The following is a 72,089-nucleotide window of genomic DNA, read 5'->3' as shown; positions in this document are numbered from 1 at the left end:
CATATTTATATCTGCAAAATTATAAACCCAGTCACTAAAAAAGAAAAAAAAATCTTTCAGTTTTACATTCCACTGTGATGTTTAATTAGCATCTTGCAGAAATAATTTTGTTTTTTTATTTGAGTATTTACTAAGGAAAAAGTTTGGATTTACTTACATACATAGTAAAAAGTTTTTTTTTTAACATTCCAACTAGATGAAAGAGAAATTGTAATTTGCTAATTAAACATCATACCACGGTTGTGCCCGGTATAGAGCAATTCGCTGACCCTGGGGGGCCATGGGGGCCCGATCCTCCCCCAAAGCTCAATGTGGTCCCCCTCATTGTATTTGTGAATATACAATATTTGACATAATTTGAATGCAATTTGTCTTAAAATCCTCATATATACCTTCTCCATCTGAATGCTCCCTCCCCTCAAACTTACAGAGAAATCGGCGCCCTTGGTATAGAGTTGTAATGAGACGAGATATAATTTTCGTAACGAAATCCATGATAAGACATAGCTCTTCCGATAGAAACAAGATGCATTTTTTCGAGACGAAATAGAGTTCTTCCAATAGAAACATAAATTTTAAAAAATCATACATTTTCAGATCTTAATTTTATTGGTTGATTGAAGTTTAACATCCCGTTTGACTCACACGGATGATTAACTTTTTTTTTTTTCATTTTCTTAGTTTTCTTTCGCTTTGCCCAGGTCAGCTCCCTTTCGCCAAGTTACCCTGTTTTAACTTATTTTAGTAAAGATCAGGCTTGCTTCACTTAATTTAGTCAAGCTTATTTCTAGGGATGGCCACAAAGTTCCGGTTCCGGCGGAACCGGTTCCTCGAGGAACCGGTTCTCGGAGATCCGGTTTTCAGAACCGGTTCCGGACCTGGATCCGAAAACCCGGTTCCAGAAACAGATCTTAGGAACCGGTTCCAGACCTGGATCCGAAAGCCTCCAAACACCCGTAAAGGAGGCACAAAGTTCATCCTTCAAAAATAATGCAAAGAGGACCATGCGCTTGTGCCTTCCCCGCCCAGACCCGCTTGTGCCCCCAGAAAAAAAATTTTGGTCCACCAGTGGGTGTTTAGCCAAATGAGTAAGGCAGTTTGCCTGTTTAGCCAATGAGTTTGCCAGCTACCCAGTTTATTTAGCCAAATGAGACAAGCTGCCGCCGCCTGGGCGCCTGCCTGTCTCTTCCACCATTACATCTAGCATACTGTTCACAGCTTGCTAGCAGCTCGCGTTTAGCGTAGGGATGGTAACAAAGTTTCGGTTCCAAATTCTGTTTTTAAAACCGGTTCCAAACCTGTATCCGAAGAACCGGTTCCAAACCTGGATCCGAAGAACCGGTTCCAGACCTTGATCCGAAAAACCTGTTCCGAAACCGGATCTTCTAGAACCGGATCCGTTCAGGCCCGAAAACCGGTTCCACCAGGAACCGGTTCTGGCCATCCCTACATTTCATGTTAGTCTAAACTCGCCAGAAGTCCCGGTTCGACCGGGACAATTCCGATTATGAGGGGTCGCTCCGGTGTCCCAGTGGGTTTCGTGTTTAGTACTGGTTGGACGGAGAAAAATATTTGAAGACATCTGAAAAAAGCTGAGTTCATCTTTTCAGACATTTTAAAGACCATAACATAAATATTCCTAACCTGAGCCTAGTCATAGAGCACATATCTTCCCCTGGAACGTCTGCTCCAGTAGAAAGAGTACCTATTCTGTAATGGACAAAACATGAACAAATAAGAGAAGTCAACAGTGAGGGGAGTATTGCAAAATGAACTTTGTAGTGACTTGCAGTGAATTCTTTCATAAAATAAATGAATCTAGGACAAAATCCTCCTGAACATAATCCCCTCTGGACATAATCTCCCCCGGTATAATCTCCCCTGGACATAATCCCCCTTCAGCGGACATAAATTCCCCTTGACTGAACATTTACTAGATTAAAAATAAATCTTACTTGGACAAAACCTGAGCCTAGCGCAAATACACTAACTGCAAGAAATGCTTTTTCATAATTTATTATATAAGCAAATGGCAATCAAAAATATAAAATTCAATTATGTTATTTCGCTTACCTTAAAAGTCGTAGGCAGAACTAATTTTCTTTTAGATGAGGAGGTTAGGCATCTTGATATACCAGAAATCTTCGAGCTTTTAAAAATACCTGACTATTTTTGAAACAGACTAAATTAATTTTCAGAGCCTGTCAAATAAATACTCAGGTATAACTTTTATTTCACCATTAGTTCACTCTACTCGCCATCCAAATCTACTCATCATCCAAGTCTACTCGTCATTAATCACATCAAAAATACTGTATATACACTATCTGGTCAAAAGTATCTGGACACCTGGCTGAAAATGACTTACAAGTTCGTGGCGCCCTCTATCGGTACTGCTGGAATTCAATATAGTGTTGGCCCACCCTTAGCCTTGATGACAGCTTCCACTTTCGCAGGCATACTTTCAATCAGGTGCTGAAAGGTTTCGTGGGGAATGGCAGACCATTCTTCACGGAGTGCTGAACTGAGGAGACGTGTCGATGTAGGTCGTTGAGGCCTGGCACGAAGTCGGCGTTCCAAAACATCTCAAAGGTGTTCTATAGGATTCAAGTCAGAACTCTGTGCAGGCCAGTCCATTACGGGGATGTTATGGCCGTGTAGCCACTTCGCCACAGGCCGTGCAGTATGAAAAGGTGTTCGATCGTGTTGAAAGATGCAATCGCCATCCCCGAATTGCTCTTCAACAATAGGAAGCAAGAAGGTGCTTACAACATCAATGTAGGCCTGCGCTGTGAGAGTGCCACGCAAAACAACAAGGGGTGCAAGCCCCCTTCAAGAAAAACATGACCATACCATAACACCACCACTTCCGAATTTTACTGTTGGCACTATACACGCTGACAGATGACGTTCACCGGGCATTCGCCATACCCACACCCTGCCATCCGAACGCCACATTGTGTACCGTGATTCGTCAGTGCACACAACGTTTTCCCACTGTTCAATCGTCCAATGTTTACGCTCCTTACACCAAGTGAGGCGTCGTTTTGCATTTACCTGCGTGATGTGTGACTTATGAGCAGCTGCTCGACCATGAAATCCAAGTTTTCTCACCTCACGCCTAACTGTCATAGTACTTGGAGTGGATCCTGATGCAGTTTGGAATTCCTGTGTCATGTTTTGCTTAGATGTCTGCCTATTACACTTTACGACCCTCTTCAACTGTCGGCGGTCTCTGTCAGTCAACAGACGAGGTCGGCCTGTACGCTTTTGTGCTGTACGTGTCCCTTCACGTTTCCACTTCACTATCACGTCAGACACAGTGGACCTAGGAGTGTGGAAATCTCGCGTACAGACTTCTGACACAAGTGATACCCAATCACCTGACCACGTTCGAAGTCCGTGATTTCCACGGAGCGCCCCATTCTGCCTTCTCACGATGTCTAATGACTACTGAGGTCGCTGATAATGAGTAGCTGGCAGTAGGTGGCAGCACAATGCATCTAATATGAAAAACATATGTTTTTGGGGGTGTCCGGATACTTTTGATCACATAATGTATATTATTTTTTTACAATAATCCACCACTAATCCTCTAAACAGTGGTCACAATCTGAACTTTCATACTTAACACATACGTTTCTTACATGCGAATTCTACAGACTGTATCAATCAGCATCCGTTACACTGAAGAAATGATTAGAAATGTTCATTTAAAAAGGTTCTATACCTTGTATATTTTTGGTAAATCATTAATAATGAGTTAATTAGCTAATTAGTTGCTGTACAGTTTTGATAACATAAAAAGCAAAACATTCAATCATTATCACGATACAACATAAGCTGACGCACTATCTCAAAAATTCCCGACAATATGGCCTACAGTTTTGAGAAAGTCGGTTACAACAATCTCTTTACGCCTATACCTGTTCGACTAACTGCCGTTGATAAGGAAGTTTTTTCTTTACAGCAGCATTCCTTGCACGGTTGTTTTGATAGCAAACTACGGACGCAGCCTCCGCGTCGCATTGGAGCGCATCGATTAATCTCCATATACTGGGCTGAGGATACCCAATTATCTTCTTTATTTTTATTATTCCAGCCTTCGCTGATTTTTATCCTGCTTTCCCCGTTGATTTTAGAATCATGCACATTCCATATACATGAAGGGAACTTTGGAGGTATCCTCTGCAATCGGATAGTATTATCTGTCGGGATGAGGCGGAACGATCCTAACGTACGTTACATCAAAATATTGTAGTAGCTCTTTTCCCTCTTCTGGGGAAGTTTCGATTAAGTGTCGCATTCCAATCCCAACATCATCCTCTGACAGAAACGCAATGGCATCGACTTTTCCAACAAACAACTTAAACTCCAGATCATTTTTATAATGGTTCGCCAATACTAATTCTTGCTCTTTGCGCCAAGTAGATTGTCGTCAAACACTTCGACAATAGCGTTCATTGCAGCAATTTCAGAGTCCATAACAACTAACGAAGGAAATAACTCCAGGCCTTGCCGAGAACAGTGATTCAAAAGTTCACTAAATAATTCGCGATATGACTCCTGATTTCTTTTTATCTAAAGAGCGTATACTACTGGAATAGGCTTTTCATTGACTTTAATATGGATGGTATATAATTGTCGGAATCCTTTTGGTGCCACTTGAAAAGCCTCATCCACATACCAAGTATTGTGCTTACTTAATTCTACCAGTATAAATTGTTGTGCAAACATTATCACCCTATTCTCACTTTCAGTCCCATTATCATAAATAAGAAAAGGCTCCTCTTCAACTGTTCCAGTTATTTTCCACCGTCCTTCAATATGGAGGTCCTTCAAAGATATTATTTATATCACCTACGTCTTAAGGTACGCTTTATAGTCCCAGTAATTTTGACTGTCAGGGGGGATAATGCCCTAGTACAATTTTCTGGTAAGTGGGATTTTGTCCTACAAGAATTTTTTGTAGGAGGGATTTTGTCCTACCTGAACGAAAAATCTTAGAGGGATTATACCCGAGGGGGGGGATTTTATCCGAATACCAAATAAATAACAATAAGTGCTTTTTGAGAAAGGTTCATTCAAATTAAAAGTATAAGCCCGAGTAATGTGTAGTATTCCTATCCTATCCTCTTTCTTTTGCGAATATTAAACTAGTTGTTAAATTTTGATTTGCTAAATGACACACACCTACACACACACACCTCTCTCTCTCTCTCTCTCTCTCTCTCTATATATATATATATATATATATATATATATATATATATATATATATATATACAGGCGCGGATCCAACGGGGGGCTATAGGGGCTATAGACCCTCTCTTAATGATCAGGTATACACTGGATAAAATAGGTTTCAATCCTGCTTTACACTGCATAAAGCTGCAAACTATGGTTTAGCCCTCCCTTGATCAAATCCAGGATCCTACTGTATATACATATAGGGTGTTTCAAAACAACACCAACAATGTTTGGGAGGTGATTCCTGACACCAAATAAGACAAAAAATATAGACCAACCTGGGTGCATAAATGCTTCCTTTCGGAGTTATAGGCTGCCGAAAACATGAAAAAATGAACTTTAAAGGTCCATAGCTCCAAAACTATGGGACCTACCGTAGTCGGGTCAAGACTTCACTTAGGAACTAATATATGCGCTATCCAAAAATATATGTTTCAGAATCCTAAGACACTCATGCAACAATTTTTATGGAGGGAGTTTGGCTACGGGAATATAATTTGATGTACTCACCAACTACTTCTATAAAAATTGTTGCGTAAATACCGCAGGATTCTGAAACATGGATATTTGGATAGGGCACATACTAGTTCCTAAGTGAAGTCTTCAGCTAGGAGAGTGTTTTTGAGAGCATTCAGCTACCATTTTAAACAGTATGGTCACTACTTATTGGTGCTTTTGTGCTGATAAGAGAAGCTTGAAAAACAAATGAACAGAAGGGACAACAGAGAAAGTGTAACGACAATATGTTGTTCACCATAAACTTCCAAGCTCTTTTGCCTTGACCGGGATGAAGGGGTGGTCATGATGGTTTAGTGGTAGAACACTTACCTCTGGCACGCGAAGTTCCTGGTTCGATCCCCGGCCAAGTAAATTTCTGGTGGACAAAATCGTGTCCGTGGGTTTTCTCGCGGTACTCCAGTTTCCTTCCACTTTCTCATTCCACAAATTCTTCCATTATCATTCACCTGCTTTAATCATCATCTCCCTTAGCCTAAAGAGTAAACGTGGGACGTTAAGCTGAAAGATTTCATTTCCATAATAATAATAGGTCTAATAATAATAATAATAATAATAATAATAATAATAATAATAATAATAATAATAATAATAATAATAATATCACTACTTCATATTTGTTAAGTTTTTAATTGCTTAGATATCTTGAATAGGAATAGAAAATACTAATAGGCAGGCCCGTACCCAGGGGGGTCTAGGGGGCCACCCCCTAAATTTTTGCTGGCCCCCCTAAAAGTTTCACGGTAGGCTTGAAAATGAACTATATGATAATATTATGATGAACTATAATGTGGTTAGATCGGGCCCCCCTAATTTCAGCCGCCCCCCCTACATTTTTGAGATGGCTACCGGTCTGCTAATAGGTAAACATATAATATCCGTGAAGTTTGCTAAAATTTACATTATAAATGGTTATTGTACCTGATGCTTTATTCACAATTTCATTCGCTCTCCACGTGCCCCAGGTTGGGGTGCGCTGGTAAAGAACCTTCACATTCAGATACAAAAACAATGAAAATTCGATCGCAAAACAGATAATGTGCTAAAAGAGCTGAAATTCAATGTCCTGCAACAGAGGTCCTTGATAAGAATGAATTACTTCAACTCTAGAACGTAAACTATTGGGAATTTCCAGACTCTTTATTATCAAAGGAAAAAATCTGTCAATATGTAGGCCGCACGTCTAAATCTTAAAGGCTCGCATGCGTTCGTTTCTCCAGCGACTGCCTTGAAACAGCTCAATAGAATACCTATTAACATATTTTGCACGTAGTCGCTTATGTCTGTGCTCATAAGTTTCGAGGCGATTTATTACCTCAGACGGGAATCCCTCTTGGTGAAAACATTTCGTTTGTTTGAATCATGCAAATTCCTGTCTAACGCTTATTCATTATAATTTCCAAGCGTTTACCAAGAATACGACAACCTTGGACTACATCCGTCTGCCATTTTACTATATGCCGTAAATATCATTCATACTTATAGACATGCGGAATATCATTCATTTATTTTTGATTTTCCAAGTAACGGAAAGGTAACATGCTTGGCTTTGATATACAGTAATACAGGATTATCAGCAACACTCATCCTCAATAATAATAATAATAATAATAATAATAATAATAATAATAATAATAATAATAATAATAATAATAGTAATAAAGTTTTATTGAAGGTTACAGGGTTGCGGTGGCTCACACGTAGAGCCAGTGACGTAACTAGGGGGAAAACGGGGCTTGTGCCCCGGGCGGCGATTGGGAGGGCTCAAAATTGAGCAAATATTTGAGGGAACGTTTGGTTTAGTTGGTCAGGAGGCGCTAAGGCGAATTCTCGCCCCGGGCGACAACTAGTCTAGTTACTTTGCTAGGTAGAGCGTCCAATTCTAGTTCGATACCAGCTAACGCCAAGTGTATTTTGTACTGAACAAACACCGTGTGCGTGTGTTTCCTCGGAGTTCTTCCGTTTCCTCCCACTTTCTTCATTCCACCATTTCATTCATTTCTCATCATCAACGCATCCTTTAACTTAGCCGGCATAATCGTGGGACGTAAAACTTATATATTTCATTTCATTTTTCTTTGAGTTATAGTTATTAATCGTTGGTTTTCAAATTAAATTCCACAATTGCGACTCTTTCTTCAATATTCAATCTCTTTCAAATCTGAAACGAATAATAATAATAATAATAATAATAATAATAATAATAATAATAATAATAATAATAATAATAATAATAATAATAATAATAATAATAATAATAATAATGATAATAATAATAATAATGAGAAATTACAAGTTTCTAGTTTCAAATCCGAATAAAAATAAATAAATACAAGTTATTAACTTTTAAAATCATCTAATTACTTTTTCTACACCTACTTCCATGTTAAGAAGCCAGGTTGTTAAGAACTAACATTTGAAGAAAATTCACACTTCCGACTACCAATATCAATTAATTTACACGGTATAAATAATTGACATAAGAATTAAAGGAAACTAAAGGTTACCGCTACAACCACCAAAGCAGTATGGCCAACAAGATGGCGAACGTTGACTCGTGGGATGCGTGGTAGAAGTCTGCACGGGACGGAATTTTTAGCCCAGGCCCGGGCCGGCCCGTGAATTTATAATGTGAGACCCGACCCGAGTCTGAAATATGTTTTAGCATTTAGACCCCAGCCCGGCCCGAGCTCATATGATTAACAAAAGAGCCCGAAATAAGCCCGAATTACAGAATATTAATAAGTAACTCAAAATTGTATTTTTATTTACAACAATTAGAAGTTTAATTATGCAGTTGTGCTATAAAAGTTCTCCAGAAATAACGGTCCAATTAATATCATTGTACAGTATATTTACAAAGTTAGGCCCGAAATGGCCCGAGAAATATGGTTGTATATTTAAAAATTTATGGCCGGAAGTGACATATGCTTTGTAGGCCCGAGCCCGGCCCGCGGGCTCAGCTTGAGCCCGCGCAGACCTTTAATGCGTGATCAGAGTATCGTCTTGCAACGCTAGTATTTATTTACGGAAGTTTACTCCTAAATTCAAATACAGTAGTGTAACAAAAATAAATTCCTAACAAATAATAAATAAATAAATAAATTATGTAATCCTAGGGGAATTCCGAAATGTTGGGTATAAAAAAATTTAAAAAAATACAAGGGTGTAAAACAATATATTGTGTGTGAAATAAATAACTAAAGAAAGCTATTGTGTATTCATTTACTAAGAAATTTATGATGTTTACTTTCTTTTAGATTATGAGTTGCTGAAATGTATGAGGGTGGGGGGGGGGGGCGCTAAACCTCAATAATTAAACATACAACAGGTAAAGATTCTATGACCATATATATATAAATGTTCCGTGTGTCCATTCTCTGTAAATCACAAACAGTGAACAAGGAAACTTGCTGACATACAAATAAAAATATCATTGGTGCAGACGATGATTTTTCAGATACTCTACTCGTATACCAATGACAACTTGTTTTATTCATTTTCCCTACCCATTCTCCTCCTCTCCTGTTTCTACCTGTTTCTCTCTGTCTTTTCTCCGATCCTAAACGCGTGCTTCTATGTCATACACCGGCTAATTAGTAATTGCTAATGTATCCTCATCGCCAAAAGTGCCTTTACATCGCCGTGACGGGTGTGTGACCGCGAAGTACTGTAAGGAAGGGAAGGTTGCATAAGAATTTGTGATTAATTTTGAAGAGATTTTATTTTCACTAGGGAAATAACGTAGGTATAGGGAGTTATGGCACAGATTTGAAGCATCAGTGCACTGTCATCTTTGAAAAGATTCGTATTCTCAGTTTTTCGATTTATTCTTTTATGTGTTCAGTTAAACACCACAACACGTATCACTGATAGCGTAGATCGTCTTACTTTTTAAAATCGCCGCTGTAGCCTATATGTTAGAACATTCATCTCCAGACATAATGTAGAAAGAAAGAAAATGAAATGAAATCTTTGTTTTACGTCCCACGGTTATGCCGGTTAGGCTAAAGGAGACGGTGATGATGAGTGAAATGGTGGAATGAAGAAAGTGGGAGAACCCCGAGAAAACCCACGAGCACGGTGTTTGTCCACCACAAAGTCCACACGGTGCGAGCTGGGATCGAACCAGGAACCCCAAGCACAGGAGGCGAACGCTCTACCACTGAGCCACCGCGCAGTTCGATTGCAAGGAAAAACGACTACAAGGTTTTAAAATGTGGGTGTGGAACGAAATGGAAAGAATTAGCTGGGTTGAGCGGAAAACAATCAGATAGTGAATGGTGGGAGAGAAAGAGCAATTTGAGATATTATTGAGAAGAGAAATTAAAACTGGTTGGGACGTGCTGGAGGGTATGGTGGTAGAAAAGAAAAGAAGGAGCTGGCGAAGGAGACTACAATTAATAGACTATATCAAAACAGAAATATCGTATATAAAGATGAAGAGGTTATCAGAAGACCGCGGAACATGGAAGCTTCTCAGCTGCGGCAAGTGACCCCAAATAATGTCGGAATAACTATGATGATGATAATCACGTTATATAATTCCTGCTTATGTGGGTGGCGCTGAGGTCGAGAAAAGGTCTTATGATAGAGTCATCGTTCCAAGAGTGGTTTCATCTTCCGTCTTATCTGTCCATTAAAACCGGAACTCGTTAATCTGGCACTTCCGGTTTGAAAATTGAACCACTACAGTTCGGAACCGTATCGTATTGCTCAATGTGGAAAGAAGCTTCATTTCGTGACTTCAAAGTATACAAAGTGTATTAAAAATCTCGCGTTGGCCAGTCCCGTTATAAGTCAAGATACGAAAGAGTGGGAAAAATAGGAAGTTGTTTGAAAATAAATGGTTTTCAATATCAAATGGACATTTTTTTTTTCTAATAACATCAGATGTTATGCGTTTGGACTTAACATTAGTAAGGCGCTCTTTGGTAGGTGAAATCGTAACTTTTGCTAGTTCATTGGCCTGTTCCCTTAGGCTCTCACCACAGCAACAATACAACGTTGTTAGAAAAGAAATTTAAGATGTTTTACGTTCCTTCACATAATAATGTGCACTTTCTCCTTGTCAGTTTTGTGTGCCTTTACATTCTTTTTTAAGCAGCCTGGTAAAGTGGGAACATTGCTTTTTTCAGTTAATATACACCTTTTTTCAGCTAGTGTTGAGTCCAAACGAATGGCGCGATTGAAATGTCCATCATTTTAGATTGATAATGACGACATGCCTTAATGACATTCTTAAAGAGATCAAGGTACAGCTTAAATATTACAATATTTAGTACCATAAAGACATGTACTTTACCACGCTCGTATCGGTAATCTTAATCTTTACGCAGAAATGAATAGCTTGACACAGAAGTACGTTCTATATCAGAATTTAATTCTCTTTCACTGAACAATTATGAAATGTGGACTGTTTAATGTAGTGTAGTGAATTTGTGTATGCAGGAAGCAAACTGCTCTATCACCAACCTGATGTTGATGATGAAAATGGCTTCCCTCTTATGAACCTGGAAAAAGGAAATCTTTGAGTTTTATGTCCTACGGTAATGCCGTCTTGGCTAAAGGAGACAGTGATTATGAGAAATGAATGAAATGCTGGAATGAAGAAAATGGCAGGAAACGGTAGAACCCCGAGAAAATCCAAGGTACACGGTGTTTGGCCACCACAAAGTTCACTGCGCGCGAATTGGTATCGAACCAGAGACCCTACGCATCAGAAGTGAATGTTCTACTATTGAGCCACCGCGGTCCCTTTTTGAACTTGGAAATGGCTCGTCCTTTTAGGTCGATGAATAAGACTAGACGCAAAGCCCACTGCAACTACTACTTCTTCAGTGCAACAAAAAAATTATGATAGATGGTAGATAAGAGTGTTTCTTCTCATAGGATAGGTTGAATTCAGAGCTAGTGTAGCGGACTCGGTTATTTATCTCTGAAAGGTTAAGGTGTTGGTCTGCTAGTTACGGGTGACTATACTAGAGACCGTACTGAATGAAACAAGGAAGTCCCCAGTTTATATACCATACAATAGAGACCTGCACGGGTTGAATTTTTCGGCCCGAGCCCAATCCAGACCGAATGTACCTAGGCCTTGCCCAGCCCGGGCCCGAAAAGTTTGGGAGATTTTCGGCCCGAGCCCGGCACGGCCCGATAAGTTTTTTTAAAATTCTTGGTCCAAGCCCGACCCGGGCCCGATAAATTTTGAAAGTTTCATTTTTTAACATTTTTCACGGGGACACTTCTTCAACGTTTGCCTTTATTCTAATTATCGTTTAACGAAAGTCAATAATTAGTAAAGAATTGCAATTAATCGGCCCCAGCCCGGCCCGACCTGATGAAAAATCAGTGTCGGCACGCCCAAGCCCGGCCCGTGCAGGTCTCTACCATACAAGAGATAGTACTAAAACGTGGAAAAGTAATATATGTGGTGTCTCAAATCCAAAATCTCGACGTGTGTAGAAAAATATCAGTTTGACAGAAATACGTTCAGCAGCATAAGTAACTAAAAAGCCTTTACAGTTTGTTATAATTGGTTGCATACACAGTTTTGCATGACATGAAAATTATAGAATGGAGACAAACAACATAATTCACATATTGTATGTAGCAGCTCCGTAACTTAGATTTTTTCGGGGGGGGGGGGGGAATTAACACGCATATTTGGGCCCCCTAGAAAAAGTTGTTTTTTCTAATTGTTAGGCCCTTCTTTCCATGTTTCTCCTATTCTTTATGGGCCTCTCGGAGCCTGTGGGCCCTCCCTCCCGGCAAGGTCTGCGGAGCCGTTAGTCACGCCCTGGACCCGTTCCATACACAAGACAAATTAATTAAGGAGACAATATTGACAAATCTCAAAGCCATACGAATAAATATTATTTCTAGGGCCCCTAATAGTAGACATTGTTTACTCAAATGGACCCACGACTCATTTTTGTTTTATTTACCTTTTGTGTGCTGTTACGTTTATGATATGTAATGTAGTGAACCTGTTTGATGCTTCATTTATAATTTCATGTTCGTGTCGTGTATGGAGTAAGAAAATTTTATCTTAAAATAGGCCACCCTCGAATTTCGGGGAGCTTCCCTGGGGGCAGTAGCTCCCCCCACAAGTTACGGCCCTGGTATATAGACGTAAGGCTATTCTGTTCTGGCTTATCTGGTGAATTTAACAAGAAGATACAAAAAACAAAACTAAGAAATTCACTTACTTGAAATAAACACGAAGATTTTGATAAAATGTTGATTTCCATTTTTACATTCTAAGTCCACAATAATTACCTCTTTCTAACAATTTTCTTCTGTTTTTCATATTTTTCATATTCTTATTCATGATGCACTTGGAGAGCCCAGGGGTACAGTTGCCCCCCTGAGTTTGAGAAATACATATATTTTAATTAATTGTATACTAATATAAAAATAAAAAAAAAACTTTTGTCGGTGATTAAAACTTTGCTCTTCTCTCCAAGCAAAACCTGAAGTGACGCTACAGCTATAAAATGAAATGAAATCTTTCAGTTTAACGTCCCACGCTACATCCTTTAGGCTAAGGGAAGCGTATGATTAAGGCAGGTGAATGATGATGGAAAAATCGATTGAATGGCAATGTGGGAGGAAACGGGATTATTCCAAGAAAACCCACAGACAGATGTTGTCCACTACAAACTACTTGGTTGAAATCTAACCAGGGACCCCACGTACCAGAGGCAAGCGCTCAACCACTGAGCCATCGTGTCTCCCACCAGTGGCGTAACTAAAGGTTTGGGGGTCTTCCCGCAGACAGCGTGGAGTGCGGCTCCTTCTCTATATTCCACTTTACGATTTGGGGGCACCCTGATGGCTTGAAGCCCCCCGCAATGCGGGGTCTGCGAGACCCTTCTTTACGCCCCTGTCCCCCACCACTGCTATGAGCAGTGGCGTATTTACAATTTTGTTTCGGGGGATGGCTTTTCTAACTTTCGGGAGGAGGCTTTACATGAAAATGTGAAAATTCTGCAAGATATTTCATATACTTTACTGTAGTAATATTTCGGGGGGATTAAGCCCGGAAGCCCCTCCCCCTAAATACGCCACTGGCTACGATCCTGAACATTCGATACTTTCGGTATTTACAGCTATCATAATTATGTTCAGCTTGTACTATCTCCGTATAAGGCAATTACCAAAAAAAGCGAGTGTCTTTTGTTTTGTTTTTAATATCCTTGAAATACAGAAACGTCAAACGTTCCCTTGAATTGAAAAAATAACGAAGAAAAATTTACATGTAGCTTCTTCCGCAGGAGATACCAATGTTTCATGACGGTGGAACAAGTTGGTAAAATGCTTTTGTTCTTCTTAGATGGTTACTCCCACTTTAAAAGCTCCTTTTTTGAAAGAAAGAAACAAGTTCTGCTGGGAAGTTTTGCAATATTTTTTTTTCTCTCTCTCTCTTCCGGAACCAGTTCTGCAGCTGCATTTTGTGTTGACGCCATACTTTTTATAATGACGATCTTTTCGATGATGATACCCCGGGAGAAACATTTTCAAGGTGATAGTTTTTGTATAAAATAGTAATTCTATTAAGGGACATAGAATATTAGGTTCTTCTATTGCCTGACACTTCTGTATCTAAGGGTACATCCGTAGCACAACATTATTTACAATGGACACGAAGTATATAGCAATTTTGCTTGTTATCTTAATGGGTGCCATGATAGTCACTGGAACGCCAGATCAAAGTTTAGAAGGTATGTTTCGTAGATGATTTTGTTTTAATTTACTAAATGCTGTTACAATGATCTAATAGTAAATCTTCGGTACACTAGTGTTCTGACCCAGGTCCGGCCCTAGGCAATTTTCAGCCCTGGCAATGGCAAAATTTGCAGCCCCCTTTTTCCGGAAAGAACACATTTTAAAAGCCACGATTTTAAGTATGCTTCCTCATCATAAAAAACGAAGAGGAGAGAAAAAGTACTCGCACTCAGAAAGGCCTAAACTCTACAATCACAATCTCGTTGTGTCTGTTTTTTCTTTAAATAAATATCTATTACGTTGGTAAAAGGTAAAGCAAACATACTTGCAGGGGAAAGGTTGTAATCCTTTTTATAGAATTCAATATCGAGCTTGAATCTCAATATATCAGTTTGCAATTCCAGTGCAGTGAATTTATATCTTGATTTCCCTTCTACAACTTTTAAAAATAAAAATAAAAAAACTTGTTTTCACCTTCAGTGATAAGGAACTTATTTGTGACAAAGAGAAGATTAGTTTTCATATCAAAACTGTGATAACTAACTAAATGGAACAGGTGTTCACTACTGTTCGAGAACTGAATTCTTGTATTTGACAACAATAAAGTAACTCACATTGAGATTTATTTGGGATCTACTTTAGCATTGCCAATGTGACATTAAACTAATGCGACCTAAATATGATTTATGAATGTAGTATTCAAATGTAAGGTAAGCTTAATAAATTTAACTACCATCATCATGAAGTTGCAACAATAAATATTTATTTTAAATAATATAGTTATGACAGATCTTGCTGCCCCGTGCAAATGCACGTGTTGCGCATATGTTAGAGCCGGCCCTGTTCTTACCTGGCTTTCTTCCAGAAAATTTTTGTCCGAGGAGCCAAATCAAAATATGAGGATATTTACCCAAAGTAAGCAAGATGGTAGGCTCAACATTGATGTATAGTTGAGTTAACTTTTCGTGCGTGAAAGAACTTTGGGACACAATCATTTTATGGTAGTTAAAACTGTTGATTTCAACCATTGCATTTTGACCTTTAACTCAACTACGATTTATAGTTATTAATTTAATCAAATTCATCCAACCAATATTGACGTAGGGTATTACCAATGTTTATTTTTAGTGATTAAGTTGAAAACTGGTTATTAAGTATGTTGCTTTTATTAGGTATGTTTGAAAGAATCCTATTTTATCTCTGTTTAATAATATTCCGATATTTGCTTACGCGTTGTTTTTGTATTACGTTATTATTATTATTATTATTATTATTATTATTATTATTATTATTATTATTATTATTATTATTATTATTATTATTACAGTAAAACCTGTCAACTTGGCCACCTCTTTAAGTTGGCTACCTATCTATCTTCGAAGTTGGCCACATTGAAGCAATGTTTATTCTATGATGATAATGATAAATTTACCTGTGTATCTTGGCCACGCAAAATATATTTTGTTATTTTTCTTAACTCTTTCGTATTCCCATATGAGAGTCAAATGTTCTGTATTTGTTACTGGAGACAGAGAAGCATGGATTCCCGCAAATTTGTTCTTGGAGATCAATGGCCAGAACACTGGTGTCCCGACAAAACGTACCACTTGAATTTTCGCGACAAAACGTACCACTTTTGACGACCTGTCATAAATGACAACCTATCAAGATTAATTAAAGCATTTCTGGTATTTATTCCACGACAAAACGTACCACTTATATAAATTACAACCTGTCATGGACTAATTGAAACATTTCGGATATTTAATCCGCGACAAAACGTACTACTTCATGTTAAGAAACTACTTCCTCATGAGCAGGTAAAACAACGGCAGTATAAGGTTGAGAAGAACAGACAGGTAATGTATCGAGTTCTCAAAATGCAGAAACTTATTGGTAAAAGACGGCTCATTTACAGAGGAAATGTAGCAGCCTATAAACTGAAAGACACAGCTATAGATCATGGAAACTTTTTGCATATTATTCCTTTCTTAAGCAAATTTGATCTTCCGCTTAAAAGTAATTTAGATAAAGTCACCGAGAAGAGTCATATACGAGGAAGTAAGCAGGATAGTGGTAGCATAACTTTTACTAAACACGGTGAATTATGTTTTGAATGCTATCAGCACACTTATCAGAGAAGATATTTCGAAAGAAGTCTCTCAAGCTTCAATATTTTCTGTTCTATTAGACATTACTCAAGATATAGTAGTTTCAGGCCAGTGCTCTGTTGTTTTACGGTATGTTGTTAAAATGGTTGTTAAACAAAGTGTTGTTGTCATTGTAAAATGCATATCTACCACAGGCCAGTGTCTTTGCGGTTTACTGCTGGAAATTCTGCAGAAGTTGAACCTTGATATTAAGAAGTGTATTTGAAATTCAACCGATGGCTCAAGTAAGATGCAAGGACAATATTCGGATTTTTTCAATTCACCTATGATCAGTTACACGTGCGATTCAGTTGATTTTGAGTTTAACGGCCCTTTTAGCAGCGAGGCTATATGAGACGGGACATACTGATTTACGGGAAATCCGAAGCACATGAGCTCCCGCCGGGAATCGAACCCAGGTCTTCCACGACAAAGGCGCATATGCTAACCGCTTAACTACTAAGAAACTCAGTTACACGTGTGGTGTTACGCTCATATACTCAATCATGTCTTATCGGGGGCGCGGTGGCTCAGTGGTAGAGCGTTCACCTCCGGTGCTTGGGGTCCCTGGTTTGATCCCAGCTCGCGCCGTGTGGACTTTGTGGTGGACAAACACCGTGCTCGTGGGTTTTCTCGGGGTTCTTCCGTTTTCCTCCCACTTTCTTCATTCCACTATTTCACTCATCTCTCATCATCACCGTTTTCTTTAGCCTAACCGGCATAACCGTGGGACGTAAAACTTAAAGATTTCATTTCATTTTCAATCATGTCATATGTGATCTGACAAAAAATTGCATTGATACTATGTCATTGTTCTGCTGAATGACTTTGCGATATTTATGCGTGAGTCTTATCAGCGAATGTACATTTGGAAGATCAAATGTTAACAAAGGCGTCTTACAGTTATTGCGGAAACAAGATGGTAGAAAACACACTGTTTTTCAGAAAAAGTTTGGTCATTTTTCGAACCCAAAAACTGCTTTGTAGCCTATATAGAGTTGATCATATCAATTAAGAAAATTGCTTCTACAGAAAATATCAAACCAAAAGCTAGGTGTAAAGCGAAAGGATATATAAAAGATCTTCTTAAGTTCAAAACAATTCGGACAGCACAAATGTTCCTTAAGATATTTCAAGTGACGATCTCTGTCATACTATCTCCAAATAGAGGGTGCTGCTAGTGTAGTCCTATCGGATGGTGCAGACTACTCTGTTCCAACTGAAAGAGTAGAGAGATGATTTTGAATCCATTAAGAATGCAGCATTAAGCTTTGCAGAATGGGCCAATAACAAATTTGAAGACTTAGAACGTGATTTCTTTTTTTCTATTGACCTATCGACAATTCGCCTTCAGAGATGGACAAAGATTTTTCCTGTTAATATGAAGATGAAGCTGCTTCTATCCAATGACCAGGTACTGCATCGAAGCATTCAACACAATATTGGACATGGTAGTTTTGAGTATTTCTTCAAGATTCAAGAAGCAATGTACTTTATGGATTATTTGAACCCTAGCCACTTCAACCAAGTAACAGAACTTCAAGGCGTGCCTTTCGATAAACTTACATATTTTCTGAAAAACTTCAGTTAAGAAGTTTCCAAGAATACTATAAATGTATTCTCTTGGACTTTTGAAGGACGTGGATAGTAGATTCGTATACAGTTATCGACATTCATGAATATTCATGAGTGTGTACTTTTCTGACATGGTAGCACTTGGTAATGCACGTTTTAAAAAATGGATACACCCTTTTTCCCCGCATACTAATGACACATAATGTATGCAGGTGCGGCCGGAGGTAACATGACATATAATAAATGGTTTCCGGTCAAAAGAAATGTTAATTGGACAAGCAGAATACAGAAAAAACCTTTTCGGAAATAAAATATGCAGATCACACAGGTAATTCATTAATATTCAGCACATGTAACGCGACAGCTGCTGGAGAATTTTTAGAAATTTTGATCGTCGGTATGAGTGAAAGAAAGCACTAGAAGCTTCCAGATCTTTTTTCTAAGCTTATTATTGTTGGAATAGGGGAAAGAACACACTCGAAACTTCTGGAAAGATTTAAGGGCATATAAATACTGATGCATTTGCATGATGTGTACATTTAGAAAGAAGAGGGCACCAAGAACATCAAGTGTTAACTTTGCGAAGAAGATATTTTACTACTAGGAGAGATTGGAAGATTGGTAAGTAATAACGTTGTAGTTTTCTTGTAGTATACTTGTTCATTTTTATATGGGAAAGGGACATATTGTAATTGTTGGAAGTATAAGGGGACGGAACTGTTTGGTTTTATCGGGAATTGATTGCGGATTTTCCGGTATTGAAAAAATGATATGACTCGGTGTACTTTTACGGAATTATAACGTGACTAAGATATAGTATAATGTAATATGTAGGGAAGCAACATTAATGATAGCACCGGGAATCGAATGAGTATTCTCCCAGGTGGAGAACCGTACGCTAAATTGTATGCTTGCAGTGTGAACTTATTACTTATACATAGCTAAGAATTGTGTAAGATATAACACGAAGTCAACAGAATGCGCTCCCGGGAATCGAACCAGGGCTTGTCCACGTGAAAAGCCGTACGATAAACATTTTGCTTAGCAGATATTGTTACATATATGTAGCTATGAATTGTGTAAGATATAACTGGTATTTAGAAAGTATATGGGAAGTTTTATTGAGTAGGGAGCCATGATACTGCCGGAACTCGAACCAGGGCTATCCCACGTGGAGAACCGTACGCTTGCTTGCACTGTAGACTTTTTTCAGTTATAAATGGTATATTTTACAATCTTATATTGGATAGGTAGTTAACAGAATGCGCCCCAGGAATCGAACCGTGGCTCTTTTACATGCAAAGCCAATATGGTTGAGCGTTAGTGTTACGTTGAATATTATATTTTGTAATTTGAAAAGTCGTAATACGGTAACTAATTGCATTTTTTTTTCTTTTCTGTTTTAGGTGCTGAAGCAAATAAGTGATAGAATCGTGAAAAAAGCAGAGAGCACGAAAGACGTGGATTTCAATTGGATTATCACTTAAACAGAGATAAACTATTATTCGGTAAGTATTATTATTATTATTATTATTATTATTATTATTATTATTATTATTATTATTATTATTATTATTATTATTATTATTATTATTATTTTCAAAATTTTGTTTGTTTTCAGGTTTTTTAGTCATTGTATACATATATTGATTGCACTTTTTTTGTCTTGTATTTTACAGAAAAAAAATGGAGTTTTACTTCGAGGAATTTAACGTGATTGATGAAACCATTTTCCAGGGAAGACTGAGAGGCTTGGATAGTGCTGAACGTGTTTTACATACGTGGCAACAAGTAGTGGACCTGCAAGCAGCAGGGTATATTGGATCGTCTGAAATTGTAAGTGAACTACTATCGCTTTTGTACCTATATTATAAAAATAATCAATATATTATACTGAATAATGTTCGCTCAGCAGCGGACATTATAGAGCTTTTTGACCACGGATTTTTCCGTGAAGATCGACTGTATGATGCGGCATTTATGTCATATTTAAATTATATGGCCTCTGAGAAGGGGCAGTTAGAGCGAGTGAGTGACAAAAGTGTATCCGCGTTCTTTTCATTTACGGGAAATCGTGAAAATGTTCAATCAGAACATAATGATGATGATGACTCATTACATATTGATTGGGCACTATTAATTGAAATTAATTTGGATGAACCATTAGAAATTCAAAATTCTGAAACTGACTTTACAGAGATGTTGTGGCAAAAATTGCAAGAAATTGAGGAAGAAAATGCGCGTGTTGATCGTCTGAATAATGCACATTATTCAGAAGATATGCGACCCACAACTTCTCAGCACCCTCCATTGCGAGGGTATGGAGGAAATGAAATAGAGTGTAATATGTTTGAAATTGTGGGGAGACATGTGAGAGAGTACCCGCGTTTCAATATGAAAGGGGTGGAAATTATTGTAAAACCAACTGTACAACATATAATTACAAATCCCATGGATTATATTACGTCCATGATGGATTATGCGCTTTCTACCGTTCTGAGGGATACACGTCCCCACGATTTTGTCGGTTTAAGAATAAATTCCGACCGAGATCTCCTGAATAAAGAAGTGTTTGTTCCATGGCGAAAACGTCAAAATTTGAATACCGATGTGGTTCTTAGAACGGTGGAAAACGTATTAAATAGCAATGAATCATTTCTTTTAGGAAATCAATTAGAATTCCGGTTTGACATCGTTGATGGATTACACGGACAGGGTATACCTAAACGAGCAGCGGTAAGAAAGTATGCAGAAATGAGTATGTTTTTCAAGGATCATGTGGTGGCCACAAAGGCTAGTGATTTTCTTTGTCTGCCAAAATCCATAGTATATTGGATTACGAAACATGAACAGAGTAAGGATGCACTATATGTTATGACCTTGCCTACACGCAAAACTTGGCAAAATAAAGCACAACAATTGTGTAATGATGCAAAAATGTACGTTGAACGGAAACAGGGATTTGATTTGGAAGATGTGGTTGGTTTTCAAAATTATTTAGTGAAAAAGAATTATCAAATTGTAGTATATGAATTACCGGAAAATTCCAGAACACCTGTGGTACGCTACCCAGGAATAAATGCAGAAAAAAAGATATTTATTTTGTATCAGAGAGGGGATACTGTGGGCCACTTTCAACCCATTAAGAATATTACTTCGTTTATGGGCAAGACAAGTTTTTGCTTTTCGTGCTTGGAAGGATATAATGCATCAGGTACGACTCATCAGTGTCTGATGAGATGTTCGTACTGTGAACATTCTCATAGTAAAGAAACTAACGCGAAATTGGTACATTGTACACAATGTAATAGAAACTTTGCTGAAGGCACTTGCTTTAATAACCATTTAACACTAAATAAAGTAAAGAAATCCACATGTGATTACGTGAAATTGTGTAACGCATGTGGTGTAATTTACGATGTGAGAAAAAGAAAATCAGCTCATGTATGCGGCGACTACTATTGTAGTCTTTGTAAAGTGCACGTAACTGTTGGCCATCGATGTTTCGTTCAAAAGTGTAAGCTAAAACGCACTGAACGGTTTTTGTATATTATATTTGATGTGGAAACCATGCTATTAGCACCAAATGAGAAAGGTGAAAAGGAGCATGCTGTAAATTTATGTTGTTGTTTGAATGTATGTTTCCACTGCATAAATACAGGAGTAGATAGTTTGTGTTTCAAGTGCGGAGATAAAATATCCGGGAACCGTATGTTTTCTTTCACAACCATGGAGGCGTTTATTGAACATGTGCTTATGGAAAGGCCAGAGTATCAGATCATTGTGGCACTTGCTCACAATAATTCGCGATATGATGGTCTATTTTGTGTTCGCACACTTATTGAAAAACAAAAAATAACTCCACATGTTCTTATGCACGGCCAAAAGATATTTCAAATTAGTATTAGTAATCGTTTTTATTTTCGGGACACTTTTCTTTATCTTGGTGTAAAATTATCCAAATTACCGAAAACCTTAGGATTGAATGTTGAATTGAAAAAAGGAGATTTTCCATACCTCTTTAATACAGAGGAACATCAAAATTATGTTGGAGAATGGCCGGCATTGCATTATTATGACCCGGACTCACGTAGTACGGCAGACCGGGCAGAACTTATGCTGTGGCATGAAGAGCGAGTACGGAATGGTGATATTTTTGATTTTCAGAAAGAATTGATGGAGTACTGCCGGAACGATGTGCGTATATTGGCGGAGGCAGTAATTAAATTTACCTCCATGATTGAAGAGAAAACAAATGGTATTCAATGTTTTATTTCCAGCACGACGATCGCTAGTCTAGCAATGTTGACGTACCGGTGTCATCACCTGATTGAAAACACAATTCCAGTTATTCCTCCAAACGGGTTCCAACTTACTCAACAACAGAGTATTAAAGCATTAAAATGGTTGAAGTATATGGAACATGTAACAAAGAGATCTATTGTTACTTCGAATAATGCGTTGGAGGAACGGTTTGGCAGATATAAAGTCGATGGTTTTGACGCTAAAACAAACACTATATATCAGTTTATGGGATGTTACTGGCATTCCTGTAGAAGCTGCTACAAAGATAATAGAAATAGCATTTTATGCAAAGAAAATGGTGCGTACAACACTTTTGAAAAGAGATACGAACAAACAGTGCACTGCCGCAACTATTTGAAAAAATTAGGTTATAATTTAATAGAAATTTGGGAATGTGAATGGGATGCAATGGTAAAACGTGATAAACATATACAGAAGATCCTCGAACAACGGTGCAAACATATTCGTGATCCTCTCATTCCGAAATCTGCCTATCAAGGAGGTAGAACAGAAAATTTTAAGTTATATGTAGATTGTGCAGAGGACGAATACGTAGTTTACGTAGATGTCACCTCGCTTTATCCCGCAACAATGTGTAAACGAGGCATGCCTGTGAATGTACCTAAAGTACACAATGGCCCCAATTTCCCCAATGTGCGAAACATTCATGGACTTGTAAAATGCAGTGTTCTTCCACCCTCCGATTTATATTTTCCAATCCTCCCTTATGTTACGGGAGGAAGATTAATCTTTGGATTGTGTAAATCGTGCATGGATGAACAAAATGATGATGAATGTACGCACATAGATCTTGAACGTATCATTACAGGTACGTTTTGTACCCCCGAACTGCACAAAGCATTAGACAATGGGTATGAGCTAATTGAAATTCATGAAATATGGGAGTTTGATTTATTAGTCCCGGAAAAAGATGTTTGTGAAGGATTATTTGGGTCATATGTGAAATCCTTTTTACAAATGAAACAAGAAGCTTCAGGCTTTCCTGCAGAATGCAGTACAAAAGAAGAGCAGGAAAAGTACATTCAAGAATATTTCAGGCATGAGGGGATACAGTTAAATTATGAGAACATAGAATATAATCCAGATCTGCGCAGTACAGCGAAACTGTTTTTGAATTCGCTGTACGGGAAATGGGGACAAAGAACAGACCTTTCACAGTGCACAATGGTTGATACAGCAGAGGATTTTTTAAAAATTTTAACAGATCCTAAATATGAAATTCAAGCTGTAACACCAGTTGGTGAAACTCATTTAATTGTTCAATATAAAGACTGTGAGAGTGAAAATATCCCATTAGCATTTTCAAATGTTGTGCTGGCAGCATTTATAACATCATGGGCACGACTGTGGCTGTATGATCTACTAACAAGTGTTGGAGAACAGAATGTAATCTATTGCGATACGGACAGTATCATGTTTATACAAAGAAAAGATGAGCAACTCCCATTAAAACTAAGTTCGTATTTGGGTGGGTTAACAAATGAAGTTCCCGAAGGTTGGGAAATACGTAAAGTAATAGCATTAGGTGCAAAGAATTACGCCTACGCTTTACGCAATGCTAGTGGGGAAATGAAATATGTCTATAAAATACGTGGAATAACATTAAATCACAGAACAAGTGATAAAATTAATTTTGATAGTTTTTATGATTTAGTGACGGGGAATCGGGAGGCAACTGTAATCGAAATGCCATCCAAAATTGTTCGGAAACCAGATTTGCGCATCTTTTCTCGAAGAGAACTAAAGACACATCAAATGGTGACCAGTAAACGCAGACGAATAGACGCTGACATTGTGACTGACGTACCAAAAAGTGTTACTGTTCCGTATGGCTATAGATCTCATAAATGATTGGCCAGAGACTCGTTTTTTGGGGGATAAAAAGCAGAGTTTCTATCACATTGTGTCATTTGCAACGAAGATGTTACGTTTTAAACATCCGTGCACTATTCTCATAGCCGGCCCTTCCCGTGCTGGTAAAACTCACTTTGTGAATCGATTAATCAAAGAAAGAAATGATATGTTTAATGTTTCCTTTAAAGAAATTGTATGGTGTTATGGCGCAGTTATACCAAACTTGGACGTTGATGCAAAAATACGTTTTCTGGAAGGAATCCCCGATATAAATACTTTTGATATAAGTGAAAATTCATTACTCATATTAGATGATTTAATGTCAGAAACAAATGACGATGTGGCCAAATTATTTACCAAGTACGCTCACCACAAGAAATTAACCGTAATATTTATTGTTCAAAATTTATTTCCAAAAAACCGGCATGCTCGAGATATTAGTTTAAATGCACATTATATAGTGGTATTTAAGAATCCACGTGATAAGTTACAAATTGAATATTTAGCAAGACAAATTATGCCTCGTGAAAGCAAACAACTCGTGAATGTCTTTGAGGAAATTACACAAAAACCACACACGTATTTATTGTTTGACCTTACACAACAAACACATGATGCCCTACGACTGAGAACAAATATATTTCCCGGAGAAATAATGCATGTGTACAGTAGTGTTAAAAACGCGGCCACACCGTTTTATGTTTAGTTAGCATCAAGATGTTGAAGGTAAAACATCATTACAATACGCTCTGCACGCTTGCGAAATGCAAGCCATCCGATCGGAAAGTTATTCTTCAAAACGCACCGAGTGATTTGATTCGTACCATATCACAAGTAGCAAAAAATACTATAAAAGGAAATATCCCCATATCATTAATTCAGAAGCAAAGGCTCCGTAGACATAAGAAGATCTTACGTGCTCTCTCCTCAAAACTTTCTCTTAAAAAGAAAAAGAAATTATTACTACAGAAAGGTGGTGCATTACTTCCATTAATTCTCGGGCCACTCATTGGTGCCTTAGCCTCAACAATTTTTGGAAGATAACATGTCGGAATTACGTAAAATGCTATTAGTTCCAGAAAATGCACTTCATAGAATACAATCTAATTTAAAGACGCATGAAGCACATCAATCAAGACTAGATAAAGATATGAGCGAAATCTTACATCGTACAGATTTGAGTAGAGAACAAAAATGGAAATTGTATCAGCAAGTATTACATCAATATTTACATTATAAATCGAGTCCCACACCGGAAAATCCTATTGCCCTACCCATTGTTGACTCAGAAAATGCAAGTAGTCGTACAGATAGTGGTATTTTAACTCTTGTACCCGATATATTACAATCAGTACCAAAAACACTTCGAAGGAAAACGGATTTATTACTTAAACAACTCATTAATTCACAGAAAATCTCGTGGGATCAAACAGGTACAGTAACTATCGATGGAAATATCATTCCCGGTTCCAATATTATCGATTTAGTAAATGATGTCGTTCGTACACGAAAATATTCAACACAACCAGTAGGATTACAGCCATTTAAAACGTTATTGGATGATATTAATGTTCCTCGGGAGTTTATTAGTTCACGTACACCAGGACCGCCTTCACCTGCTTTTACAACCCCGAAAGTGACTGGCAGTAAAATTCGAAAACGGCATTCTTCTTCGACTGCAGTATCTCCCGCAATTGCAGCTAACGTATTTCGGTATTGGAAAGAATATAAAATGTAAATAAGAAATGACAAAATTATCAAAAATCTATTACAAGTATTCAGATCCTGCATCTTTATCCAGTGTTAGTACATTAGAACGTAAAACAAAATTATCCCGAGAGAAAATTAAAAAATGGTTAGCATCACAAGATGCATATACAATGCACGCTCCAATACGAAAAACATTTCCACGGAAACAATATTATGTTAGTGGTCCTAATGAAACATTACAATGCGATTTGGCGGACATGCAAAATATTGCAAAGTATAATGACGGATATCGCTATATTTTATGTGCAATTGACATTTTTTCGCGGTACTTGTATTGCATTCCTGTGAAAACAAAGAAAGGGCCTGAAATGGCTAATGCAATAACTTCAATTTTAAACCAAGTGCCATTACTGGTTCACGTTCAAACTGATTTAGGGTCAGAATTTTATAATCGCCATGTAAAGAAAGTGTTTAAAGATTTTGGGATTAATCATTATAGTGTACATTCGGAAATGAAATGTGCGTTAGTAGAAAGAGTAATTCGTACCATTAAAAGTAAAATATATCGTTATTTTACTGCAGAAAATACGTATCGGTACATTGATGTGTTGGATCAAATTGTACACAATTATAATCATAGTTATCATTCAACTATTAAAATGGCACCCGCAGAAGTAAATGATTCAAATATCAATCAAGTGTGGAATACGCTGTACGGAAAGACTGTACACAAGAAGAAATTAACTTGTAAATTTCAAGCAGGAGATTATGTTCGTATTACTAAATATAAACATAAGCTTGAAAAAGGATATTTGCCAAATTGGTCTAGAGAAATATTTCTCGTTGATAAATGTATAAAATCAAATCCTGTAACTTATAAATTAAAAGACTGGAATGGTGATGAAATTAAAGGAATATTTTATGCTGAAGAATTACAAAAAATATTTCTAAGCTCAAACAAAACCTATTTAATTGAAAAAGTTCTTCAACGTAAGAAGGGGTGGGTTTTCGTATAATGGTTAGGCTACCCAGAAAGTATGAATTCGTGGATTCGAGTATCTAGTATTCAGTCTGCATAATGAATTCGTCATTGAAACACGGTTTTTACGTGACGTTACCTTCCAATGCAAGTAGTACACTTTTTGATAATACAACATCCTCATTTCGAGTAAAACTTGCAAGGGCCATAGATTTAACGGACGGAGAGTGGGTTGTGGGCTTAACACAAATTAATATACCGTGGAGTTTTTATAATGTTGGTCCGGGTGAACAAATTACAATCGATACATTTATTGATGGTGAATATATTCGATATCCTGTTAAAGTAACAGAGGGATATTATGCATCCATTAAAGCCATCTTAAATCTAATTCCCGAGAAAGTACGTATAATAAAATATAATTATTTTAAGAATCAAGTGTATATTCAACATTCCTTCCGGTCACGTGATCGGTGTATTCTAGACATAACAAAAGGTTTACAACATATACTCGGTTTTATGAATGAAAATTCAAATTTTTATAATTCAGTGGTGTATATAAAAGATCAACATAGGGAACAATTTCTGGCTCCTCAGGGAAAATATCCCTGTAACCTTGATTATAATATTCCAACAGAAGTTAACGTATGTGTGGATATTGTAAAACAACAAGAAGAAATTGGACCTTTACTTCGTAAAATTAGTATATTTTACGAGCGGTATGGACGAATCAAAAATATTTTATTTCATAACCCGCAGTACGTGAAAGTTGAAAAGAAATATTTTGATACGATAGAAGTAAACTTAAAAGATGAACTCGGTATAAACTTACCATTTCGTTTTGGAACTTCGAACTTGACACTTCACTTTAAACGAAAATGATTTCTGAAAGCATCGAAGACAGTTTCTACATTACACTGGTTTCAAATGCAAGTACAGACGTTTATCCTAAAAATAGTCCAACCCATTTCATTAATAATTTGAAAAATACTGTACGTTTAACAGATACGGATTGGTGTGTCGGATTAAGTGAAATACATATTCCTTTAACGTGTCATAATGTCACCGAAGATGAAAATATCGTTTGGTACAAATTAGAAGGTCATGAAATTATGAAAAGTAAAATTACTCCTGGATATTATGCAAACATTGAACACATACTGGAAGAATTAAATAAAGTTTCAGAATTTATACGATTTAACGCTTCCAATATTATTCATGTTACTTCTGAACCAAACGTTGAATTTATAACACTTTCACCTACTTTGGCTATACAACTAGGTTTTCATGAAAAAAATGATCTCATTATTCAAAAACAAGGATTTAAACAACCATACTTAGATATTGGATATCCTTTTCAAATTTTTGTGTATACTGATCTTATTGAATATCAATTGGTGGGAGACACGCAAGCTCCCTTACTACGTATTGCAACTGTTGGCAATATGACTTATGGAAAAGTTCAAACGTTACGATATCAAGATATTCACTATATACCACTCTCTAAATTTTGCTTTAACAGTGTTGAAATACTACTAAAGGACCACGCAGGACGAAATTTACCATTTCGTTCCGGGACACTGACAGTGACACTTCATTTTAAACGTTCTCCTGGAAAATGAAAAAGCAACATACGTATTATCAGCGGGGACGTGGCCTTCCCTTCTTTTCAGGTCCAGTTTATCAACGGGGTCATGGGATTGGTAGTTTCTTTAAAGGTTTATTTCGTTTTGCATTGCCTTTATTAAAACAAGGTGCCAAAGCTGTAGGCCGGCAAGCGTTACAAACAGGAATACAAGTTGCAGGTGATGTACTAGAAGACCGTCCGTTTAAAGAATCCGTTCGTGCTCGCGTAGAAGAAGCTGGAGAAACATTAAAAACTAAAGCTGCAAATAAACTTAGTCAGTTGTTAACCGGTAGTGGTAAGAGACGTCCACGAAAACGTAAGGCTCCTGCTATTGTACAATTCGGTCCTCCGGTCAAACGTAATCGAAAATATTCGGGTGATATATTTAGTTAATCATGGCTTTACTCAGTGGAAGTAGTCCTGAATGTTGTACAAGTGAACTTGATTTGTTTACTATTCCAATGACTCAAACTGCTATTGAGTCATCTTCCACTGTTGAATATCGTCCGGTTTCTATTTTATCGTCAGAAGGACCAATTGAATTTGTTGTACCTGGTGAAACTGGTGATTTTATTCACACTGCATACTTGTATCTCTATGTAAAATGTAAAATTACAAAAAACGATAATACAAATTTAGTTGCGGCGGATATTGTTGCACCTGTAAATAATTTTCTTCATTCGTTATTTAGTCAAGTTGATGTTTTATTAAGCGATAAATTAATTAGTTCATCATCTGGTTCATATCCGTACCGGGCTTATATCGAAACATTATTAAATTATGGTAGTGATGCCGCTCGAACCCATTTAACTGGGGGATTATGGTATAAAGATACTGCAAACCAATTTAATGTATTAGGTAATGCAAATACTGGATTTACAAATCGTGCCCAGTATGTTAGAAATAGTGCATCATTCGATATGTATGGCCGTATCCATGCTGATATTGCCGGTGTGGGATGTATGCTTCCTAATAAAGTAAGCTTACGTGTAAAATTACATCGTACAAAAGATACGTTTTGTTTAATGTCTGCTGAAAATACAGCATATAAAGTCAAACTTGAAGACGTAACACTTCACGTGCGGCGTCTAGATATTGCTGCCGACTTAGCTATGCAAATCAATGCTGGCATGGAACACATTCCGGCCAGCATACCTCTTACTCGTGTTGAAACTCGTACCTATACCATTCCCGCAGAAGTAAGTTCATATAATTTCGATAATTTATTTTTGGGGTAAAGTACCAAAAGGTGTTGTTATAGGTTTTGTATCAAACGCTGCATTTAATGGTCAACCACATGTAAATCCTTTTGAATTTCAACATTTTAACGTTAACAAACTGCAATTACAAGTTGGTTCAAAATCATTTCCACCGACACCCCTCACTCCTAATTTTGAAAATGGATTATATGTTCAAACATATTCCACTCTGTTTTCCGGTACCGGTATATATTATCAAAATCATTCACATACAATTTCCCGTGAAGAATTTCGACATGGATACACTTTGTACCCGTTCATTCTATCTCCAACAGGAACATTAGATGATTCTACGTGGGATGTCATACGTGATTCCCCTGTCAATTTAAAATTATCATTTTCTCAACCTCTACAAAATTCCATTACATGTATTGTGTACGCTCAATTTGACTCTCTCATTCAAATCGATAAAGACAGGAATGTATATACTGATCATACAATGTAAAATTTCGTCATTTGAGTGCCATGAGGGTTATTGTTCACTTCTCCGCGTTCAACGATAATGATTATCATATTATTATTAAGGAACTTGCAATTGTAAATCCTGATATCCCCTTTGTACAAAGCTGGATTTTTAAACCACCATATCCATTACATGAATTACGTGTGCCGCTCATACTTTCGAATAAACATCTAATACAACATGATTATGGTATTGACTGGTACAATGGCGATGTAGATTACTCATTGTTACCTACTATATTGAAACAATATTGTGCTAATACCTGTACCTTGTATACTTATGGTAAAACACGTCAGGACTATCTGCAGCAACTATTGGAACGGACTGTTGTGAATTTAGAAGATTTACAGTGCCCAAAAGCGTCTTCCTTGGGATTTCATGTTTACTCTTGTGCTTATTTAAAACATAGATTTGGACAATTTAAGTGTTGTGTGCGTGAAGCTTTATTATATGCCGAATACTTAAAAGTCTATGGTTATGTTTTATACGTAAATCCAAATAGTGCAACGTATGTTCCATCAAAAATAAAACAAGAGGAGGAAAGTAAGGATGAAATAGACTAATAAACATGTATAGTGATCAATTATTACAAGTGTTACTAAAGGACTGTATTACCGGTGCAAATGTGACTGGAATTTATCCCATTGATCGTTTACCTATACTTGTTCAACACCCTGTAGGACTGATTATTAATTTGGACAAGTCTGATTTACCTGGTAGCCATTGGGTAGCGATCTATATCAATAACAATAAACATGGATACTATTTTGATTCTCTGGCACAGGGTGTGCCTAAACTAATTCAACAGTTCCTACAAAGGAATTGTAAACTCTATTTTGTAAATACTGTACAAGTTCAAGATAATCATTCTATCATGTGTGGATATTTTGTATTATATTTTCTGTATTATATGATACGTGGTGTTTCATTTGACAAATGTATTGCAATGTTTAATCATAAAAAATTAAAAAATAATGATAAGCTTGTCAAAAAACATGTAGAAAACATAATGAAAAAGAAACAAAGTAGATGTTTGTAGATTTTTAGAAATAAATAAATACCAATTTTTTAAAACTTTTATATTTTTATTTCTCCATAAAATATATCTTCCTTACAATAGTTTTAAGATTACAATGAAAACATTAAACTTGCTATGCCCTTAGTAAGGGTTGTGGATCGCTCATTTTTCCACCAATAATTCAATTGTTGTGCATTTCGATATGCACATGCCGATTTTGATTCTACTTGCTTATGAAATGAACAAATTTCATTACAAACGATACCTTGTAATTCTGTTAATGGTGGACAACCTTTTCTTTCCAGATCCACAACGTTTGCTAACGCAAAGATTTTCTTTATCCAAATGGATTTTTCCCCACCTTTACAAAGGAAAGTTGCATCTGGTGCACAAAAATCATACATAATATTCCGAATATGTGATACGAGATAGCCAGTCTTACTAGACCATGACAAGCCATGCAAGTGGTTTGTAAGCCAATCGATTTGTTTTTGGCAACCTATTGGTAAATCGTTAAATTCACATGGTACTTTTACTAAACAATGAAAATTTAAAGTATCATCACACGCAGTAAGACAAAATTCACGTATCACAAATTCATTCGAGGAAATCTTAAATCCCTGTATGTCTACAATATACATTTTATGGCAAACTGAAATTTCACACGAACGTTCCATGACAACTGGAATAAGTTGTCCAATAAATTCAGTATTTTTTAAACATTCACCAGTTTTTAACATAAAGTTTGTGATTGAAATTTCACGATGCCGTTCATGAAAAATTTCAAAGAGTTCTACTAAAGTCTTATCATTCAACAAGTGCTTTTCTAGAAAAGTTCCAGGATTATGCTGCATACCACTTATTCCATTTGAGCGTAAGTATACAGTTATCGTTTCTAACACACAATTTTCACTAATGTTTTGTCCACAATTCTCACTATCACAATACATGATTACTAATAAAAGGAAATCAAACAATACACAATTTAACATATGTCCACGTATTTCCCATAATCTTTTTCTAGTAAAATTTTTAATAGAATGGGTCTGTATTCAAAGTCCCACACAAGATCTCGGAAACGTTCAATGAAATTCCATATCATCGCAAAAGGCTGTCCATGCTTTTTTCTGTAAATTGATAATAATTCTTCACGAACTTCAAATTTCGTTACAGCTTCTATAGCTTTCCGTTCAAGAGATTCCGTATCCAACACCAAACAATCATGTGTCCATTGACTGCCGTCTCCGAACCCGCAAGCAAAACAAATACAAATATCGTCTGGTTTCCAGTATATTATACAGTCTTTTATACAATCCAATGATGTACGTTCCACAGTACACTCACATGGCAAATTCAAAAATTCTTCCAACTCCCAATTCTCCACCGGGGAATTACTCACTGTTGGTGAAGGTGTAGGGGGATATTCTTCTATTTCGTTTTCAACATCAAGTAACGGGAAAACTTCTGTTTCCAATGGCGGAAGTTGTGGGCTCACCACCGGTTGGGATGAAACTTCTGTTCCCGGTAATACATCCAAGTTGGCCGGGGTAACTTCTGTTTCCAGTGGCGGAGGTTGCGGGTTCACCACCGGTTGGGATAAAACTTCTGTTCCCGGTAATACATCCAAGTTAGACGGAGTAGCTTCTGTTTCCAATGGCGGAAAATGCGGGCTCACCACCGGTTGGGATAAAACCTCTGTCCCCGGCAAAGATGATGATTCTGCGAGATCGCTTTCACCTCTTGTACTAAGATCCAACGGTTTCATTGAATCCATGCTTTAAAACCAATCTATAACTCCTTTTCACTAAAACACCGGCTATTTAATATGCTTCGTCCATCACGTGATATCCCATACCAACGATCCAAATTTCTAGAATGTTCTCCAGCAGCAGCTGTCGCGTTACATGTGCTGAATATTAATGAATTACCTTGTTCTACGTGTGTGATCTGCATATTTTATTTCCGAAAAGGTCTTTTCTGTATTCTGCTTGTCCCATTAACATTTCTTTTAACCGGAAACATTTATTATATGTCATGTTACCTCCGGATGCACCTGCATACATTATGTGTCATTAGTATGCGTAAAAGGGTGTATCCATTTTTAGGAACTGCTAAAATGTCAAAAAAGTAAACACTCATGAATATTCATGAATGTCGATAACTGTATACGAATCTACTGTGGATATCCTTGAAAGTCAGTCTTGATGACGAGCACAACCGAGGAAAAATGACTGTGCTGATGGTGCAAGTGATTCAGAATTAGGAAAAAATACATTTGTTTACAAGGAAAGCGAATGGAAAACGTGTTGCAAAATTGTCCAATGTGCTGCTTTTTTAATTTTGAAGAATTGTAATTTGTGCAGTAATACTTATCCAGGTTTCCAGCATACAAATTTTTATTGACTTTGCCCGTAACTCGGGCAACATGTGAAAGACTTTTTTCAAAATTGAAATAAACTGAAAAACATTAAAAATAGGCTAACGAGTACCATGTCTCAGGAACATTTGAAAACATTTTGTTGATGTCTATTGAAAAAGATTTATTAAAAAAATATTTCGAATGCAAAAGTGATAGATACAGTAGCATCAAAAACTAGTACACTAAAACATCTGCTAATTTAGTAATATAGTATACGTTCTCCTTGAACTTCATATAATATTTTGAACAATTCAGAATAATACATTGATGAAAGAATATCAGGTTTTAATTGTCAATTGTTAACACTATTGACTTATTGTAGAAAGAAAACTGTGCAATTGATTTGTGACATTGAGATGCTGGTGGCCCTTGTGGGAGAAAGCGCCCGCGCCTCTCTAATAATACCTATCCGTCTCTGGTCCAAAGCCTGGATAAAGTGTGATGGAAATCAGCAAATATTCAAATATTGCATATGCAAGATTCTTGCTGGTCTTGGTCTGGCGAGAATCTTGCAGGTATGGTCTTGGTGTTGCGAGAATCTTGCATGCATGGTCTTAGTCTTAGTCTTGGTCTTGCATCGGTACTTTTCTCAGCACCAATCTGTTCAACTTTTAACCTTATTTTGGCCGATATATATATATATATATACCATCCTATGAAGTGGTACGTTTTGTCGCCTGACATTATTTGATGGCTGATTGGAAGACTCTTCGCAAGTACCCCTCCAGGCAAGTGGTACGTTTTGTCGCTTGTCATTATTTAAAGTGTTTTTAGAAAACCCTTCACAAGCAGCCCTCAGGGTAAGTGGTACGTTTTGTCGGTGGTACGTTTTGTCGCTAGTACGTTTTGTCGCGTATTCCAGAACACTACCCTGACAAAGGTAGGAAAGGCACGTACAGGAATTCAGGAAATGGTTGTACGTATTTGTTTACCCTGTCTGTTTTGGCGAAACCATTAGCTATATCAGCTCCTTTCATCAGTGAGGAGCTATAGTAATTCCGGAAAATTCTCAAGGTTAAAGTTAACCATCTCAATTGTCATCTATTGGCACCTGATGGCTTGTCGAAAGAAAGCGAAGGTTTCGAGATATGAATTCCTTTAAGATTTTCTCAAAACGTCTGTCGCTTCAAGGGAAGCAATTGTAGCTCATTAACAAAAGGTAGTTAACTACGAAATTAGAATATGCATATGTGCCAAAAAGAATAAAAGATATAGGCCTACATCTAAAATGAACCAACATGAGTAAATTTGTTATTAATAACTGATTTGCTACTTTTCAAAAGATATCTGCAGAAAATATTTGTTACTGCCGAAAAAAAAAATCATATAAACTGCATATTAATTATTCAATTTATAGGCCTAAGATTGCTTTTTTTGTTTTCAATCTGAATAACTCAGTGTGCTATAATATCAATTTCAATAAACTGCGTACATACGTTTAGATTTTATGGTTGTTTGTGTTATTGTGTTTTCAATCCGAATAATTCAGTGCACCAGGCTAGTTTTCAGGAAGAGAAAAGTACGGGTACATATATTAAATATACTGTAGTAATTTTTCCTAGTACTGGTATTGTTATGAATATATAAATTATTTAAGAGTATCCCTTGTACGGTTGTTTATTAAAACTACATAGTGGCCCATTTTAATCTTTCCACGGAAATATCTCGAAAACGGTTGAACATAAATGAACTGAACAAAAACTAAAACAGGAAATATCATGAGGCAAATCGAATGGTAATGTCGCTGTGTCCGTCAGGGCAGCTCTTCAAGGGGGCTCGGGGCTCAATTTTAAAATTTTAAATGGAAACATGGGACGAGTAACATCTCGTTCGATATATCTTCAAAAACTAAAACAGCGATATGGCAAAAGATTTTTCATATCGGTCAGCGTATTCAAAATGGCCGGCAAGATGTGTAATAAACGTCCAGTACCACTAATATGAAAACGGTTGAACCAAACAAAAACTCAAATACGAAAGCCATGGGGCAAATCGAATGATGTTGTCGCGGTGCCCCTAGGGCCGCCTAGGGCCCCGGGCCCAACTTAGAAATTTTAAATGAAAATATGGATCAAGTAATACCTCGTTTGATAGAACTTCATACACTAAACAGCGTTGTGGCGAAAGATTGTTCATATGGATCACCGTTTTCAAAATGGCCGCCAAGACATGGTGCCTTTATCAGATAAAACGTTCAGTTCCACTAATATGAAAACGTTTGGAAATAAATGAACAGAATAAAACTCGTACAAGAAATCACAAAGGGTATTTATCATTCCATGCCTCGAGAATAATCCAACGGAGAAAAAGTTTAAAGTTTAACTGTCATAATGCTAAAGGGGAAATCTAATTGTTAGAAAATTATCTTTCCGATCTCCCTCCGTAAGTGGGTGAAGCGGGAATGAATGGTAAAATCTCAAATGAGAACCCCCACTTTTACTTGCAATAGGTATGGTTTGTCTGAAACATTTGGGTGTACAAGTGACTGGTACTGTAATGAACCGATATTGTGCAGACGACTTTTGAGCAAAACCAACGTTTGTACAGATCGTTCTAAAATTCCATTGTTCAACAAATTGGTTTCGCATTTCAGTTGATTCTTTTTTGCACAAATCATTGCCTGCAATCAAAATGGAAGGTACCAATTAACAAGAATATTACCTACTTTTTTCCATTGCAGACATCTATCTCTTATAAAAACACATTTCAGATAATTTTGTTGTGTAGATACAATTTGTAAAAGCTACGGTTCTAATTTGCAATTTCACCGTTCCTTTCCGACCCGCTTCACCCACTTACGGAGAACGTTGGAACTTGCAAACTCCTTTGCATTATGGGACTTTTACAATAATCATCTTCTCCTCTGTTGCAACATTTTCGAGCCGTGAAATGATAAAAACCCTCTGTATTCTGTTCATCAGTGGTACTGGAGGCACCATGTCTTGGCGATCATATGAATAATGAACGGTGAATGGTGATCCATATCTTTTGCCACAACGCTGTTTAGTGTATGAAGATCTATTGAACGAGGTATCACTTGATCCATATTTTCGTTTAAAATTTCTAAGTTGGGCCCGGGGCGACAACATCATTCGATTTGCCCCATGGCTTTCTTATTTAAGTTTTTGTTTGGTTCATTTATGTTCAACCGTTTTCATAATAGTGGTACTGGACATTTATCTGATACAGGTATCATATCTTGTCTTCAATTTTGAATACGGTGACCGATATGAAAAATCTTTTGCCATATCGCTTTTTAGTTTTTAAAGATCTATCGAACGAGGTATCAGTCACCCCATGTTTCCATTTAAAATTTTAAAGTTGGGCCCCAAGCCCCCTTGAAGAGCGGCTATGGGGGGGGGACAGCGACATTACCATTCCATTTACCCCATGGTATTTCCTATTTGAGTTTTTGCTCAGTTCATTTATGTTTAACCGTTTTCGAGATATTTCCGTGGAAAGATTAAAGTGGGCCACCCTGTGTACAATCAAGTAATACTAGAAACCTTATTCTAAAAAATACACCAATCACACTTACTTACTGTAAGTTGGCCACTATTCAATGGAACCGATGGTGGCCAACACAGGCAGGTTTCACTGTATTATTATTATTATTATTATTATTATTATTATTATTATTATTAAAGTATTATGCCTTTTGGCAGATCCCGGGACTGTTTTTTTTTTAAAATTAGGTTTAGGCCTGGAAACACTTCTTCCTTATTTCTCGACACGATCTTCAAGTTAATATTTTAACTCATAATATGTTCTTCTATTTTTCAAATCATTCATCAGTTGTATTCTTCTTCCTATTCCTCGTTTTCCTTCCATCTTTCCTTCTATGGCGGTGTGAAGAAGACATTTTCTTCGCAAGATGTTTCTAATCCAATTGGCCTTCCTACGAACGATGCTGGCTAGAAGCATCCTCTTCTCTCTTACCCGTTTTAAACATATTAGCTTGCTAGTCTCTCTGTCCATTTTATCTTCTCCATCTTCCTCCAATACCACATTTCGATGCTCTAAATACAGGGTGTTTCAAAACAGTACCGACAACGTTTGGGAGGTGATTCCTGACATCAAGATAAGCCGCAAAGTATAGACCAACCTGGGTGCACAAATGCTTTATTTTGAAGTTATAAGCTGGCAAAATCATGAAAAAATGAATTTTAAATGTTCATAGCTCCAAAACTATAGGACCTACCGTAGTGGGGCAAAGACTTCACTTAGGAACTAATACTTGTATGTGTGCTATCTAAACATACAAGTTTCAGAATCCTAAGGTACTCAAGCAAACATTTTTTTGAGGGTGTTTGACTACGGGTATATAATTTGAAGTACTTACAAACTACCTGTATAAAAATTATTTCGGAAGTACCACAGGATTCTGAAACTTGGATATTTCGATATGGTACATACTAATTCCTAAGTAAAGTCTTGACCCGACTACGGTAGGTTCCATAGTTCTGGAGCTGTGGACGTTTAAAATTCATTTTTTCATGTTTTCGGCAGCCTATAACTTTGAAAGGAAGCATTTTTGCATCCAGGTTGGTCTATAGTTTTTGTCTTATCTTGGTGTCAGGAATCACCTCCCTAACGTTGTCGGTGTCATTTTGAAACACCATGTATTTCTTCTCTAACTTCTTAATGTCTAGGTCTCTGAACCATACAGTCCAATACTCCATATACATAGCACTGGACCAACTTGTTCCTTAGTCGAATATTAAGCCTGCTAGTTAAGATTGATCTTCTCTTGCTGAATGTTTCTTTGCTAATAGCAGTTCATGACCTGATTGATTATGGCTCCCTTATTGCTCCCTAATTAAGGGTATTTGTCTTGTTTCGACACATTTAGTTTTTCTTATATTGTTCACTATTGCTTTGGATGTATTCTATACGTATTAAGTAAACATGTAGAATACGCGAGTGTTTTCAATATACTTAGCGCTTTATTAAGTGTTTGTAAAGTGTGGTACTTTATTTCTCGGTAAACTACTGTCCCAATCTGATCCAAATTTATTAAGCACGAAGCCCATTTTTCAAGGAATATTTAGTGACCGAACTCACTCAGGGACAGACTCGACTTGGCTTCTTATATTCCGTACTTTATTTCTTGGTAACTACTAGTCGTATCTGAACCAAATTTGCTAAGGAAGAAGCCCATTTTCTAAGGAAAAAACCGTTATATTTAGTGACCGAACTCGGTTAAGGACAAGGTCGACTTGGCTTACGTATCATACTTTGTTTCTCGGTAACTGCTGGCCGAATATGAACGAAATTTAATCGGCAAGTAGCCCCGAGAGAAAGAGAGAGGTTTGTTCCACCGCTTTGCACGCCACCGGGAGATTTTTAGTTTGGTTCATTTGGGCTTGTATTTAAATTGTTATCTTAGAGTATAGTTTCATAAGTGTCAGGCGAAGGCGCTGTTAGACAAGTGTTTTTAACATATTTAGTAACTAGTTTTCCAGAAAAACTTCATTATAGGGTATTAGGGCAAGCTCCCCAGCTTAGGGCTTGGCCTCAAAAGCCTGTCACTTTAATATTAACTGTTCATTAACATAGTTGTTTAATCTTCTTACAGGCGTTGTTGTTCCATCACCAGCTGGAAACTACTTTCCAACCAATGAACTTCTTAAAGAAAGACTTCGCAGAAGTCCTACCCGGAGGAAATTTAGGAAACATGTAGGCTACAGACCAGTGCCTGTCTTTTACCACGGAGGTGGATCAGCTGCATCTAGTCACGCATCGAGTCAAAGTTTCAGTTTTGGAGGCTTTAGTGGATCTTCGGCGCACGCAAGTGCATCTAGTCACAGTTTTGGTTAAGTTTATTGTGATATGGATAAACTTTTACACAGGCGAAAGATAAGGGTTAAACATCACCAACTGTTAAAAATGTTATTAATTGTTTATCTCTATTTGACGTATCGTTAAGAGAGATTACGGTTTCACACAAAAGTCTATTATGGCGAACTTACTAGTTTAACTTAAGGCATTGGTAAATTTGAACAATTCATTAGTTAAGTAATCGTTAAATATTTAAGGAATGTTTAAGTAATCCTTGGTTAGTATGGAAATAAAGTTGATGGAAGAAAAAGTCGAAACAACTACGAAAAAAAAATCAATGTGAAATGATTTGTAGTTTCTACCACAAATCATTACAGACAGTATATTTAATACGAGGGGCAATCAAAACGTTCCCGGGATTACCTTGAAACTATTTATTACCACGATATATGGTAATTCGATCCTCTTCAAGATAGGCTCCTTGAGAACACAAACACTTGTTCCACAGCTCCAGTTCCAGATTGCTGGAAACAACGCTGAAAGTCCTGTTTTGGAATGCTCCGAAGTTCAGCCCTTGCGCTAGAGGCAAAACGGCTCTCAGAAACGAACATTCCTCTCCTCTACCAGCTTTCCTACTCACAGGATTTAGCACCAGTGGATTTCTGGCTCTTTCCCAAGATCTAAAAGGGGCTCAAAGGCAGGCACGTAGCCAAGGGGGATGGGGTCCGGACCACCCCCTTCGAAACCAGAAATGAAAAAATAAGGAATGATAAAACAGAAAGAAACGAGAAAAATAAGAATCAGCGTTAAAAATAAGTAGCTACAGCAAGCTTTTGGTTACTCTTTCTTATGAGGAGATTTGTATTACTTGTAATGTATGGCGAATGAGCGGGATGTCCTGGAAAAGTCAAGGAATTTGAAATTTCTAGAAAAGTTACGAAATTCTCAAAATTTCTGCTGCTAGTCAGGGATATTTCAAGCTTTCGAAAACATAGTGCCGTTCTATAGCAGTGTGCACATTTTTTATCATAATTTTTTGCCATCGCTTCTCTGCAGTATCAAACAGGTTATTTTAGAAACAGTTTTCTACTGCTCCTTTAACCTGTCATTTGGAACAGACAGTAGTTAACGGAATAATAAAAACAAAAAGTTATGTGGAAAGAAAGTTCTGTTAACATTTGATTCAACAGAGAAAGGAACTCAGATATTTTAAAATATTTTACAAAACATTATCGAATATGTATTTTTGTAATAATTGAGGTCATAGTGAAAGAAAAACTGTTTACATTTGAATGAACAAAGGAAGGAACGTAGATATTGTACAATCTTTTTCAATACTTTCTTTTAATTATTTTACTCGAGATTTCTTTATAGTTTATTGTTAAAATACTTACTGACATATCCTCATTTTATTGTCCTAACAAACCAATATGCGTTGCCAGTTAAATAGTTTAGATTAATCAAGCTCCTGTTGTGATAACTACAGTATTTCATGTCCCCCCCCCCCCCGCGCCGATTACGAAATCCTGACAAAACGAACCAAAATAAATGTTGCCAGTAAAATAGTTTAGAATCATCAGGGCCCTGGTGTGATGATCATAATATTTGATGTCACAGACTTCCCCCCCTTTTTCGAAATCCTGACTACGTGCCTGCTCAAAGGTAACCGTTTTGTCACCGTAGAAGACATCCAAAATGTCTGAACTTCGGAACTTACCAAAACAGGACTTTCAGTGCTGTTTACAGCAATGGCAGAAACGGTGTAACAAGTGTGTGTGTTCTCAAGGAGACTATTTTGAAGGCGATTAAGTGAAGGCGATTAAGTGAATTAGGCGATTAAGTGAATTAGGCGATTAAGTGAAGGCGATTCAGTGTGTACCTGTATTGTGGTAATAAATACGTAGTTTCAACGGAATTCTGGGAATTTTTTGATTGCCCCTCGAACATAGCTGACACTACGGATGTATTCACTAGCGTAAGTGATTGAAACATTCAGTGAAAATGTTCGCATTATACATACGTATGAATGTATATAAAAAAGTTCATTTGATACATTTTATGTTCTGAGTTACGTCCTAGTAAATATATTAGATCTTTATATGTATACATATGTATGAATATGCATATGTTTGCATATGTATGAAACTAATTGCAGTCCAACGAAAACGTAAGCATAGACACAATCGACATCATAAACTTTTAAAGGTTTTTGAAAAGAATAAAAGAAAAAAAAATATTAATAAATCAGCGGTAATTTCATCAAAAGACACAAATGTATTGGTACTATTTCTTACAAGTTGTTAGTTAATTACTAAATTGATGTGTAAATGTTTATACCAAAAATGTAAATAAACAAATTTATAAACTATAAGTTGTTTTAAATATGATTTAGTATCTGTTTTCGTTAAAAATCTATCTAAGGCTGAAGTATGAAGTTAACTCGCTTCTTAAATCACAAGTAAAGTATACATTCCACGTTCAGGCCCGCAACCTGCCACAGAGTTTTTTTTTGGGGGGGGCATGAATATGTTAGGGGGGCAAGTCATTAAACATTCTCTTACCAAAAGCTAAATTGTGTTTTTTGTATTAATAATAGCAATATAGCATTTTGTGTTAAGGTTTGGAGGGGCCAAGAAAAGTTTAGGGGGGCAAGTCCCCTAGCCCCCCTCTGGTTGCGGGCTTGTCCACGTTACATTCTTATCAAATTCGTGGACTCCTTGGCACTTATTTCTGAAAGTTACTAGACTAATAATTCCAGGTGACCAAAAGGTACGTGCCGTTTTGCTTTCCCCCCTCGAGCAATCGGAGATGATGTAGGTGGTAGGTGTGTGTGTGCTCTTGTGTGAAAGCTTATTCTGGGGCACGTCTGCTACCGAATAGAACACGTTGTATTTAGTCGTGAGAGTTGATATATTCAGTGTGAACTATGGCTATGTCAAATGCAGTGATCAGGGTTTGTTTGCTCTACGAGTTCAAATTGGGCACAAAAGGTACTGAAACAGCAAGATAAATTTACTCGTCATTCGGAGAGGCTACTGTTAGCAAACAAGCCACACGTAAGTGGTTTAAGACCTTTTCGACTGGTAATTAGAACCTTGAAGATAAATCTCGGTCAGGGAGACCAAAGTCACTCAATGTGGACCAGCTGAACGCAGCTATTGAAGAGGATTCCGTAGCCAGACATGTCAGGAATTCACTCAACGGTTTGAGGTAAGTGAGAGAAGTACTCGTACTATTGGTTGCTACTCAATGACCCAATGTCTCTGTCTGCTAAACGTAATATTGATCAGCGCAAGGTAATGCTGTGTGTATGGTGGACTACTGTTGGGATAGTGCATTTTGAGTTTTTGGAAAGTGGTAAGAGCATCACGCAAGATATTTACGCAGTACAACTGCAAACGGTAGCTACCAAACTCGCCCAGAAACAGCCAGCACTCGTGAACAGAAAAGGGATTCTGTACCAGCAAGACAATCCGAAATCTCACACAGCAAGGATGATCCTGGAAGTGATCATGTCCCTTGGGTGGGAACTTTTGCCTCAACCTCCTTACTCCTCAGACATCGCTCCATCAGATTACCATCTCTTTTTGGCCATGGAAAATTACATGCTCAATGGGCAGTTCAAAACTCCGGAAGAAGTTGAAAACGCAGTGACGAGTTTTTTGAATCGCAGGTACAAATTTCTACAAAAGTGGCATCTATTGACTTGTTAGTAGATGGGAGAAGGTTGCAGAAGAGGATAGAGGCTATATTCCTGAATAAATGTTGTGTATACGCTTGTTTTCTACGCTCAAACGGCACGAACTTTTTTTTAGTCACCTGTGTGATCTTGCTCTAAATAACGAGTGAATGTATCAAGAATCTACAAGAGTAATATGCTAGCTTCAAGTCCGTGAGCTTGTATTACAGAAGCACAAAACTTGCTTTATCAATGAGTTTGTTTCATAAAATACTATTAGTAGCGCAACATACTTGTAATTTAGTAGTATCTATATATCCACAAGACACTGGAGAATTGTATCTCTTAAACTAAATTAAATTATGCGAAGTGGCTGCTCTTGAGGAACTTTCATCGCTTCAAAACTAAAGGAAGAAAAGTTACCCAATATGTACAAGAAATTAGAACACTAGGTAAGCTTTCGTCTCTTAGTTTAAAGCAATACACTATTTTAACAGTTGTAACGTTCCTCATGAGCCGCCACTGGGTTATACTTCCTATATAATTCAGTTGTTACTGAATCATTAGTTTATGAAATATGAGCAAAACTATCACAGGTGTTTCGAAATAACTTCGACACCGAATGTAACTTGTCTCGAAGAATAAATTACTTCTTTGGGATTTTCTGCAGCGAAATTACTCATATCATCTTGTAGGCTTTGAGGTGCAATCCTTTAGTTTCTAAGGAACTTGATTTACTAAAAAATCTTTCCTATCATAAAATTACCGGATCGTTATCCGGCGACTCCACCGTGTGAAAATTACCTTGTTAAGATAGAATGTACGGTAATTTACATACATGAATCGCTTTCTCCATCAGAGCCGCGGTGGCTCAGTGGTTGAGCGTTCACCTCTGGTGCTTGGGATCCCGGGTTCGATCCCAGCCCCCGCCAAATGAATTTTGTGGTGGACAAACACCGTGTGCGTGGGTTTTCTCGGGGTTCTCCCGTTTCCTCCCACTTTCTTTATTTCATTCATTACTCATCATCACCGTCTCCTTTAGCCTAACCGGCATAACCGTGGGACGTAAAACTCAAAGATTTCGTTTTCTCCATCAATCTTTTATTATAAAGGTTTCTGTTATAAAACAATATAACATAGAATCACTAAGATAATACAAAATCCAGTAAGTAATTCCTTTAAACATTTGTCCCAAGGCCAGTGCCGTATTTACAATTTTGTTTCAGAAGAGGCTTTGCTAAATTTCGGGGGGGGGGGGGGGCTTTGCCTGGAAATGTGAAAATTCTGCAAGATATTTCATTTACTTTACTATACTAAGTAAGAACTCGGGGGGGGCTTAAGCCCGGAAGCCACCCCCTAAATACGCCACTGCCCAGGAAGCCGAGGCAGGCAAAGGAAGAATCCCCTACAAAACTCCAGGCAAGCTAAGTGACGGAGAGCTATGATTTTCAGTGCTCCAGACAAGCAAAGAGAGAGGTTGGAGTTCGATAAAGTTACAGGCAAGCTGAGCGGTAAGAAAACATCACAAAGCTCCACGCAAGCTACGTGGCTGCCGTTAGGAATCCCTCAAAGCTCAATTCAAGCTAAAGCTGTGTATTTTGTAGTGTTACGCCAGATCAGGGGCGCTCCTACGAGGAGGGTCCATCGGGTTCGATCTCCTCCAGAACTTCCTAACTCAACATACATTTGGACACTTTCTCAATAAAACTATAATTGTTTAACAAGGAAATGATTGATGTAGCATGAAAATTTGACGTTACACTTTACCTGTAAACTTTTTCTTATAAAAACAATCTAGTTCTATAATATTTTTTTCTGTTCAACACTCCATAGACGTAGTGGATTGTATCACCCATCCAAAGCTTGGATCTCACCCAAGAAAATATTTTAGGTGCTTGCCTGTGACAGATCAATATTATATCGATATATAAGCCATATTACCACAAGAATTAAGAATGGGAATACACTCAAAGGCTATTTAATATGTTTATTCAATGATCCAGGGGAGATCCAGGGGGGCTACCGGGAGATCGCCCCCCCAGAAGAGGAAACTTTCTTCTTTTATATATAAATAAAATCTATCCCAGAGTTTGGAGCTCTTAAAAGTAGCTCTAAGTAGCAGTATTACAACCCACCGCCCCCTTCCAGAAGTCCGGCTTGGATCCGCTCCTGCAATGATCAAAGCCAAGCGTTTTTTCTAAAAAAAAAAAAAAATAAAAAAATAAAATAAAATAAAATAAAAATAAAGTTATGAAGTATTCTTGTTGCTTTCCAGATAAATACTTTTAGCTACGTATAATTAACAAACTCCATGGCCTATATAGCCCAAAGGTTCAATGCTGCTTTCACAAAAGCTCTCCACTGACTTCTGTTCTTAGCCAACTGGATCCAGTTTCTACATTGTATTCGTGTTACTGATAGATTCATCTTAATATTGTCCTTCCATCTACGCCTAGGTCTTCCTAGTGGTCGCTTTCCGATTGGATTTCCAGATAAAACATCGAAATCGTCTCTACTTTGTTCCATTCTGGCTACATGACCTGCCAACCTAGCCTCCTTGATAACCCTAACGATGTTTGGTAAACCGTATAAATTATTCAGTTCTTCGTTATGAAGTTTATGCCATTCGCAATTCCCGTTCCTTTTGTGTCCGAATATTCGTCTCAGGATTTTGTTCTCAAATACTTTCTGGTCTACGTTCTTCCCTCAGAGGAAGCGACCGTGTTTCGCAACCATACAGGACAAAAACTCTGATTTATCATTTTTTATATATATTTTAAGCTTCAAATTCCTCGACAGAATTCGCAATGACAAAAGATTTTGAACTAAATAATAAAATGAATTCCTTAGTCGACATTAAATTTCTTCGTAGATAAGGTTTTGGTCTGGTAATATTGATCCTAGATATTTGAAACTATTAACTGATGAAACCATAATTTGCAGTATTACAATGACGACAGACTTCCATGTACCTTTAGCTATAAATTTACCATAATTTTAGATGAGTTAAGCCATTTTTAGTCATTTATCAACTTTCTGACGGAGGCTGTTGGTAACACTGACCCCAATACCAACGATATAACCGTGGCCCCGGGCAGTGTAGTCGCTAACGCTCTCGTCTTTATGCGACCGGTCTGGGGTCGATTCCCGGCGGGATCAATCGGTCGAAGAAAGTGCAAAATAAAAATGTATCAGGGCAGCCATCCTGAATGAGGTATTCCTGGATTTTCTTCATTCATACCAGGCAAATACCGGGATGGTACCTAACTTAGAGGTTCCAGACCGCTTCCCTTTACCCGGATAGTGCGTTTTTGCCGAGGACGTCATCCCTTATACGTTGAGTTGAGTTGATTTTTTTTTTTTAGTTTAACGTCCATTTCAGCAGCGTGGGTATATGAGATGGGACCTACTGATTAACGTGGGATCCGAACCACATGAGCTCCCGCCGGATATCGAATCCGGGTCTCCCATGCCAAAGATGCGTACGCTAACCACTTAGCCACCGAGGAGCTCTTTCCTCATACGTGACTGGCTAAATGGCCATAGATGCCGAAACCCCAGAAATCTAAATCCTAAACCAACAATATAACGGAGTGCTATTGTACAGAGTTATTCTATACATTTTTAAATTATTAATTTTGTTTATATTACTCGTATAATCGTTATTTATATAATTATATCTGCATACTATCAACAATTAATCAGTTGCTAAGAATTAAGTTTCTTTTATTCTTGTGAAAAAATGTAGTGTGAATCTAGGTAAGTAATCTATCCCCAATTTTTTTTTTCTACTAACATTGAGGCTAAAAACGTTATTAGCAATGAATGTATATATGTATTTACATGAGGACTAGCATGAATTCTCGTAATATGCTAGTTTATAACTTGGCTGCTAAGATTACTTAGGGGCAACAGAGGGAAGGGGAACAGCGCCCTGGAAGAAATCCCTCTATGAAAAGGAAGCTTCGATGGTTGTTTACCTTAATGGTATCTTCCTCAGGTTCCTTTCCCCTTTGTAATTTGCAGGCCATGGGCGCTGAGGGCCTATATATATGAAAAGCTCAATCGGCATCTTCTCAGGCCCGGCAAATTCCCGAAAGATGCCTGGATAATTAATAATTGTAAGAAGTTCAGGTATGAACCTTGTTGCATAAATGCTAATGCTAATGCTAATAATAATAATAATAATAATAATAATAATAATAATAATAATAATAATAATAATAATAATAATAATAATAATAATAATAATAATAATAATAATAGCGTATATTGATATATAATTATCATCTAAGAAGGTTTAAGCCTTCAGAATGGTTAACTATCAAAATTTCAAAGGCTCAAGCTCATTTTTAACATATGATTACAGTCAAATAATTTAATTTCTTAAACCCTTTAGAATTTAATTATCAGCAGATTTTCTGCCAAAAAATGCCTATATTTTAAATTGCTTGTTTGAATGTAGAAGAGTACATGATAAAAATATCTCTTAATTATTTTTTTTTAGTGCGTAGAAAAAAGAAGCTAAAAAACTTGAAGATTTTTATCCCGAGTTATCTCAGGCAGGGATAAAAGTGAGAGGGAACGCGGAGGGACGCCGTTACTCCACTTCCAAAAAACATGTATGTTGTCCCCCACTTTCTAAAAAAATTACTATGGTCTAAGATAGGCACGGGGGACGACGTTACGTTATGCATTTCCCTACCTTTTCAGATGCACTTTTACCCCAGATCTCGGGGCTATAAGACGGTATAGGAACGTATAGGTCAGAGCGCAAAATTTCCAGTTGTCAGGTCGCCATTGGCGACTAGAAATTTAGAGCTGGCGAACAGTGTTCAGTAGGAATAGTTTCTGCCTAAACTCATCAGGGCTGCGCAGTTTCTGTTTCGCAGGAAAATAATTCTCATTGTGGGAGAGAAAACACGGAACTTAAAGTCTTCACAACGGACATGAAAGTGAAGTTTTCACAACGTTGTAATTCGCCCTTCCTTATCCCACTCTCAGTCGAAATGGTTTACCTTAAGGTAAGTCTTTATGTAAGATATTTTTTTTAAAATGTATATGAATTGTCCAATTCAAAATTGATTATTCTGAATCTAATTGTCTGTTTTTGAAATGTTATGCCCTGATGTAATTGCTTTCTTTTTCAAACGACGGGCCATGAGAGGGGGGGAAGGGGCTCTCATAATTTGTATGGGAGAGATACCGGCAACCTCATTTTTGGATTGGCGAGTGCGTCTGACTGAGATTTTGCGCCCTGGTATATTTATAGGTGAAATATTCGTGCAGGGACGACATTTATCGCTAAATGATATACATAATGTATTGTAGAATATACAATAAAATAATGTTTCAAATTTCCTACTTGGTATTATGATTTTTATACCGAGTATTCTCGATACAGAGTGATACAGATAAAATTGAATGCAGATACGCTAGTAGCGCTGCAGTACAAAGCCACTGGACGCTCTACGATACCCATAGAGACATCTGTTGGGTAAGATAGGTACTTGGAACAGTAATAAACGGCTTCTTTCGTGATAACTACAAAGGAATAAGAAAGTTACAAACGCAACGAGATAACTCGGAAAAATATTACCTAAACATTGTTCAGCGTAAGCTCTAAACTCCGATAAACAAAATATTTGTATCCTTCCGCTTGTTACAAATACGATTGGCTAGTGATGTATCACTCCCACTCCCCACGGGGAGGAGTAAATTATACAAGTGCATTTTGACAATACTGTTTCATGTTGTCCAGATACTTAGAGCAGCAGCAGAAAAGAAAGAAAAGAAACTCGAAAGATTAAAAAAAAAAAAGTATTTGAATTTCGCTCGTAAAGAATTGTTGCTTAGTGAGTAAAGGTTTGCCTTGTTGGTGTTTCACCAAAACACTTGCGGAACCGGAATTCATGCTAGTCATCTTTCAGACTTTAAAAGCAGAACACCCGTCCACAGTTAAGGCTCCGTCATACAAGCGAGAAAACTTAAAACCAAGGAACAGGGGTAAAAAGGGCGTGATTTTTGAGATGTTATTTGCGTGGCTTTTACCACTGACGTAGCACATACATCACGAGATTGACAGATTCTCTCAAGCCAAAATCCCTTGCACCGCCGCAATGGTCAGAATCCGAGTCAGGAAATAGTCCGTACATTCTACACGTTGAAGCCAACGGCTCAGCTGACGCGAAAGTCTTTTACTTGGGGGTGAAACAAACTATTCTGTGTAGGGCGAGTGCTGCGGAGTGGTGTGGACGAGAATCCGTGAAATCCCGGCGAAGACCTCTTTTGTCCTGTGTGCTCGCATATATCTGCTTCGAAATGCAACGGGCAGGGGAGGGAGAAGTTGACACTTGCTTGCAGGGGGTAATGCTGAAAACCTGTTTGGCTCGAACATAGAAGCATCAAGTGTCCATCAGCCAACAAATCCATCCATACGACACGATTGCCGTGGCGCATAGAAGAGCCAGTTCGAATTGTTCAAAGTATGCGAAGAGAAAAGAAGGGTGAGGGCAGCCCCCTGCAAGATAATACCGAAGACTTTCTGACGACTCATAATCAACATTCTCCGTAGCAGAATGGTAGATAATTTAATTATAACTAGGGCAAGTGTATATATATACAGTGGCGGATCTAAGGGGGAGCTATAGGGGCTATAGCCCCCCCTTGACGCTCAGGTATACACTGGATAAAATGGGCTTCAATCCTGCTTTACACTGGATAAAACGGCAAAATGTGGTTTAGCCCCTCCCTTGATCATATTCTGGATTCGCCCCTGTATATATATATATATATATATATATATATATATATATATATATATATATATATATGTCGGGAACAAAACAAAATACATTAGCTGTCCATATAATGAGAAAAATAACGCTCTTGACTTTCATCGTAAAAGTATTTTTGGCATTCTTGCTGTTTGCCTTTTTAGAACTTTTCTGCACATTTTTCGCGCTTTTCAGTTTATTATTATTATTATTATTATTATTATTATTATTATTATTATTATTACTATTATTATTATTATTATTATTATTAAGAAGAAGAAGAAGAAGAAGAACGCGACTACAGTTTCCCTATTGTTTTTCCACAAGTCGATATAACATTCGCACTATATAAAAACTGCACTACAGTTCAACAATGACCTCTCGTGTGAACCTATAATTTTGTTTCGCTGTATCAAACATATCATAAAAGTATTGCGTAGGTATAATTTTACGTTGCAAGGAGACGTACTTTAATTCAAACTTATTTTGACGTACTTTAATTCAAATATTTGTAGTAAATCTCAGCTAAGGTACAGTGAAAATATCATATTTTAGAATAATATTTGACGTCATAATATATTTTAAGGCTCTTTCAGTGCATTTTCCACGTTTATGACAAGCATTTTTTACACGTTTTTAGTTTATCGTATTTCTTAAAGAGCGAGTCGTAATTATAGCAAATATCTGAGCTCTAATTACAAAAAAGACTGGTATATCTGTGAATAATGTGTAAATGCATACAATCACCAAAAATTCATGAAATGGAAACCACTGTGTTACACACTTTATTCAGTACGTGCAATGGTTGCGTTTCCGAAAACTTAGGATTCATCTCTTATAGGGTTCATACACGGTCCACGGTTTGTGCAAACAGTTTAACCGTGTATGGAGCTGTATGAACTGTTTGCGCAAACGTTTGTGCAAACATTTTCCACATCGAACTCGTTCGAAAACTGTTTACACGAACATGATATTTGCACAATCACGTGGACTGTGTATGGGCATGTTTGTGCAAACACGAGGTTTATTTCTAAAGAGGCCCATAGATGATCCACTTTTTGTGCAAACATCATGTTTGTGCAAACACTGTGTTTGCGCAAACATTCGGCCATACACGGTTCAACTGTTTGCACAAACTTCAGTTCAATTTTGAGTTTGATCGCGTAAACATGTCCACTGAAGCAGCTCGTTTAGCGATAGTAATTGCTTGTGCTTTGGAAGCGGAAAGACCTGCGAAACTAAAACAGAAGAAGAGGATGTGGATGAAAGAGTGGTTCAAGAAACGGTCTAAGTTTAATCATCAAAATTTACTTAGGTAATATCCGAACTTGAGATAAGATCGACTGTGGACTATAAAAATTATTTACGAATGGATTCGACTACATGTGGTGAAATACTGGAAAATTGATTGTATTCCTCACTGACTATCTATCCGCCTTCTAATCTATTTTCTTCATTTTAGCCACCAATTCCTCATACGCCGCATTTTTCGGATTCCTGTTTTTATAATCTTCATTCTTTACCTTCCACAGTTCAGGTAAATTTCGATAAAGTTCAATAAATTCTCTCCAGAATTGTTGATTCCTATTCACTGACGCTATAACGCAAGAAATAAGCGTCTGTACACTAGGCCTCTTACTCGGAAATAAAGCTCGTGTTTGCACAAACATGCCCATACACGGTCCACGTGTTTGCGCAAACATCATGTTTGTGTAAACAATTTTTGAACGAGTTCGATGTGGAAAAAGTTTGCACAAATGTTTGAGCAAACAGTTCATACAGCACCATACACGGTCAAATTGTTTGCACAAACAGCCTTGTTTGCACAAACCGTGGACCGTGTATGGGCCCTATAGGTAGGAGACCTTATGTAGAAACGATTATTTCTCGCGCTGTGACGTTAATGAATAGGATTCAAGAATTCTGACAAGAATTTATTGAACTTTATCGAAATTTACCTGAACTGTGGAAGGTAAAGAGTGAAGATTATAAAAACAGGAATCTGAAAAATGCGGCCTCACACGTTTCTATAATAATTTGTCCAAGCGTCTGAGATGCAATGGCTGTTTCAAATTTAAGTCCTCGTACGTGTTTCCGCACGCAAGATAATGCAAAGTGTCAAAGAACCTCTGCTCGCGAGATACTGCATCTTTCATATTTGTATCCTGTTCTCAAATAAGAGGAGTACCCATTTCCAATATTTCACCAAATATAGTTGAATCCATTCGTAAATAAGACCACAGTCGAACTTATCTCAAGCTCGGCAACAACCATGTAGCCAAGGGGGGTTTAGGGGGGTCAGGATCCCTCCTTTGAGTCCAGAAATGAAGAAAAAGGGAAGATTAAACAAAATGAAATGAGAAAAAAAAAAGGATCAGCGTTAAAAATAAACTACAGGAAGCTTTTGGTTACTCTTTCTCATGAGGAAATTTGTATTACTTGCAATACACGGTGGCGAGGTGAGCGAGATATCCTGGAAGAGACAGGGAATTTGAAATTTCTATAAAAGTTACGGAATTGTCAGAATTTCTGCTACTAGTCAGGGAGATTTCAAGCTTCCGAAAGCATAGTGCCGTTGTGTAATTGCGTGGACATTTTTTTTAAATCATAATTTTTCATCGCATCCTTACAGTATCAAACATGTTATTTCAAAAACAATTTTCTACTGCTCTTTTGACATGTTATTTGGAACAGACAGTAGTTGACGGAATAATAAAAACAAAAATTTATGTGGAAAGAAAGTTCTGTTAACATTTGATTCAACAGAGAAAGGAACGCAAATATAGTTGAGTTGAGTTTAGTTTATCGTCCCTTTCAGCAGCAAGGCTATATGAGACGTGGACCTACTGATTAACGTGGAATCCGAACCACATGAGCTCCCGCCGGGAAACGAAGGAACGCAAATATTGTAAAATACTTTACAAGACATTATTGAGTGTGTACTGTTTATAATAGTGAATATGTACTTCCTATAATAGTTGAGGTCATAATGAAAGGAAAATTGTTATATTTGAATAAACTGAGAAAGGACGTAAATATTGTAAAATCTTCAATACGTTTTATTATTATTATTATTATTATTATTATTATTATTATTATTATTATTATTATTATTATTATTATTATTATTATTATTATTTTACTCGAGATTTCTTCATAGTTTGTTATTAAATACTTGACAACATATCCTCATTTTATTGTCCTAACAAACCGATATATGTTGATAGTAAAGTACTTTAGATTGATCGGGCTCCTGGGCCTTCAAGTCACGCCCCCGTTACGAAATCCTTGCTTAACAAACCAATATATGTTCCAGTAAAAAAGTTTAGAATGATCGACCACCGTATTTCATATCATGGCCCTCCCCCATTACGAAATCCTGGCTACGTGCCTGTCGGCAATTAAATTTTGATGACTAAACTAGACCGTTTCTTGAACCACTCTCTCATCCACAACCTGTTCTTCCTTTTTGGTTTCGCGGGTTTTTCCCCTTCCATGCACAAGCCATTATTATAGCTAAACAAACTGCTTCAGTGGACATATTTACGCGATCAAACTCAAAATTGAACTGAAGTTTGTACAAACAGTAGAATCGTGTATGGCAGAGAGTTTGCGCAAACACAGTGTTTGCACAAACTTAATGTTTGTACAAACCATGGATCGTCTATGGGTCCCTTTAGTTTTGTGCCATAGTAGTTATGCCCATGGGTGGGGGATGAATGTAGATCGGATTACATTACACTAGAACAGGGGTGTAGCCAGCAGGTTTATCTAGGAGGGGCAGCTACAATATACAAAGGTTAAAAAATTTGAGGCCTGAAAAAACGGAAAATTTTAGTTTCCGGCCGAAAAAATTATATTTTTTAGCTTTTTTTCTTTTTTTTCTCCATAAATATTATGTACCAGGTAGTTTTTTATTATGCTTAACCAAGAACTACTACCCCGGAAAAAACATAAATTTGTGTATAACTATTTCAATTTAAGCCCTTGTACACAGAACCTATCTACATAAGACTAAGATTTACTGACAAAAATATTTATTTATTATTCGTGATTAAAAAACACCATATTTTTTTTATTAACAGCTATATCTCACTTCCTGTTTTACACCAAGTAGCAAAAAAAAAAAAAAAAAAACTGCAAAACAGAATAAAAGCGTTTTTCATCAAATTTTCCATCCAACAAAAAATATGTTTTTTAAAACACTAGTTATAGCATATAAAAATATAAAGTACTTATAAAGCAGTTTAGTACCATTGTTTTATGGCAGTATTTATAGTACCTTGTTAAAACGTTTGTCTTCAAACTGTCAATAAGTCAAATAAATTGTGTAATCTGCTGCCAAAAAAGTATTTTTCAAAGTCCATATGTTTATTATGCAGTTTATGTTGACACAAATCTAAAGAAGAATTACACACTCGAAAAATTATAAATGGTATGCAATAACATAGTTCCATTATCTAAACCTTTTCCTTTTCCTTTATTTTGGCCTTGCTTCTGCGCTCATGTAGTTACATCCCTACTTTCTTCCTTGGCTTCATGCTGGGGACTTCAGTAAACTCTTGAAATGCACACGTCAAAAAATATTACACCTGTCACACAATACACACAATAATGATGCTTTTCCTTACCAGCAGACGTCGCATGCGGATCTTCCCTCGCGAACTACTTTATTGTATCCCTCCGAATTCTACTGTGGGTGGGGCTTAGGCCCTGTCGAACTTTAAGCACAAGATGTCGCTACAGTGCAGAGAAACTTTACGCTTTTACAAGGGTTTCGTTTTCCACGTACAGTATCGATATATCAAAACTGACTTTACAAGTTATAGTGCGAGTGTCAAGTGCAAAGAACAATGCACAATTCCTTCAAAACGGATTTTTATTAGCATGTGGGGTTCTGGAGATAATTGCATGTGAAAATGACGTTTATTCCCCATTTTTATACCAAATTTACTCATTAAGGATGAAAATTTTTAAATTTTTGTTCTGAAGGATTTGTGCCGACATGTTTTGTGAAGAATATAAAAAAGACTCCATAGTTCTATCTTTAGTCGTAACTGAGAAAAATGTTCAAAACGGAAGGTCTGTTCTGCGCGTTTTTGTGGAGGTATGAAGTCCTCTTAAGTTGGCGCCATAATTACTGCGCATGCTTAATGTTTATTTCTATTGTTTCATTAGCCACACTCGCTTGCAGTATTATTAGATAATCCGTATTATGTTTTTATCATTTATAATAATATAGCAGTTTTATATGAAGCTTCATAGTAAAAGTAATAATCCAATCACATGAACTATTTTGCGGAGGAGTACAAGCGTCGGTAGGACAACAGCAAATCAGCGAGATTTAGTTACACGTGGCTTCGTTTATCGCAGTTTAAAGCTTACGCCGAACAATGTTTAGGTATAATATTTTTTTGAAAACGAGATAACTCGGGATATGTCCTTCGTACCATTTTCAGAAAAATGTAAATTAGTTTCGTAATTTTAATTTAATAAGTATTAGCCTTTTAAAACCTTATATTTCATTACATTATTGTTATCTTTAATATAATAATAATAATAATAATAATAATAATAATGGGGCACGGTACTTCAGCGGTAGAGCGTTTACCTCTGGTGCGTAGGATTCCTAGTTCGAGCAAGTAAGTTTGTGGTGGACAACATCATGTCCGTGAGTTTTCTCGTGGTACTTCAGTTTCCTCCTATATTCTCATTCCACCAGAACTTCCGTCACCATTCTCTTATCTTAATCATCCGTCTTCCTTAGCCAAACGGGTAAAATCGTGGGACGTTGAACTAAAAATTTTCATTTCATTTTCTTAATAATAATAGCAACATAATGTGTCTGTCATTAGCTTTTGGCATATAAATGAGTCACTTAAAGCCAACAAATTTTGCACGTAGATCATCACTACATTTAATCAAACAATAAGCCATTTCTTTCAATTTTCGACTGGGGGGAGGAAGGATATTTGCGATGGTCAAAATTTTATGATCCTTACTGGCTGTTTCTAAGGACAACCAACAGTACACAAGCGGGCTTACATAACAGTGCAGGATGAACACTATGGCAATGGGATAAGGACATTTTACTTCTAGTCTTTTATCCCGATTCTGATTTAAAACCCAGGAACAACTAGTTATTTATAGTGGGAAAATATCCAACTTTGATTTTTAGCAAATCTTGATTATAAATACACTACCTCCCATAACAGGTTTGTTAAATCTTAACCCGAAATTTGATTACCAACAACTTGGGAACTAAAGGTGTCTACGGGGACCAAATTCAGAATGTTGGTAGACGTTTAAGAAGTTTAAAACGCATATGAAAATATCACAATGTGCAAGTTTTCTTAGGGAAGGGGGTCTAGATGCATTTGCCATACATTTAAAATTTGGATTCAAGCCCAAAGTCCAAATTTGGTAGCAAATAATCGGGAAATTAAATAATTACACATCATAAGATTTCATATGCTTATTAACCCCTTGAATCCCAGCCTCATAGATAAAGTGCAGAACCTCACGACCATGCTAAGCGGAAAGTATTAGGCAACAAATAGCGCAAACAAATAATCAACCACAATGGTTACTAATGTAATAACTGTTTTAAATTTATTGCAATTAACATTTTGGTCCCCCGTAGTCTAGTGGTTAGAGCGTTGGATTTATTGGAATACAATCTGATGAACTATAACCCTCTTCTTCCTCCATTTTCTAGAACAATGACATTCGTCTCATAAATAGCAGTGGTTCATACTCTCAGCAACAGATGGCATAACGATCGTGCTTTGTTCATTTCTTGCAAACATCACGTGCTGTAATGATGCCACAGCAACACGTAGATTTCGGTTCTTCCCGATCAGAATCAATCATGTGATTTTGTGGCCATTACCATGTAAGATTTTTTTTTTTCAACCGTTGGAACTACCTACTGTACGTACGTACTGGCAGAGAAGCATACAAGCTCGATTACGTACACAATGGTAATGAAGCTGTTAATTTTGTAATGATCTACCATCATGTCAAATTTGATCAAGGTACGATGAATTCCATGATTGCATCTAGTAGTTATTTTTACTATGTTTAAACTAAGAATTGGAAAAACTGGTTTTTCTAAAAACCGGAAACCAGTTTCTAGGAAAACCGTAATCCTAAAAATTACCGAAACTGGTTTTCGGTTTTCTCTGAAACCCGATTCGGTTTCTCACCATAGTAGAGTTTCGTTGTTCCCCGAGAACCCTATCCATTTACAACAAAAACAGTTTTGCTTTTAAACATATTGGTTTTTAAGAAGCATATCGTTTTCGATTTGCACTTCCTTTTTACGAGAATTTACACATGTTTTTGAGCTTCTTTCATACGTGTTCTCGGCGCACGTTAAAAACATAAAACTGTTTTGAAAAACACAAAACTATTTGTTTGGAAACGGAATCGGTCTCTTTCTCTTAGAAACACAGTCCTTAGTAACACAATTTTCATGAGATGAGTTGAACACGTATACCGTTTTCGGAATGGAGAAGGTAATTTTTCGAAAAGCGACTTTGAGAGAAGTCATTCAGTAAGGCCTAATGATGTTTACGAAACGTAACGAACTTTCGAGTGCGATGAGGTACATAGCAAACAATGATGGTGTCAAAAGAAACAACAACTCAATTTTAAAAAACGACAGTGGTCGCAGCATGATTATTATCTTAGCGTGTTATTTCAGCACCAAGAGTCCGGTGTTTCGGTTAACAGGTCCTCTTTAATACAGGTCCGATGTGACCGGTTTGATATACAACTGGTGTTGATCAGTGTGAAAGAAACGCCGCGGCGATGTTAACAAAAATCATGGGGAATGAAGGTAGGAACGCGGAAATAGGAACAGTATCACGGTGCTCATTCAATATATAAACTTACCATGTACTGTTAGTAGTAGTCCAGCTTGCATGGTGAATGCAAGTCACTAAAGTGTTAATATTTGTTTCTTCAGTGATCAGTTAAACCTTCCATTTGCTAAGAACAATGGATATATCACAGTCACCTCAAAATACTCTGTATCAGGAAAATAAGCTTTACTGTAATTTTGACAAGTGTGCATTTTAAAGCTATGTCTTTCACTCAAATCACAAGATGAGCAGACCGTAGAAGGTGACACCTTCTCTTTGGCCAAAATAAAGTTTGAAAGAGTGACGCTATATATGTAGATGGTAAACAGACTATAGTACATACAGGGTGTCTCAAAACTCCCCTAAGATAGGGTAACTCTGTTATTATCAGAGTTACAATAAAATGTAAGAGGGGAAACGTTCTCCAAATATAATGTTTTCAATCTAAAGGGAAGGATTTTTTTTAATTGGTCGAACCGTTTGGGCTGTACACTCTTTATGCGCCCAATGTTAAATGAAAATACAACGTGGACATTTACTTGGAGCTGGAGAGGAAAGAACGGGACGGGAGGTGGACAAATTTTGCAAGTGTATGGTGAATGGGGGCATCTTTGAAATGGGAGTTGGCCAACGACACGTTAGGATAACAGAGAGTAACTTCATTCACTTATGTTGTGGATCCAGGTAAATGGCAACGTTGTATTTTCATTTAACATTGGGTGCATAAAGAGTGTACAGCCCAAACGGTTCATCCGATTAAAAAAAAGAAAATAATAATTCACTTTAGATTGAAAATGTTGTAAGAGGTCACTGGTTCGTTTTACCTTAAAAGTTAATCTTCATAATAATTTACACGCCTTATATCACTTTCTTAACTGTCGTTTAATATTTAATCACTTGTAAGTGTACATAATCGACTTTTCTACATATGCAATAAAAATATTTGTTCCTTCATACATTCACTTCCTTACTCGTTAATATATCTTCCTATATGTATATTATTTACGACGTTGCTATAGAAACATCAACACACACTTAATTTTTGTTACTAATTACCTAAATAATAATTCGAGATCTCAATATATCTTTCTTTTCCTTATACATCATATTGTTCACATAATTCGCCTCTGATTCCTTTCATCAAAATAGGCACAGATTGATAATAAAACAAAATGAAACATACAACGTTATCGTTGTAGATGTCGCTCCGAACGGGACTTCCATAATAGTCGTACTATGAAGGAAAGAATCCTGGGTTAACTACCATGAAACATTTATCTTTCGAATAGCCCTCATATATATAATGTCACCTTTAATATACATATTCTACTTTTCCATATATAATATACTATAATATAACACATTTTCATATCTGTCAAAATATCTCAATATTAATAACGACGAATTACATTTATTATAATTAAGGCTATTCACAAATTGAACCTAATTGGTAGTTTTCTTCTAGGGTACTAACTATTCCTTCACAAACAAAAGATCTTCATAACATTAAATATTGATAGGATCAGAAGTTAACAAAGTTGGAGCATAACGCATTGATGATTCTCATTTAATACATTAATAAACTTTGAGAAATTAAGAGATTCGATATTCATTATTCTTATTCTTTCCATATAATAAATTGCATCTACTTCATATATCTGTCATTACTTTCATAAGTTTACATTAAAATTACGATCTTTCAAATATTCATAATATTCAAATGAAATCCGAATGAAATAAGAACACGAAAACAATAATAGCTTCTTACAATAAAGCTCTTAGATAATTTCTTATCATGAAACACAAATTAACATCTTTTCAGTTAATGCTATAAAAAGGAAATTACAATAAAACAATAAGGAATTAATTCGATAATATTTTCAATTAACTTCGTCAACTTTCCGTAAATAATGAGTTTTACCCATAATCAAAATATTTCATAATTATATATGTTTTCAACGTATATTTTAATAATAAATTGAACGAAGAACACATTAACCATAGACGTAAGCAAAGGTCAAATTAATACAAATCCATCGGACGCCTTTTTGTCAGTTCAAGTTATACGTTCGAAGGGTTCATTTAAGGAACATTGTATAGCACAATCTTGTGTACGTGCTTGTCTTTCATAAGATGATACCATATTTTGATTCCTGTTTACAAAATTCCTGCCATCTGCAAATTGGTTTTGTGAGAATCGGCGATAACTATTATTCCTACTGAAATTCCTGTTGTTGTTTTTGAAATTCCTAGCTCCATTTCTATAGTTAGGTTGTGTTTGATTTTCGGTACCATTATAACTATTCATTCTATTATTCCGGCTACGAACATTAGTATCATTTTCAGGTCGCACATCTACGTTACGAACTGGAGCATATTGTGTTTGATTACGTGCATAATTACCCTGACCTCTATCCTGCATTTTATTGTTATTCTGAATTGCAGATTGACTCTCATAGCTTTGAACGAGCATTATTAAATGACTGAAATTAATACACTGAGCTGACATTAACAACTGTTGCGATCTAAATGGCAACAAGATCCTAATTGAAGCTATAATTCGAGATTCAGGATGGTTAGGATTTAATGATCTTAGCTCATGATATGTCGACACTACAAATTCGATAATACTTCGGTGTAACTTAGGATTGTAATGGTTCGTTCTCAAAACAGCATCTCTATTTGCTACCATAAAATCGTTTTCGTAGCTAGACAAAAGAGAATTTTTAAAATCTGAATATGAATGGATACTATCTCTAATAGCCTTAAATCACGTTAGGCAAGGTGGCAACAAGATATGAGGTAATAATTTTAAGTATTGAGACTCATTTGCACCGATGAGCTCGCATTCATCTTGGAATTTTTCAAGAAATGATCTGGCAGGCATATCTCCTGGCACGCCACTAAACTTGGTAAGCGACTTTATTTCACTAAAACGTAACCTATTACCTGTGGATGCCTTCGAATTTTTACTGGAGATGTGTCGGCGTCTCACTTGTTCTTCTCTGTCACTACCCTCTGCACTGCTGGATGATCCCTCTAATTCCAACGTTGTCCTTGGATGGTGATCAGGTACCCAACCTGGGGCTATACGATGATTCGCACCATCGGTATCCTGGAATGGAGTTCCGGGAATACATTTTTCTTTGAGGTAATTGACTTCCTCTCGCAGCATTTTGATGTGATTACCATGGACGTTGATAGATGATTTTAGAACTTCCATGGATTCCTCTATTTCTGAACTTCTTTGTACCACCTTTCCTATCTTCTCCTCATATTTTTCGAATTTTTCCGTCACCTGTATGTTGATCTGGTTTAGCTGGTGACACACCTGCTCCCATCTATCTTCATTCCGTTGGTTTAGTTTCACTAGTTTTTCATCATAGTCCTGCGCTAACTGATTCAATTTCTGGTCCAATTTGTCTTGAATTTGTTGATATTGGGTTTTCATTTGCTGACCCAAATCTTTTAAGATATCAGCCAAATTGTCACTAGAAGTTGGATTGGAATATACATTCTGTTCGCCAGTCATGTTATTACACTCAATATTCATATTTCGCCTAATAATTTTTCCACTTCTCAATTTTGTGACGTGTTGAGATGCCGTTTTTTTTTACTGATCTTCAAAAACGACAAACTTATACTTCCGTGGTTCGGCACCAATTTTTGTAAGAGGTCACTGGTTCGTTTTACCTTAAAAGTTAATCTTCATAATAATTTACACGCCTTATATCACTTTCTTAACTGTCGTTTAATATTTAATCACTTGTAAGTGTACATAATCGACTTTTCTACATATGCAATAAAAATATTTGTTCCTTCATACATTCACTTCCTCACTCGTTAATGTATCTTCCTATATGTATATTATTTACGACGTTGCTATAGAAACATCAACACACACTTAATTTTTGTTACTAATTACCTAAATAATAATTCGAGATCTCAATATATCTTTCTTTTCCTTATACATCATATTGTTCACATAATTCGCCTCTGATTCCTTTCATCAAAATAGGCACAAATTGATAATAAAACAAAATGAAACATACAACGTTATCGTTGTAATGTCATATTTGGAGACGGTTTTCCCTCTTACATTTTGTTGTAGCTCTGATAATAGAATTACCCACGTTAGGGGATTTTTGAGACACCCTATATTTAGAGAGAGAACAGGTGTTGAAGATGTCTGTTTTTGGATAGTTTAGGGCGAATTCAGTTAAGATAAGCTCCGGTAGAACAAGCACTAGGAAGCTAGGATGAAGACAAAACTATGTACATATACACGTATGGAGAGATGGCTATTATATATTCGACGTTTGGGGTTATGGTAATCTGAATTGCTTTCTCTTTAATACATTGTAAGGAGATGGTCTAGTGGAGGATGACCATAACGGGGGATAGCAGAAGTTTGATCTAACAGTTCGACGATGATTGGGTGAGATGCAGTTATGTGATGGCGTAATGTAATGAGTTTGTAGACGATACAAATGGCCCAATAAAAGAGGCATTGGTGTATGCTGACAACAAGCGTGCACGCTGCTTTAAATAGATATTATATACAGGGTTTTCATAAAGTCTAGACGGATTTAGTTTGCTTATAATTTTCATAAGAATGCTCATAATGAAATCAAACAAAGTTCAAACGGTAGCTGAAGGATTAAATTTTTAGTTGGCAACACTGTTAGATAAGCGGCAACTCTGAACACGTTGAGAGAGGGAGAGGGAGGGCAAGGGTCAGTTTCTTACCAAATTCCATCCATTGTTGTTTCAATGTTGACTGTTAAAAGTAAGTTGTAAGCTGTATTGGTGTGTGTGTCTTTTAAAGAAATAAATAAATGAAAAACTCCTCTGAGAAGACTATTTTTTTTACCGTATCAAAGATGGCGTCGGTGAAAGAGAAAGCGCAATGTGTTCTGTGGTACGCAGAGCTAAAATTACCAATTCTGGTGTGTCGAAAGTTCACCAAAGAGTTCAAAAAGCCGGCACCGACTGAGAGTGCAATCCGAAAGTGGCATGCTAAGTTCTTTGGTTTGGAGAACTTAAAGGACAAAATCAGGGCGTCTGTGGCTGGCATTTCGGATCAAACACGGCGGAACGCTGTAAGTGGATTCCAGCGCCGCCTACGCGAATGTGTGGACGTAAATGGCGCCCAGTTGGAGGTGTGGCGGTGAATGAACTGAGCTGGTGCAGATTACAGGTAAAAATTTAATTCTTCCGCTACCGTTTGCACTTTATTTGATTTCAATATTAGCATTTTTATGTAAATTATAAGCGAATTGAATCCGTCCAGACTTTATGAAAACCCCGTATTTCTAAGTAACCGACACTGGGGCTTAGTTTCATTTCTTGACGAGGTATATTTGATACATATACTGACTGACGAACAACGTTTTATGCTTCTTGTAATCAATTGACTAGGTTTGTGATCATATGGACTTTCTGACAAAATGTACATGAGCAGAAGTACTGCCATCTGTTGTTCAGTATTCTTACACTTATTCTCGAGGTATTTTGAACCCATTAATCACTACCACCTTTTCAATTTCCTCCTCGAAAATCCAATAAAGTTGAAGTAGCACTAGGTATGTATCAAGATTTAACACAACTAGGATAACACAGAATCATTGTATTGAATGAAATATTGGCATTTTTATCGTGTAATTTATCTAAACCTCAACTTCTTTAAAACTCACTTAGCAGTGAGTTTTGGAAAACTTTTTTTCCTGGGACATCGGGGTTTACGTGAAATAAAGGCAACAAGATAATCCAGTTACATATTAAGTTGAGAGAAGCTCATTTAGAGAATCGAGCAATTGTTGATTACAAAATTTATCTTAGATCTAACGATTTTCATTAAAAAGATTTCGTCTTCAAGTCCAAGGAATTAATATATTCATAATTTACTTTTTTACTTTCAGAATGTTTTAGAAAATCTCGTTCATAAGGAGGATAACAATTTTCCTGACTTTGTGTTGATATGAAGTTAACTAATGTTTAAAATGTACGTAACATTTCAATGTTTAAAAACTCACGTAGTAGCTACTTCGAACAAACTAATTCAAGGCGATATAAATTGATTGTTGTGTGGCGTCCTTTTATCAACAGTTAGAATGTACTATGATATATTACTTGAAGTTCGATATGAATTAGTAGACCTACTCTTGTACGAATTGTTGTGTCGAATTAATTCATATGTAATTTAAATGAAATCCTAAAAGATCAACGTTACGGGCAGTTTACCACAAATCCCCTATTATTAGAGGTCTGCGCGGATGCGGATATATATTTCCTTTCTATGCGGATAGCAGATAAAGTTGCGGGTATGGTTTCCTACATCTTTTCCCTTCTAAACAACGCTATGAAATTTGTGGTGATGGTGGAAAGAACACTAAGAAAGAACACTTTGAATTAAAAGTTTTAAAACCGGTTCTAAAATAACTAAAATCAAAATAAGTATGTTTTCACAAGAAATGTCCCGTTTTTAAGCAAAAGTGACCCAGATGTCCCGTAATTATTATTCAAAATATAAATGGTCAATGCAAATACTACACTCTTCCGTATCAACACTCATTGGGAAGGTTCAGTCGTGTCTGGAACTTCTGAATGTTCAAATGGAAATTGAGTGAGAGTTCTGAGTGTTCAAGTAGTTAATTACTTGTGTATTATGTAAATTGATAACATTGCTGAGTCCCAAAATGCAATCTAGAAGTCAGACATTTACCCCTCCCCCCGTCGCCGATTCGTATGTATCCCGTTTTTGCATGCAAAAATTATGGTCAGCTTGATGAGAAAGAGAAATGGAAGTTAGTTCGAATGGCAAGAACTTATTTGACGCGTTAACTACACCATTGAACATTGCAAGCCCATATTTCTCTCTCTCTACTATAATTACCTTAGTAATGCCAACTAATTAGATAATACAAGAACAGATCATTATAGGGAATGCTGTATCATATACCCACTACTACTCCTCACACTACTACTCCTCAGCTATGGACAACCACTGAACAAGACCTCTTTGTATTAAATCTATATACCTCAACTGCGTTGATTAGAACAGGTTTCCAGGTTTCTTAGCACACGCACCCATTTAGGAAATTGTAAATATTCAGATGACCTCCAGAGGTCGCCTACCTTCAGCAATAAAAAGGCGAGGCATTGTGAAGGTAAACTGTTTTCCTTTCTAATCACACGTGTTCACTTACGTTTTCTTTATACGTTTTATGTAGTCACACGTAAAATCCCCTTCCCCTCGCACGCGGAAGAAAAAAATTTATAATCAATACGCTTTGTTTCAAATATCCCACTCAGTTTTTCTTCCGGTGTATACTGTAATTTTGTAAAGACACGCAGCCACTCCATTAATTGGATGGTCTATTTTGTCTTCGTGGAATTATTAGTAAAGACCGGATTTTAAGGTGCAAAAATGTGATAGGAAAAAGGGAATAAAAGGGGCTGAAAAATCATTCAAAAAGGTGAAAAAAAAAGGTGCTAATAGGATATCTTTATTAAGTGCTATAGTATACAGTTACATGAACATTCTTTATTCATTACACCAACAAATATTGGCTTTGAACATTGGACATAAATTACAAAATTCTTTTATTTAATCCCAAACTTGTACAACATTCAACATTCTTGTAATAAAATTGTGGTTAAAACCAAGTCGGAATTTTAGAAAAGAAAACTAATTTAGTAATATTGTGGCTTGAGAAACCGTCACATACTACTGGGTCTTCAGAAACTGGTTATACTTGATTATGCACAACATTTCTATATTTTCAAATGTTAGTTTCTGTCGCTTGGAGTTCAGGAGATCCTTGTATGTGGAGAAACTTCGTTCGACATCGACGGAAACCAGTGGTACACAGCTTGTAAGCGCATGGACAGAAAGTTCAGTTGATGTTGCAAAGGTTTTTATGTCCGGATTCTTTCGCAAATTCAGTTCAAATTTATCTCTAGCAAATCCGTCAAGATTACGTCTAAATTTATGGAATGTTGTGTATAAACTAGATTGTTCTATCCAAATTTTTAAAGAAAGAGAAAAAAAGGGACAATAAAGGTGTTGAAGGCTAAAAGAAGTAAGAAAAAAGGAAATTTTTATGAATCTAGCAAAAAAAAAAAAATAAAATAAAATAAAATAAAATAAAATAAAATAAAATAAATAAATAAAATAAAAAAAAGGTGCAACGTTCACGAAAAAGGTGCAACAAAGTGCGTTCGTTTTATGCCCGGATATACATATTTTGAACTTTGGTTGTTATAACAACTACATTTTTAGAAAAGGTGCTGCACCTTAAAATCCGCTCTTTAGTTATTAGGATAAAACCAGGCGCGCGATCGGAAATTTTTGTTGGGAGGGGTGTAAACTTTGTACAGGGGCCCAATACTATAAGCGACTACGTCTACGTAGTATTGAACAGAAGTTATTCTGCACCAGAAAAGATAATAAGTAATTGTAAAATACTTCCACCTACATTGTCAGAAAAAATGATAGAATACAGACGTGTTGAAATTATTAGACATGCTCGAAAAATGCAAAATTGATGTAGGAGTCCTAATTTCAGAGTTCTAGAACGTTTAATTTAATGGTTAAACCACCAATATAGGATCCATCATTTGTTTACTGTACAGTTGAAGTGATGATATCGCCGTTGAACAGCAGATGGTATTAGGGATGGCCACAAAGTTCCGGTTCTGGCGGAACCGGTTCCGCAAGGAACTGGTTCTCAGAGATCCGGTTTTAAGAACCGGTTCCAGATCTGGATCTAAAAACCCGGTTCCAGAACCGGATCTTAGGAACCGGTTCCAGATCTGGATCTGAAAACCCGGTTCCAGAACCGGATCTTAGGAACCGGTTCCAGACCTGGATCCGAAAGGAGGCAGAAAGTTCACCTTCAAAAATAATGCAAATAGGACCATGCGCTTGTGCCTTCCCCGCCCAGACCCGCTTGTGCCCACAGAAAAAAATTTGGTCCACCAGTGTGTGTTTAGCTAAATGAGTTGGCCAGTTTGCCTGTTTAGCCAATGAGTTTGCCAGTTACCCAGTTTATTTAGCCAAATGAGACAAGCTGCCGCCGCCTGGGCGCCTGTTTGTCGCTTCCACCATTTTATCTAGCATACTGTTCACAGCTTGCCAGCAGCTCGGGTTTAGCGTAGGGATGGTCACAAAGTTTCGGTTCCAGAGGAACCGGTTCTGTGTCAGAACCGGTTCCAGACCTGGATCCGAAGAACCGGTTCTAGACCTGGATCCGAAGAACCGGTTCTAGACCTGGATTCGAAGAACCGGTTCTAGACCTGGTTCCGAAAAACCGGTTCCGGAACCGGATCTTCTAGAACCGGATCCGTTCAGACCCGAAAACCGGTTCCACCAGGAACCGGTTCTGGCCATCCCTAGATGATATTAGTGAAGGAAGGGGGGATTCTGAAAGTGGTGTTTCAGTTGTAGATAGCTATTGTGGTTCCTATCAACAAGTTACAGTCTGAAGTGTTGTGGTTGCTGTCGTAAGAAGTAAACGACATTCAAAGCGTTCAACAGTTCGAATGGGCCAGTTAAAAATGATCGTGACATGTTTCGTGTATCAATATTTTAATCTGTATAGTCCTGTAATTGCAGCATAATGGGAAAAGCAAAAGACCTTTCTCCGTGTAAAATGGAAGTTAACAAAATACTTCTCGTGGAAATAAGATATACACGGCAATACATTGCTAGTAGAATTGGGATAGAACAAAAATCTGTGAGTAGAATCTCTGTTGAAATGAAAAAGATCCAAATGGGGTCGGAAAGCGTGGGCAGAAACCAAAGCTATCGCCAAGAGGGTATCAGAAAACTAAAAAAAAATTGGCTCTTGGAAAAAGAAGTGCTACTTCTAATAGAATAAGCATAAAAATGGCTGAGTATGTCGCAGACATTTGATCTGAAAGTGTTCGAAGGATTCTTTGTACCGAGAGAATAAAAGCTCACGGTCAAGAAAGAAAACAAAAATTAGAGTCTACTCCAATTATGGCAAAGAAGCGCCTCGAATGGACACGAGGCCTAGAAAATTGGATTGCTGACGATTGGAGAATAGTGTGTTTCAGTGATGAATCGTGTATCTTTGTGTCTGATAAATGTTCACAATATGTGCGACGTTGACCTGGGAGGAATTCAAGTTGGAATGTCTTTAATAAACCGTGAAGCATCCTACTTCAGTCATGGTCTGGGGTAGTGGCGGATCCAGGGCGGGGGGCGATCAGGGCATTCTCCCCCCAAAAGACGAAACATTCTTATTTTACATATAAATAAAACCAATCCCAGAGTTTGGAGTTCTTAAAAGTAGCTCTAAGTAGCAGTATTACAGCCCACCGCCCCCCCCCCAGAACTCCGTCCTGGATCCGCCTCTGGTCTGGGGTGTGATCTCTGTCTTCGGGCCTGAAAGACTGTGTATAGTAGAGAGGACAATGAAGCACGACCAATACCTACAAGCTCTTCAAGAAGAACTGCTTTCCCAGACTGCCCTCTGGTGTGATGAAGTACAATTTATCTTTATGCATGATGGAGCCCCATGCCACCGGGCCAAAGTTGTGACAAAATTCTTCGAGGACAACGAAATTAGTGTTCTTCCGTGGCCAGGCACTAGTCCTGATATGAACCAATTGAAAACTTTTGGAGCTTCATGAAAGAAAATCTAGAGAAGAAGAACATTAGAACCAAACTTCAATTCATCAAGGAGATCAACAATTTGTGGTATCATGATGCTGAATTGAAGGCAAAATGTGCTAAACTCGTACATAGGATGCCACAAAGGATAAAAGACTTAATAAAGAATAAGGGATTTCATAAGAAATATTAATCTTTGTGTGAAAGATAATTTTCTTTTAAGTATTCCATTTCATTTTTCGTTTCCAATTTGAATGTACACAGTTTATAGTAATTATATTTGAATGTTACTTACGCATTTGTTTTATTGATATTGAAAAGCATATGACACAACCCACTAGAAATTAGGACAGAGTTACAAAGTAGTAATTTAGACTAAGTTCGAACGTATTTTCTCACGTAATATTGTAAGAACAGTAAAATATTCAGAAACTGAATGTTGAGTCTAATAATTTGAACATGTCCGTAGTTTGTTTTCATACGAGAAACAGCGCAGATGAAGTGTAAGATTAAATTTTCATGCTACATTAAGCATTTCCCTGTGAAATAAGGATAGTTTTATTGAGAAAATGTACAAATATATATTGAGTTAGGAAGTTTTGGAGGGGTCCAAACCCGCTGGACCCCCTCGTGATCCCTGCTATCAACCATTTATTATTGAGCTTAACCATGTGCATGGGGTCCCGGGTTCAAACCTGCTCCCGCCAAGTGAACTTTGTGGTGGACAAACACGATGTGCGTGGGTTTCCTCTGAGTTCTCCCGTTTCCCCCCACTTTCTTCATTCCACCATTTCATTCATTTCTCATCATCACCGTCTCCTTTAGCCTGACCGGCATAATCATGGGACGTAAAGCTCAAAAATTTCATTTCATTTTTCAATATTTAACCATCTTGAATCATAGAACACATTATTTTAGTTTATTATTTCTATTTTAATGTTGAATGACTTACACTTTAGAACAGCTTAAAACATTTAAACAAAAAAAAAAAGTTAATTTTGAAAATTAAATAAAATTGATTACAATAACGAATAAAAATAAAATTTACTTTTTGGACGGAAGTGGCAGCCAATATAAGAACAGCAAAAAAAGATCAAACATTTGCAACCACGAAGCAGATTTTGGACTAAAAATAGAGTGGCACTTTTTTGCTTCTTGCAGTGGAAAGAATATCTGTGATAAAGTACAAAGCATAACAAAGCGTGAAAAAATTAGCTAACTCCAGCTTGAAAAAAAAAAAAAAAAAAGATCAAATTCTCAGTGTAGAGAAAATGTTCGATTTCTGAAAAAAAAGAAAAAAAAATGTAAAGCGTAAAGCATTAAATGTATCTATTTTTTTCGTCCGACAAGAATAAATTGTTACTCATATCATATCGACCTTAAAACATGCGAAAATACAACCTATTACTTAAAAAAAAAAAAAAGACAATGTAGTGATATGATTATACAATGAGTGTTAACTTGTACAAATCGATAGTTAAAATTTCAGTAAACTTATCCAATGTATTGAGTTAAAGAACATTATAATAACCTCTATATCAATCATTTCCCTCTTAATCTAGTAGGCCCTATAGTTTTATTAAGAAAGTGCACAGCTGCATGTTGAGTTAGGAAGATTTTTTTTTGTGGAGGGGGGTTCCGGATCCGGTGGGCGCGCCCCTGGATCGCGCTAATGTTATACATTCATCAGGTGCGTAAGGCGGTTGGTCCTGGTGGTCTGGAGCCACCCCGAAATTCCGATTTTTTTTTGTAAATGTAGTCTATTTTTAGAAATTTTCAAATAATTTAGCCTCAAATTGTATTTGGACCCTCCCGAAACGCTTTAGATCCCTCCCGAAATAAATTCCTGCGTACGTCCCTGTCCGTACTTACACCCGTTACTCTATTCGATAACTCACGAATGAAAACGAATTAGACATTTTTTTTTCTTTTTTTTGCAATATAGCCTACAGGTAGAACTATGGACTCAGCGGACTTTTGTTGTATGGGCAGATCATCTATTTTATAATATCCTTGATTTCTACAGTATTCTCAGCATGGACGCGAGGGTAGCGCCACAACAGATTTTTAGGACTTCTGCCGTTTAGAATTTACATCGTTTAGGATTTCTGCTGTTTAGGACTAGAATATGTGAAGCTCAATCAATTTAGGACTTGTGTCGTTTAGGACTAATGCCTTGTGCCTCTTTCATTTTCAGTAAACCCCATAAATCAGTAATTTTCTACTCCATGTTATGTGATGTCATAGTTTGCTTCTCTCATTCTCAGTGAACTCATAGATTAGTCGTTTCCATCTCGATGCCTTGTGACGTCACAGTTTGCTTGTCCAATTCCCAGTAAACTGATAGATCAGCAATTTCCAACTCTATGGTGTGTGACGTCATATTTTCCTTCTCTCATTCTCAGTTATCCCATAGATCAGTCACTTGTAATTCTATGTTCTTCGACGTCATAGTGTGCTTATCCAATTCTCCGTAAAACTCAGGCACGTGCACAGAAATTTATTTAGAAAGAGGTTTCAAGTATCACAGATAAAAAGGTACTCTAGATCACAGATAAGAGATTACTCTAGGAGTATACCCCATTAATAGTATCTATTTATCCATATCTGTGCTTACCTCGGTCATATAGTATTTACTGACTGTGTGAATATTAATATTCACTTAACCTTACGTGGGAGAAAGGGGTTATAGTTATTTTATGAGAAACAATGACTACTCAATAATCTACCTTTTGCTATCTCATTTTATTATGTGATCTTATCTACACAAGATGTGGGTGTGACTCTTACAGGGCTATTCTAGACCCGATAATGACTACGGATTAATATGTGAGTCACCCACTTGTAAATAGAATATTAGCATCATCTCAATGTTTTAAATAACAGACGTAATTATCCATCAGCGATACATAGATTGATATACAAATCAAAGAGTGTATAGCATTACAATAGAATACTGCTATTATTATTATAATTGTTACTGTTATTATACTATTACTCGGGTTTATCATAACCTACGGTTACGAGGACTGTGAGAATTGCATTGCCTGACCATACTGATGTGTGAAATTAAGAAAAACCATAAAATATACAACTTACATGTTCTGGTCCACCAGTTCTGCTGACTTAACTTAGAAGCGTTAAGACGAGACTCTCGCGTATACTCGAGACGAGACTAAACCGCGTTTTCAGATGCGAGTCAAGACCGACCGAGACTCGATCTAAGACTGAACAAAACTGAACCCCCTGGTTTAGAAACCAGTAGTTTTTATATTTGCCTTATTTGTTATTTTTCTTTCTCGTGTCCTTCCGGGCCAGTACATTCTAGACTATGAAATAATAGTTTTGTGACGTATGCATGGAAAACACAGTTTTTACACTTTCACTGAAGAAATTGTTTTGTCGTATGGGTATTATTCAGTTTCCTGGTGTCCTTCTACCTGTTTTTGACCAAACCAATAATAACT

General features: G+C 36.9%; 2 protein-coding genes across 2 annotated transcripts; one reads left to right on the top strand and one right to left on the bottom strand.

The window, feature by feature from the left end:
• The first annotated feature begins 14,365 nt into the window (after positions 1 to 14,365).
• On the top strand, positions 14,366 to 42,028 carry LOC145683281 (uncharacterized). Its single transcript, XM_081754647.1, has 2 exons — positions 14,366 to 14,492; positions 39,455 to 42,028. The coding sequence occupies exons 1-2, from the start codon at positions 14,408 to 14,410 to the stop codon at positions 39,694 to 39,696; spliced, it is 327 nt and encodes a 108-aa protein (XP_081610773.1). The 5' UTR covers positions 14,366 to 14,407; the 3' UTR covers positions 39,697 to 42,028.
• Positions 42,029 to 59,827: 17,799 nt separating this feature from the next.
• On the bottom strand, positions 59,828 to 71,843 carry LOC145683787 (uncharacterized). The gene is made up of 2 exons (XM_081755367.1): positions 71,722 to 71,843; positions 59,828 to 66,055 (listed from the first exon to the last, which is right to left on the bottom strand). Exon 2 carries the CDS (start codon positions 61,531 to 61,533, stop codon positions 60,751 to 60,753), a length of 783 nt encoding a protein of 260 aa, XP_081611493.1. The 5' UTR covers positions 61,534 to 66,055; positions 71,722 to 71,843; the 3' UTR covers positions 59,828 to 60,750.
• Positions 71,844 to 72,089: the final 246 nt, after the last annotated feature.

Source organism: Thermobia domestica, chromosome 4 (genome assembly GCF_964235325.1).
Source record: "Thermobia domestica chromosome 4, izTheDome1.hap1.1, whole genome shotgun sequence".
In the NCBI taxonomy this organism is placed as follows: Eukaryota; Metazoa; Arthropoda; class Insecta; order Zygentoma; family Lepismatidae; genus Thermobia; species Thermobia domestica.
Note: the sequence above shows the minus strand (reverse complement) of the source record. Positions and strands in the feature narration are given on the sequence as shown.

Coding starts and splice junctions, on each gene's coding strand:
- LOC145683281 (XM_081754647.1), top strand. CDS start 14,408: ATGGACACGAAGTATATAGCAATTTTGCTTGTTATCTTAATGGGTGCC. Junction 14,493..39,454: donor GCCAGATCAAAGTTTAGAAG/GTATGTTTCGTA, acceptor ATCTTCTTACAG/GCGTTGTTGTTCCATCACCA.
- LOC145683787 (XM_081755367.1), bottom strand. CDS start 61,533: ATGAATATTGAGTGTAATAACATGACTGGCGAACAGAATGTATATTCC.